This window comes from Loxodonta africana, chromosome 2 (assembly GCF_030014295.1).
Source record: "Loxodonta africana isolate mLoxAfr1 chromosome 2, mLoxAfr1.hap2, whole genome shotgun sequence".
Classification (NCBI taxonomy): Eukaryota; Metazoa; Chordata; class Mammalia; order Proboscidea; family Elephantidae; genus Loxodonta; species Loxodonta africana.
Window position 1 is genome coordinate 119,629,235 of NC_087343.1, and position 72,089 is coordinate 119,701,323.

At 37.5% G+C, this 72,089-nt stretch overlaps 1 protein-coding gene across 1 annotated transcript; it reads left to right on the top strand.

The window, feature by feature from the left end:
* Nucleotides 1-6,281: 6,281 nt before the first annotated feature.
* SLC25A46 (solute carrier family 25 member 46) lies at nt 6,282-36,899 on the top strand. Its single transcript, XM_003405007.4, has 8 exons — nt 6,282-6,683; nt 9,334-9,376; nt 10,712-10,769; nt 12,765-12,842; nt 15,478-15,578; nt 18,758-18,814; nt 20,061-20,118; nt 23,739-36,899. Exons 1-8 carry the CDS (start codon nt 6,398-6,400, stop codon nt 24,315-24,317), a joined length of 1,260 nt encoding a protein of 419 aa, XP_003405055.1. The 5' UTR covers nt 6,282-6,397; the 3' UTR covers nt 24,318-36,899.
* Nucleotides 36,900-72,089: the final 35,190 nt, after the last annotated feature.

The window sequence follows — 72,089 nt, forward strand, 5'->3', positions numbered from 1 at the left end:
ATGGAAAAGCTCAATACCATCAGTCAGAACAAGGCCAGAGGACGACTGTGGAACAGACCATTAATCACTCATATGCAAGTTCAGGCTGAAACTGAAGAAAATCAGAGCAAGTCCACAAGAGCCCAAACATGACCTTGAGTACATCCCACCTGAATTTAGAGACCATCTGAAGAATAGATTTGATGGGTTGAACACCAGTGACCGAAGACCACACGAGTTGTGGAATGACATCAAGGACATCATACATGAAGAAAGCAAGAGGATATTGAAAAGACAGGAAAGAAAGAAAAGACCAAGATGGATGTCAGAGGAGTCTCTGAAAGTTGCTCACAAATGTTAAGCAGATAAAGCAAAAGGATGAAATGATGAAGTACAAGAATTGAACAGAAGACTTCAAAGGGCGGCTTGAGAAGACAAAGTAAAGTATTATAATGACATGTGCAAAGAACTGGAGATAGAAAACCAAAAGGAAAGAACATGCTCAGGTTTTCTCAAGCTGAAAGAACTGAAGATAAAATTCAAGGCTTGAGTTGCCGTAGTGAAGGATCCTCTGGGGAAAATATTAGACGACGCAGGAAGCATCAAAAGAAGATAGAAGGAATACACAGAGTCGGTATATCAAAAAGAATTAGTCGATGTTCAATCATTCCAAGAGGTAGCATATGATCAGGAACTGATGGTACTGAAGGAATAAGTCCAAGCTGCTCTGAAGGCACTGGGGAAAAACAAGGCTCCAGGAATTGAAGGAATGTGAATTGAGATGTTTCAACAAACGGATGCAGCGCTGGAGGTGCTCACTCGTCTATGCCAAGAAATGTGGAAGACACCTTCCTGGCCAACTAACTGGAAGAGATACATTTTTATGCCTATTCCCAAGAAAGGTGACCCAACCAAATGTGGAAATTATAGAACAATATCATTCATATCACACGTAAGCAAAATTTTACTGAAGATCATTCAAAAGCGGCTGCAGCAGTGTATTGACAGGGAGCTGCCAGAAATTCAGGCTGGTTTCAGAAGAGGACATGGAACCAGAGATATCATTGCTGATGTCAGACGGATCCTGGCTCAAAGCAGAGAATACCAGGAGGGTGTTTACCTGTGTTTCATTGACTATGCAAAGGCATTTGACTGTGTGGATCATAACAAATTATGGATAACATTGGGAAGAATGGGAATTCCAGAACACTTAATTGTGCTCATGAGGAACTTTTATACAGATCAAGAGGCGAGGCAGTTGTTCCGACAGAACAAGGGGATACTGATTGGTTTAAAGTCAGGAAAGGTGTGCATCAGGGTTGTATTCTTTCACCATACCTATTCAATCTGTATGCTGAGCAAGTAATCCAAGAAGCTGGACTATATGAAGAAGAAGAGGGCATCAGGATTGGAGGAAGACTCATTAAGAACCTGTGTTATGCACATGACACAACCTTGCTTGCTGAAAGTGAAAAGGACTTGAAGCACTTACTAATGAAGATCAAAGACCACAGCCTTCAGTATGGATTGCACCTCAACATAAAGAAAACAAAAATCCTCACAACTGGACCAATATGCAACATCATGATAAACAGAGAAAAGATTGAAGTTGTCAAGGATTTCATTTGACTAGAATCCACAATCAACAGCCATGGAAGCAGCAGTCAAGAAATCAAAAGACACATCGCATTGGGCAAATCTGCTGCAAAGGACCTCTTTAAAGCATTGAAAAGCAAAGAAGTCACCTTGAAGGTTAAGGTGTGCCTTTCCCAAGCCATGGTATTTTGAATCACATCATATGCATGTGAAAGCTGGACAATGAATAAGGAAGACCGAAGAATTGGCACCTTTGAATTGTGGTGTTGGTGAAGAATATTGAATATACCATGGACTGCCAAAAGAACAAACAAACCTGTCTTGGAAGAAGTACAACCAGAATGCTCCTTAGAAGCAAGGATGGTGAGTCTTATATACTTTGGACATGCTGTCAGGAGGGATCAGTCCCTGGAGAAGGACATCATGCTTGGCAAAGTACAGGGTCAGTGGAAAAGAGGAAGATCCTCAAGGAGGTGGATTGACACAGTGGCTGCAATAATGAGCTCAAGATAACAACGATTGTAAGGATGGCGCAGGACCGGGCAGTGTTTTGTTCTGTCGTGCATGGGGTCCCTGTGAATTGGAATCAACTCGAAGGAACCTAACAACAGAGAGAATTATATATTTTAATTCCCGTGTTTTGAGCTAGTTTGAAGCTATCATTTCAGAAATATGTTGAAGAAATACAGGATGACAGGACTTGGATAGCACTCTAGAAAGTGCTGATTAAATGTCATGATGAAGAACAGATTTAGTAATCCCGGAAGATATTTATTGTTGTGTCTGTTCATATCTTTTTTATTGATTTCTTCTTTCCTAAAAAATTTTCCTTCTTAGCAAAACACGTACACACAAAACGAAACAAACAAAAAATGTTCTAAGTTCATTTTAGAGCAATTAGAAAATGAAGAAGTTAAAACTCAGGCCAACCCACATTCAGACATAATTTTATCATTTTGGCACATATTCTATTGTGTGCATATCTTATTATTTTTAGAAAAGTGAGATCATATCATACATGATGTTTTTAATTTAAGGTGAACATTTTCACGTCATTTAATATTCACCTCTGATGTGATCTTTAAACATCCTGCCTCTGAGCTCTTTCACCTCCTTCACTGTTATTCTGGATTAAGGCAGTATTATCTCTTCCCTCAGGGACTTGCAATGGACTATTTTTTTTTTTTTTAATCTCTTCCCTCAGGGACTTGCAATGGCCTATTAAGTAGAGGAGACTCCACCCTTGCTCCATCCAGAAGCCAGACTGATCCTTCTAAAATGTCAGGTCATTTGTTTTTCTGTTCTCAAGAAACCTAAATCCCTGCCCATTGTCTACAAGGCCCTGCAAGATTGGCTCCTCGTCTTGTAGCTCTCATTTCCTATCATTTTGGAAATCCTGGTGGCATAGTAGTTAAGAGCTAGAGCTGCAAACCAAAAGGTGGGCTGTTCAAATCCTCCAGGCACTCCTTGGAAACTCCGTGGGGCAGTTCTACCTGTCCTATAGGGTCACTGTGAGTTGGAATTGACTCGACAGCAATGGTTTTTTGTTTTTTTCTTATCACTTTGGCCTTTGCTCACTGGCTACCTAGCTTGTTATCAGGGTCTTATTCTTGGCTCTGCCTGGGAAATTTTTACCCAGATATTCTCATTGCTCACTCCCTCACTTCTCCGCTAAAATGTCAGTTTCTCAAGGAGGCCTTCTTTGACTACCCAATGTAAGAATGCTCCCTCTAGGAGTCCCTGGGTAGCACAAAAAAGTAAGTGCTTCCTGCTAACCAAAATGTTGACAGCTGGAGTCCACCCAGAGATGCCTCAGAAGGCCTGGTCATCTACTTCTGAAAAAACAGCCACTGAAAACCCTATGGAACACAGTTCTACCCTGACACACCTGGGGTCTCTTTGAATCAAACTGAGCTCAAGGATAACTGGGCTTTGTTTTTTTAATCACTGGGTTTTTGTTTTTTATTTTATGTAACAGTTGTCAGTACCTGACATTACATTATGTTTGTTTCGTTGACATGATATATTTGTATATCTCAGTTATTTGTTTCCCTAACTAGAATATCAGTTCTAACAATGCAGGGATTTTATCTGGCTTATTTACTGCTCTAAACCCTGGTGGCGTAGTGGTTAAGTGCTACAGGTGCTAACCAAAGGGTCAGCAGTTTGAATCCACCAGGTGCTCCTTGGAAACCCTCTGGGGCAGTTCTACTCTGTCCTATAGGGTCACTAAGAGTTGGAATCAGCTCGATGGCACTGGGTTTGGTTTTTTTTTGTTTTTATCCCCATTGCCTAGAGCAGAACCTGGCACAAAAGGCAGGAACTCAATAAATATATTTTGATTAAAGGAACAGGTGGATGTACCGTTTTAATTATTAGTTCATTAATAACTATTGTATAATAATTTTTTCTTGTGAGATTTCCATTTTTTCCTATTATAAGCAATTATGCCATGAACATGCGTATAATACATACGCACCCTATGTTTGTTTCCTGAGATTTACAAGTCAAAAAATATGACCATTCTTATGGTTTTTGATACATATTGCCAAACTGCTCTCCCTCAAAAGTTGTTAGCATTTATATCACCCCAGAAATGAAAGTGTCTTGGAAGAAGTACAACCAGAATGCACCTTAGAAGCAAGGATGTCATGACTACATCTCACAGACTTTGGACAGGTTGTCAGGAGGAATCAGTCCCTGGAGAATGACATCATGCTTGGTAAAGGGTCAGCGAAAAAGAGGAGGACCCTCAATGAGATGGACTGACACAGTGGCTGCAAAAATGGGCTTAGGCATAATAACGATTGTAAGGGTGGGGCAGGACTAGGCAGTGTTTCGTTCTGTTGTGCCTGGAGTCCCTATGAGTCGGAACTGACTCAATGGCGCTGAACAAAAGAGAGTACTTTCTTCTCACCTTGCATGAAAATGTCCATCTTTTAAACATTGTCAGTTTAATAGGTGAAAGATAATTGTTATTTAAATTTGCCTTTCTTCAATTACTAGAGGACAGACTTATGTGACTCAGGCATTTGGATTTTCTTTTTGTGAATTGCTTCTTCATAGCCATTGCAGTTTTTTTTTCTTTTTAATTTTTTTTACTGATTTGCCTTTTCTTTATTCATCAGTAAGAGTTCTTTTTGCATTAAAGATACCGACTCTATCTAAAATATGTTAAAATGTAATTTTCTCATTTTGTGGGCTTGCCTTTCAACTGATTACTATGTATTCCTATTTTGTTTAAATTTTGTTTACCATGCAGAAATTAAAATTTTACATGGTCAAATTTATTAGTCTTTCCTTTAATGGCTTTTGATTTTGCTGTCACTCAGAAAATTTTCCAATCCACTATCTGAAAAATATTCTATTTTTTTCCCAGTATTTATTCTTTTAAAAACTTAAGAAAAATACATTACAGCTGGAACTTGAGAGTAAGCTGTGAGGTAGGGTCCTTATTACTTTTGGCCCTCCACTGGCTACTCACTTGTTCTCTTTTTAACAATTCATTCTTTCTTCACTATGTGTGAAATTGAGATGCCACTGTATATTACAAGAACACATACACTTGTGCCTTCTTTTTAAATAAACAATAGGTTTAAGACCTGAGCCAATCACATCAATGGAAACATTATTCCTAAGGGACAAAGTGATATTTTTTTATTGTCATCTGATTTGGTATTAGTTGTCCAGTAATTTGGTATTAGTTCTCCAGTAATATTGGACACGCAGTAATAAGAGATTCAACACCTTTGTCCGTGCTCCGTCACAACCCAACTTGGTTACAAATGTCAATCTGCTCAAAACGAAGTCGCCTATCACTTTAAATGAAGGTTCGCTTCTGGAAGACTGAGAATAGTGCATCAGAATCCTGGCCGCTCCGTGGGGAGATAGGACACAGAAGGAACCCATGGAAGGCTCGGTCAGACCTGGGGAGAGCAACTCTGTCCCAAGAGCCCCTGAAGCTGATGAAAACAGGTAGTGGGGGCTCTGTACAAAAGTGCTCTTAATTTTTCAACTGGTGATCCTGATTTTGAACGATATCACTGAGATTTAAATGCACCCGAAAAAATACCACAGAAAACTATTTGTAGTTGTTTTGTGGCCGTAGAAAAGCAAAATGTTGTATTTCTAAATCCCAGAGAGCAGTTTGTATTCATATGTGGGTGTGTCTTTCTCCTGAGACCCTCCCTTGAACTTTCCTACTTTCTTGCCCAAGTTGTCCGTAGCACCTTTGTGTTCACTGGCCTAACCACATTTCTCCAAATTTCTTCCAAAACCTTAAGTGTAGGAGACAAAGATAGGTGGAAAGTTACTAACATCCGCAATTCTAACCTCTAATAATTCCTTTGGGACAGGCACCAGCACAGTGGGGGAAGAAAAGATTTACATCTGGAGCGTACGTGTGGCACGGGGAACTTCTGGCCGAGACCTCAGCGGGTCAGTTCCCCCGGTGCGTTAGCCTCGACCTCTTCCCGACCAAGCCGTACGTACCTCCCACCCCAGTTCTCTTTCGGGTATCTCATCAGTACGGTGTTCCATTAACCCAGCAATCACCCTCCCATCACCTCCCTAAAGGTGACAAAACTTCACGGGTTGGCACCAAGTTCCTGCCGCGTCTCCCTAACAACCGTGCCTCTAAAGGTCACCGGAAAAGGCTACGATCACGTGTTCGTAAGACTTCCGGTCTACAACGTGATTTCCGGTTGTCAGAATCCCCCAGACCCGGCCCCGGCCTAGGAAGGGAAGCTCCGTGGACTGAGGTCTCCGTGGCCCCAGTGGCGGTGGGCCGTGGGTGGGCTCGCCTCCCCCTGTCCCGGCTGCAATGCACCCGCGGCGCCCGGACGGATTCGATGGCTTGGGCTACCGAGGTGGCTCCCGGGATGAGCAGGGCTTCGGCGGTGGCGGCGCTTTTCCTGCAAGGTCCTTCAGCTCGGGATCGGACCTGAGCCACTGGGTCACTACTCCCCCAGACATCCCGGGCAGCCGCAACCTGCACTGGGGCGAGAAGAGCCCACTCTACGGCGGGCCCGCCGTCTCCACCCCGCTCGAGGGGCCAGCGGAGGAACCCTTTCCCAGCGGCGGCGGCGCGGTGCCGGGACAGAGCAGCGGTGAGGGCCGTGGGGGCCCGGGAAGGGGCGGGTCGGGTGGCAGAGCCGCGGCTTGTGGACTGCAGCCTGCGGACCCCGGAAGCCGCTCGGAGTGTCTGGCCTCCAGCCCCTTCTCAGCCCCTCGCGGGCCACACCCTCTGCCCTCCTTTCGTTCTCTGCCCCTGAGGCGGGCCTGTTCTTCCTCACACCTTTTCTCTGGAATCACCTCCAAAAAGACACCTGCCTTAGCCAGGGGTTGCATGGTCAGAATTGAAGGAAGTTGGGTTATTTGCTGTTTATTGGGAATTGTGTGAACAATACTCAATTCACTTGGACAGCTGTACTTCAATTATTGTTGTTTTACTTGTAGTGTTCTGATCTGGAAAGCAAAAAGGCTTTCCTTGATAGGCAGGCTTGGTTTCAAACCTGGCCCTACCACTTACAGACTAAGCGACTTTCTTACATCTGTGAACACTCAGGTTTCTCGTATTTATAGGGTAGAAGAATAACAGTTTCGGGGTATTTTTTTCTAGTGTTAAATGAGTTATGAGTAATGCTGGTACACTATGGGGCACATTGTGAACTAAAACATATTCGTTTCCTTTATTTTCTTTTTTAATTAAAGGAGTTGTGTCTGTTTTCTAGATCCCCAGACTACTCCTATGTTTGCCCACTTTTTCCTTCAGACCTAAAAACTCCACTAAAGAGTTAGAAACACTGATTCAATTCCAGGATAAGACTTTGGAATGAAGACATAATACATGAGAAGATCTGTGTTTTAATTGCAATACTGCATGATCTAGATATTCTCCACATCTATTATGTTTATAAAATGGAAGTAATGGCTGTCCCTTCCCATTCTCCTGGACTTGTTAGAATTAAAAAAAAAAAAACCCAAATCCATTGCCATCAAGTCGATTCCAACTCAGAGCGAACCTATAAGACAGAGTAGAACTGCCCCATAGGGTTTCCAGAGAGCGCCTGGTGGATTTGAACTGCCGACTCTTTGGTTAGCAGCGGTAGCTCTTAACCATTATGCCACCAGCGTTTTAATAGGTTGATTATATCATCAAATATTAGGTAAATTCTAGACAGCTCCACTCTCATTTCCTTATTTCTGACTTGGAAATAAAATAATATCTATTCAATTTGGGTTAAACTGGGAGGAATAGACTTTAAAAATCATCCAGTGAGCAAATGAGCATGTGAAGGAGGATCAATGACAGCCAGTGTCCTTCAGTTAGCTTTTTGACTTTTATCTGCCTTTCTTTTCATTGTGTCATACTGATCCCAAAAGTATACTGGAAATCTTATAAATTAATTGAAGATGTATATACAGTTGCTACACAGTTACCTCCTTAGGCTATAAAGCTCATGTTTTTATCTTTTTTAAGTCATGTGTTGATGTTTGCAATGAGGAAGAACTTGTTAATAAAACCAGGAATTTTTTTTTTTTTTTTGGGAGCAGTTAAGAGGCTGATGAATGTAACTTTGCAGGGAGGTTAGAAGCCTGAGAGACTTTCATGGTTAACGATAGTAATCTTCCTAACACCTTTCAGAAAATATCAGCGATATTTTCTGTTAATATTTCTGTACACGAAAGGGGAAAAGGAGGAAGGCTCCCTACCTGGGCAAAAACAGCTTTCTGTCTAGTTTGTATATTTGTCAAGGCAAGATTGAATCAAATAAGTTTTCCCAGGGACATACTTACATGGCCTTGTTCTGACTGTAAGAGAGTAGTGAAGGCTCTGCTTTATTTCAAAGAGCAGAAACAGAGACAGAATGAATGAATTATCCCTTATGAATGTGTTATTGTAGCTAAAATTTAATGTCTGGTCCCTTGGGGCTGTGATATCTTATCCTTACAGTTTTGGATTCTTTAGTAAAGGAGAAAGGTTTTTCCGTTTTGACACACATGCATAGGAATGTTTCCAACTGCAAACTTTTCCAGTAATACTGTAGACATACCATCAGTGGTAGCGTTTATGTACCCAGTAACCTATCACAGAGACTGAATTAAACAGCTACTCAAATATTTAAAACTTGGGGAGATAGTGAAGAAGAAAGGAAAGTCGTATTTGCCCATTTTTTTTTATCCTAACTACTCTTTCAAATCAATAATTTAGAGAAGTTTTACTGGTGACTGTTGGTTTAACAGGTGCTCTCCATCAGTAGCAGTGAATAACTAATTTTGTTACATGGGAGGTAAAATTGTTGATATAAGTATCAGAGCCTTCCATAGGAAATTTTTCAAATGGTTTACAGTCAGAAATTGAAAACTGGTAGCACTTAAGTTTTACTTACAGACATGTTTAGTTTGGCCCACATGTTTTAATGCTTTTTAAATAGTTGCTAATATTTAAAAATTGGAAGATTTTATATAAAATAACAGGAATATCATTTTTGAAAAATCACAGCTTAGAAACCCTGGGCCTACAATCCCACATGGCAGTGAATTGGAGATAAAGAGAAGTTGTGTCTTTAGAAGGTCTATACTTTGCAACTTTCCACAAGCCCCAGCAGGATTCATATGACCCTCTGGCCCCTATCAGAATTTGACTTTGGTACCTGGGGTTTAAATGAACAGTCTGTTATTAAAAGAAAGGAAATTTATTGCTTTTACAGTAAATTTAAAAATTGGTTATAACTAACTCTATTCCTTCTATTTTAGAACAGTTAAATAGATTTGCTGGATTTGGCATTGGACTTGCAAGGTAATGCTTATCTAAAGTGTTTGTATTTAAAATTTTTTTCTTTAATGTAATTTAGAATAAATAGTATTGCTTCCTTTGGGTTGATTATATGGAGGGCAGATTAAATATTGAATACATTTTGCAGAACAATTATTATTTAAAATTTTTAACTTGATTTTTTTCCTTTGCAGTAAGAGTAGAGACTGGTCATTCAATTTTATAATCACAAAGTAATTGTGTAAGAAATATTGTAATAACTTCCATGGGTTTATTCAAAGAATAAAATCACATTTAATCTTATTTTCCTCTCCCTCTCAAAAGTAGTTGTGCACTGAGCCATCTTAATAAATGTTTGTATTTATTTAGCAGCATGGAATATAGGTTTTGCTCACAACCAGCTTTTGATAATCAGGATTATATTTATTTGTAATGATCATTGACATTTTGTTTAGGACAAATTTTCAGCCTTGATTATTGTGATCTTTAGTGAATCAGTTTCAGAAATACTGGGATTGTGCCAGGCTTGCATTTCATGCCAGCATAACCTTCATTGTTTTAAACATTTTAATCAAGAAAAAAAATACCTTATTTGCATAATTAAACTTGAGGATGTTAATGTCAATAGAAACAAAGTTTGCATATTAAAGTTTTCCTTTCTGCTAAAGTTAATTTTTTTTTTTTTTTAAGTCTCACTGTTTAGGCTTAAGGCGTTTGTTCATTTGAGATGTTATTTATGTATAAGTAAATGTGTATGCATGTATGTGTGTTTGTCACTGTTAGTGTCTTAAACCCTCGGCTGTAGTTATTTTGTGGGGAGTACTTTCAAAAGAAATATTTGGTATATAAAATAGTAGTCAGTGCATATGTGACTTAACGCAAAGTACATCAAAACCAAAAATTTTACCGTGCGGTTCATGAAGAGCAGATGGCTTTGCTTGTAGGAACTTTGTTCATGGGACATTTTCTGAGAGAAATGAAAGAGGGAATATAAAATGTTTGGGAAAGGAGTTTCCCACATCAATCATACATATATCTAGTTTCATTTTTTATACTGTAGTTATTAGTATAATATATATTGTTTTCATTGCTTAAGAGTTTGCAGATCTGGCTTTAATTTGTTTCATACTGAGTTTTTTTTATCAGTGGAATGCTTTTGCAAACACGTCTAGACTTAAAAAAAAAAACTTTGTTTTACTTTTAGGAATGGAAAACAAAATAAGACATGATTGTCAGACAAGAATAATTTTGGATACATATGTGTTATAAATTAACTTTGGCTATGTATTATATATGTATATGTATACGTATATATATATATAAAAAAATATGTATATTTATATAATTATTTTTATATAGTCTTTTTACAGAAAATGTACTGGCCCATCCTTGCATTGTTCTGCGCCGCCAGTGTCAGGTAAACATAATTTCTCTGATATTCTAAAACACTAGTCAACCCTGATTTGAAGTACAGAACTCAAATAAATGGTGTAAGACCACGTAACCAATTATTCCACGTGTAATGTTCCAAAATCTGTAATACATCAGTTCTCAGACTTTTGGTCTCGAGACATCCTTAAAGTCTTAGCAGTTATTGAGGATTTCCAAAGAACTTTTGTTAATGTGGTATATCTATAAAAAACAAAAAAGCTCGTTGCCATTGAGTCGATTCCAAATCATAGTGACCCTGTAGGACAGAGTGGACCTGCCCCATAGGGTTTCCAAGGCTGTAATCTTTATGGAAGCAGATTACTACATCTTTGTTCAAACCATTGACCTTTCGGTCAGCAGCTGAGCGCTTAACCACTATGCCACCAGTGCCCCTTAATATCTGTATAGTATATTTAACTAATTAAAAATAATAACAAATCTATTAGATATTAATATAAATAATATTTGTATGAAAAACATATTTTACATTTTTGCATATGTTGGTTCTTTGAAAAGTATTGATTCCCTGAGTTATATGGACCTTTCAGATGTTAAGACATTTGATTATATAATATCAAAAAATTACCTTCATTAAAATCACTACTAATCCCACCAGAAAAGTTATTAGATATTGGGAAGGTCTTGATGGTGAATGCAGATTTCCCAGAATTCTAATTTTTGCCTTAAAACTCAAAGTTATTGTTGCAGCAAATACTGTCAGTTTTTGTTTTTAGTTGACAAAGCTTCCTTTGTTCATTTTTGAGAGAATATTTGTCACAAGTACGAGAAACTACAGTTTTTCTATCAGTCATTTTTTTCAAAAAAAATGGTGTTCCTTGAAAAAAAGCAGCTAGTTCAGCTTGCAACTCTGTCTTACAAGTGTTTTTTCTCATGACAGCCATCTTCTTTATGCAACATACAGAATATTAATTAGAAAATGTGTACTCGGGTCAAAATTTTATAAAATTAACATTTTTTACTGCTTCATCAAGGACATTCTTAAGTGAAGATGGCTTTGTCCACCTTGAGAGTAAATGAGGTAAAAAATGAAATAAATACTGAAATACAGTTTGGTGCTACTGCTTGATTTGTGCTGAGGAGTCACCAATTTTCTGACTTACAGCAATGGGTTTTTTTTGGCTTTTGTACCATCAGTGAAAATGTCAATACAATTAAAAAGGCAAAATTGCATTAGTGTTATTAAAAAAATAATTTTGAACTTTTGGACCCCCTGAGAGGGTAATAGGATCCTCAGGGATTAGTGGACCACACTGTGGCAAATGCTGCTATAATATAACTAAGCTTCTTTACAAAGGAATTTTTTCCCACTGCTTGTTTGCTGTTAAAGTTAGAAAAAATATAAATCTTTGTTAATTCAGCTGTTCATGCATAGCACCAAAAAATAAGTATATGTAGAGAAATAACCATTTAAATACCATGTTTCACGTTATGATCCAGGGAGTAAATATAAAGGAGTAACTAAAACATGTGTTCTTGAAATAATACCCTTAGAATGTATAATGTCTTCTAGTATTTTCTGCCCTTAATTGATTTCACAATTCACCAACTGGTTGCAGCCTGTAGTTTGAAAAATGCTTGCCTAAAATGAGCATGATTTGGGAAACAGTCTCCTGTTCTCTGAGTTCTCCTTGATTCCCATGTGGTAAACGGTATGAGCATTTTGCCACACTGATTGTAATTCTAGTGTTTACGCAAACATAAATATCAGACGAGGCCCTTTTTATTTTTATATTGTATATTACTATGTATATTATACATTGACCTTCAAGGTTGTATTTATATAACCATGCATACCATTCTTTTAATGGATATTTAAAGTACTTTCAAGAGTAATTTTTCACATGTGCAATATATGCTGACTTTAGAATTTAACTTTTATGGTGTGACTCCATTATCTCTTTCACGGTCTTGTTATTTCTTGACAAAACAGGAAAAAAAAACATAAAATATCTTCTTTCAGGTTAATTACCATGCTCAGAATTATCATCTCACTCCATTTACAGTCATCAATATTATGTACAGCTTCAACAAAACTCAGGTAAGAGTTAGTCAGCGTATAGATTGTATTAAAGTATTTAACGTGTTATTTGGGCTTAGTAAAGTTAAAATAAGAATAATTCCTTTTAATTTGTTTTATAAAATATCTTAATTCCTGTACTCAAAATAATGTAACATTGTAATAACATGTTTTGAATCTTATAAAATTTCACTTAATTAGTTCACCAAAAACTGCAAAGAGCTGTACTAAGCTCTGAGAACAAAGCAACGGGTAAAATCGTATGTCTTCTCTGAAGAGACTTATAGTTTAGCTCTGGAGACAGAAACTTAAACAGAAGATTGTGGTGCAATAAGATAAATGCAGTGTTAGAAATATAAAATGTTATCAGAATACAGAAGAGAGGTACCTTTCAAAATAGAATTGGGCACAGGGTATGCTTAGGAAAAACTTCGGGAAGAAGGACACCTGAGCTGCATCCTTATGAAGGAGTCTCTCTTTAAATGACGAAGGTAGAGAAAGGTATTTGAAGTAGAAAGGTACAAGAGAAGGAGAGGTTATAAAGGTTAGGAATGGCGTTCAATGCAGTACAGTGACTGAACAGTAAGAAGGATAGAAAAGGAACTAGAGAAGTAAGCAGGATCCAGATTGTATAGAGCCTTCTAAAAACTGTGCAATTGATCCTGAAAGTTCCAAGAATACCACTGAAGATTTTTTAGCATTGACCAAAGTGTCTTGAACAAACTTGGATTGTTTGGCAATATCTATAAAAATTTAAAATATATGTATTCTTTAATTTATTAATTCTACTTCTAGGAACTTATCCCACATAGGGGTTTGTGTGTGTGTGTGTAGTTAGATAGATAGACAGACAGACAGACAGACAGTGTCTTAGTTATCTAGTGCTACTATCACAGAAATACCACAAGTGATTGGCTTTAACAAAGAGAAATATATTTCTTTACAGTAAAGTAGGCTAAAAGTCCGAATTCAGAGTATCCGCTCCAGGGGAAGGCTTTCAGTCCATGACAGGAAGATAGATAGGTACATAGGTAGATAGGTGTATGTCTGTACAAGATGCCATTGTGGAATTGTTTATAATAATGAGATTGGAAACAACTTGATATTAATCAATAGGGTACTAGTAAAATAAATTACAGTATGTTTATGTAGTGAAACACCATGTAGCTGTTAAAAATAGGATGGTAACTCTGTGTGTGCTAATATAGAATGATCTCTGGGATATTTGTTATGGTTCAGGATAGTACAAATAGTAAGCTACCACCTGTGAAAAATGAACAAAACAAAAACCTCTGTCTATCCATACGTAAAGAGATATACTTGTATACATGTACAGTATCTCTGGACAATAAATAAACTGCTACTAGAGGTGAAGAGAGACAGACTTTAACCCTGGAACACTTTTGTTCCTTTTGAATTGTACAGGGTGTATGTTATTGGTTAATAACATTTACAGAATAGGAATAACGCTAATGGTGTTGTGGAAAGGGGCAAGCCTAGAGACAGCGAGACTGTTATAATGTGGTAAAATTCGTATAAACTAATGGTGTAAGGATAGAGAAAAAGGCAGATTGTAAGATATTAAGGGAGTGGAATTGATGGCATTTGATGACTGATTAGATATAAAATGTCAGACAAAAGTGTCATCTGGATATACTGCTCGGACACTGGGATGATGAAGCTGTTGTCTAGGAAGACAGGAAATGCAGCAGAGAAGGAGAGAACCTGTATGGGGTGGGAATGAGGGAGAGAGATTGCATTCTTTGTGGATGTGTAAAATCTGAGACACCCAAGGGTCATCAGTGGTAGAATTCTCACCTTCGTGCGGGTGACCCTGTTAACGGCTCACGCCAGTACACCTCAGGTAGAATTCTCACCTTCGTGCAGGTGACCCTGTTAACGGCTTACGCCAATACACCTCAGGTAGAATTCTCACCTTCGTGCAGGTGACCCTGTTAACGGCTCACGTCAATACTCCTCAGGTAGAATTCTCACCTTCATGCGGGTGACCCTGTTAACGGCTCACGCCAATACACCTCAGGTAGAATTCTCACCTTCGTGCGGGGGACCCTGTTAACGGCTCACGCCAATACACCTCAAGTTTTTCAGTGGTGGATCGTGTGTTCCTGTGATGCTGAGCAGGTTTCAGGGCAGCTTCCAGACTGAGACAGACTCAGGAGAAAGGCCTAGTGATCTATGTGAGAAAATTAGCCAGTAAAAACCCTGTAGATCAAAATGGCCCAAACCAATCATGGGGATGGCGTAGGACAGGGCAGCATTTCGTTCCATTGGGCATGCGATCACCATGAGTTGGGGCCAACTTGACAGACGCAGAAAACAGCAATAAATGGTCATCTTAAGGACAGCACTAGTAGGGAGTTGACCACACAGACTTAGAGGTCTGAAAGAAGCCAGGACTGGAGCCATCGTTAGAATTATTTAATTAATTGGAGTGTTCATCTTGATCTAATTGTAGGCCACCCAACAAATATTAAAATGTTAGGAGATTAATTTAGTTGTAGTTCTCTACTAGAAGAGATATTAGAATTATGCCCTATTGGAAAATATTGATATTTAATATCAAATTTCATTAAGATATATTTGTGTTTCCTATTTAGGAATTAACAGAAATAATGAAACATTTTATTCATTTTAGGGACCAAGAGCCCTTTGGAAAGGAATGGGAAGTACATTTATTGTCCAGGGAGTGACACTTGGAGCAGAAGGAATAATCAGTGAATTCACACCTTTGCCAAGGTAAAATTAAGGCCCATCTAAGAAGTGTCTGAACTATGGAACAGGACAGACAAGAGTGAGGTTGATAGACATTTCTGAAATATAAATGGTGATAATTAATGATATATTGGGTGTGGGGGCTAGGGAAAGTTAGTTGTCAGCAATAACTTAAATTTCTAGATTAGAAAATGTTAACCAAGGTGGAGATTTTATGAATAAGATGGAATGGAAAGATAAGGAATTTAACTTTCAATAAGTGAAGTTTGAGATTTGTACAAGACATCTAAGGAGGAATGTCTAAAAAGATTTTGAAGCCAGAGACATATCTTTGAATGTTGTGGTATAGAAGATGTAGTCGAAGTATTGGAATGTATGAAATCACCTAAGGAGACTTAGACTAAAAGATGTAAAGTGGACCAAGGACAGAATCCTGGCTAACGTGTGTGTGCACATGTATGTGCCGTGTGTGGGTGTGTACGTTTGTATGTAGTTGAAGGGATAATTAAGGGGGTAGTAAAAGATACCTACAAAATAAATTCAGAAAGAGCAGTAAGACATTGGTGAACAGTGTCCTAGAAACCAAGAGATGGGAGAATTGGAATTTTAGGAATATTAGGAGGGAGACCATAGAGAAATGGGGGAAATTTACTTCTGGGTCTTTTTTCAGTGAATAGGATGCAAGGTCATTTGGAGAAAGAAGGATGATCATTGGGGTTGTAGAAAAGGGTGAGAAAAGTGATACATGTTTGGAACAGTCCTAACTATGGGTAACGAAGAGAATCTTACAAGGACTATATGAAAGGAATGTTTTATAGAAAAGAATGTTAATAGATAATATTGGAAGTAATAAATTTGTTTAGGTGCTGTTTGGCATGAGTTTGTGATTTCCTATAGCACAGCACCTTCTCAGACCTTCCTCCAGGAGGAGCACGTTGGATGGAGCATGTGTTGCTCCACACTGAAGTAACCTTTACCTAATTTACTTGTGACTTTTCTCATATCATTAATACGAGGAAGGAGCCCTGTAGCCAAAGCTACCTTTGTAGTTGAGTCTTACAAATCATTTTGTTGAACTCCAACTTTGTTTTGGATTATCTCATATTTGTGGTTGTGCCAGTGTAAACATCTTGCATTTTCCTTCTAATGCTGTCTATTATTTCTTCAAGTAACTTCTCTGAATTCACCTACTTAGCATTCTATTTTAAGCACAATGAAATCTTTCTCCAATTCAATAGATACTCTTTCCAATTGGCAGTCCCTGAGTAGCAAACACTAAAATGGTATAAGGATAGGAAAGAGTTTGATTTTGGACTAGTTCGTTTTCAGGTGGTTTACCATACCCAGGCGGAGTTGTCAGTAGGCAAATGATATATGAGATTGTCATATAGAGGAGAAATCTAAACTGAAGACAATGTATTTGTGAGGTTGTAAAGCTATCGTCTTGGCTAGATTGATTAGAGAAGAAATATCTCCATCTTTCAATATCATTAATATCACATGTAAGTAAAATTTTGCTGAAGATAATTCAAAAATGGTTGCAGTGAACTGCCAGAAATTCAAGCTGGATTCAGAAGAGGATGTGGAACAAGGGATATCATTGCTGATGTCAGATGGATCTTTGCTGAAAGCGGAGAATACCAGAAAGATGTTTACTTACATTATTAGTGACTTTATTTCAACTCTCTTCATATCTTAATATAAAATATGCTTGTTCCTTTATTTATAATCTTTTTACATTTGTCATATTTATTCATTTCGAATAGAAAATATATTTTCTCAGCTTCCTGCTGTGGCCATGGTGGATGGCTGCCAACATGTCATCCTCAGAGGAGCAGCTGGCAGCGAGTTTCATCTTTATTTTTGCATCTCCCTCTCTCTTTTATTCTGTCGCCTTTTTCTCCTTTTCACTTTTTCCTCTCTATCCCCTCTATCAGCCTTTTCATTGTTTTCTGTCTTATTTACCTTCTCTTTTATTCTCCATATCCTTTTCTCCTTTTTGACTTTTTCTTGATATTGCTTTTTTTTTTTCCTTTTTTCTTTTTTCAGCTTGCTTCCTTTCTTTTTCTTATCTCCTTAAGTAACCTGTCAGCAAGCCCTGGTGGCACAGTGGTTAAGTGCTCGACTGCTAACCAAAGGGTTGGTGGTTTGAACCCGACAGCCACACTGCAGGAGAAGGAGGTGGCAGTGTGCTTCTGTAAAGATTACAGCCTTGGAAATCCTATGGGGCAGTTCTACCCTGTCTTACAGGGTTGCTGTGGGTCAACTTGACAGCAGTGGATTTGGTTTGGTTTTTTGGTTTAAGGTAACATAAATTGCAGGAAGAATACTAGTGTAGACCTTCATTCCAGACCTGGCAGTTTGCCTGTGTCATTGGAACATGTCTCTGTGATCTTTCTGAGCCTCACTTTTCTCATTAGTAAAATGAATGTGAGAATACTTACTCACTTATCTCACATGATTCCTCCTGGTATCAGATGAGATGAGAGGCAGTGCAGGTAGGAAGTGCAGGGTTTGGGACCCAGTTCCACCACTAACTAGTTGTATGGCTTTGGGTAAGCTATGAACTCTCTCTGAACCTATTTCCTCATCTATGAAATGGAGATAATAGGGTCATTGTGAGCGTTAGAAATAATTCATGCAAAGTGCCTTCACAGTTCCTGGCATATATTAAAAAAAAAAAAAAAAAATTTTTTTTTTTTCAGGGTCACAAAATTAATATAAGTAAAGATACTTTGGAAATCAGGTGCTACCCAAATGTAACATATTATTCTGCATCCCCATTACTTAATTTTTTTTAAAATTCTCATTGTTCATACATGCTCTTTTAAAGCATTTCTCCTTCCTTTACTCTCTTTCTTGTTTTCCTTTCCCCATCCATTTTCTTTTGTTCTTATCTTATCATTTTTTATATCTTCTACTTTAATTTCTCATCATGTTTATTTTTATAGTCAATTATAACTGTTCCTCCTCTTCTGTTAACACACAGAGAAACAGCTCATACTTTTCTTCTCCTTCAAACCAACACAGTTGTTTGAGGTGACATTGTCCCAGAAAGGAAGATGTACACCATTAGAAAATATATTTCTCCTACCGAGTAAAAAGAAAATTAGAAACTGATTACTTTTTTGAAAATTGGGCTAATTCAAGATGTTTTAAATAACTTGGCTTATATCTTATTTAAATTTGCTTTTACTTTTTAGGGAGATTTCACACAAATGGAATCCTAAACAAATAGGAGAACACCTTCTACTGAAAGCGTAAGTGTCGAAAGTAGCAATTTTATTGGAAATGTCCATTAATTTTTATGGTGTTAGAACTCAAAAAGAAATCTTATTAAATAAATATAGTGAAGGAAATTAGAGCAATAAAATATTTGTGGGAGTAGGACTTCAAAACACAAAGTAGCAAAGCTTAGGAAAATATGTTATCTTTAAAATAAACCTTAGAGATTCAAAAGGCTAGAATCACTGCCAAATTCTTCCTTCTGTTCTTAGGATGTTTGCAAAGGTCTTCAATTTGTTTAACTTGAATTACCAGGAAAATTATTATTTTTTTGTATTATTAAGCAGAGGTACAAATTTATTTATATGGTGTTGAGCAAACCCGAAACTTTAGTGGCATTAAAATGTAGTCCTAAAGGCACATAGTGATTTTGCAACAGTGACCATTTTTGTAGATTAGAAATTTTACTCTTCACTTTTTAATTTTTTTTGAAGATTGTGAATTGGAAACCCCCCCCCCCCCCCGCCCCGCCAGCTTGCTGGCTCCCTCTGTGGGACATTCCAGCACATTATTACTTAGTGATGTTCCATTCACCTTGAAAACCACTACTTGCCAGGACCTGGCCCATAAGGGTTAGGTAAGTCCCACCTCGATACTATTTTAAATAACTATATTTTGCAGGCTTGCAAAGTTGCGGTATTACTATGCCTAAACATTGGTGATAGGAAACAACTTTGCAAAGCTGTACAATATTGTTTTTTAATAATAAAAGGGACTTCACTTGTACCGAAGGCTGGCGTCATTCTGCTGGGTGGGAAATCTGGGAATAAATAATGATGACAGATAGGGTAATGGCAAAAAAAAAAAAAAGATTCTTGTTCTAAATATCACTAAAAAAGACAAGTTATGGGATGAATTTTTTATCCTAAAATTTAATTATTAGATTTCTAGAATACATCAGCTATATGCAGGTAAATGTCCAAACAGTGAATCATAAATGTGCCTAGATTTTACCAGTTTACAATAAAATATTTTTTTTGCAGGCTGTTTCTGTATTGTTATTAATAAATCTTTTGTCTCTAATTGTTGAAAAAAGCATCTTATGTTACACATCTCTGAAGTTAATATCTTTAGGCTATCGATATTAATAGCTGAAAAACCTTAAAAAAATCATTGTAGCTTGAATATAAATTATGGTAATATAATAAAGCAGATAGTAAAAACAGATTGAGTGAAATCATTTGTTTGAGTGTACTGACAAGTGTGTTTTGATTTCCACAGCCTAACTTACATGGTGGCAATGCCTTTCTATTCAGCAAGTCTAATTGAGACAGTACAGGTAAGCTATTTTTACTGTCTTTTTTTAGTTAAAAATATATATTTTTTTAATATTCAATATAGTATATGTGCCTGATTGCAGAACAAAAATCTAAGAGTATATTTTAAGAAAATTATTTCACAGATATCACATATGTGTCAAAGATTATATACTAGGCACATTGCTAGTGTATATTTCCATGCAAACTTATTTCACACTTTCTAGTTTTAATTCTTTTTATCTTTTCCATAGGCAACTATACTCTTCATTCAGCTCTCTCAGACCCCTCAACTTTTTCAGGCCCTTCTGGGACAACTGTCAGGGTTATGGCTTATCCTAGGACAATAAATTACTGATTCCCTGAGCATAAAACACGACAGGTAATCATCCTAACAACGAGCACTAGGTACCCAGATGTGGTTTCCTCATAGCATTCTTTTTAAACATGCTGTTTAAAGAACATTTGATACTATATGCATGATAAGAACCAAAGCTAAAGCAATATTCAAACCGAACCCACTGGCATTGAGTGGATTCTGACTCATGGTGACTCTACAAGACAGAGTAGAACTGCCCTACAGCGTTTCCAAGGCTGTGAGTCTTTATGGAAGCTGACTACCACATCTTTCTCCCATGGAGTGGCTGGTGGGTTTGAACCTCTGACTTTTCGGTTAGCAGCTGCTAGCTTAAACGCTGTACCACCGGAGCTCCTAAATATACTGGTTTACTATTTCTGACCACATGATGGCGCCTCAAGTACATTGAATTAAATCTCATATACTTCTTCACCCATGTTCTCCCTGCGCTTACACTGCAAACTGAAGGTAGTTTTAACATCACCTCTATATAAAATCCAATTAATCATACACCCATATTCTATCAACAACATCAGATCCTCTAATATATTTTTTTCTTCAGTATGTATGAATGCTCTCTCTTGATAAAGACTCCACTGGAATGGCGTTTGGTCTTCTAATTACTCTTCCACTTAGTTCTTTTTATGACCCCATTGTTGATTTCTTATTTTATTTTTAATGCATTCATTAAGTTCTTGCTACCCAAATATACTGGCAGATTTCCTTTCCCCTTGCATTTAGCATTGTGTTAAAAAATGATACCTAGTCTTTGTGTGGTGCTACAGAGTTTTCAGTCTCCAGGAAAAAAAGAATAGAAAAGTAGTTAACTTATTAAAGTAAAAACAGCTAGGCAGTATGATATATTGCGGGAAAACACAAATTTTAGCTTTAGATAGACTCAGCTAAGAATCACATTTCTCTACTTATTAGATTCATGGCTTTAGGCAAATTACTTAACTTCAGAATCTTGATTTTCTTGTCCATAAAATAGAAATAGTATTTTAATAACTAGGTTATAAAAATTAAACAAGTTATATATGTAAAATGCCCAACTCTCTATGTTAGGTTGGGAGTTTTTTTGTTTGTTTTTAACCCCTATATTCAGCCCCTTTATTTCCTACTCCAGGTTTTGCCTGCTTTCTTTTGACTGCTTTTCTAGAGCTCTTTTTTTTCCTTAGAGTTATACTCTCTTGAACATCTTCGGCTTCTTTCAGTAACCATCTTTCCTGCTGTATCCTCAGGCTCAATCCGTGACTCTCTGTTTTTATCCTAGACCCACTCTCCTGTGAGGCTCATTTATTCTCATGAATCATTTTAACTTTATTTTTATTCTTTATGTGAGTAAAATCCATCTTCATCTCAAACTCAGTTTATACAAACAATCTCATCTACTGTTCCTGCAAAAGAATCTCCCTGTGGAATCTCTTCTCCTTTTCTATTAATGGTGCTATTGTTATCTTTACCTTAAAGATGCAAAACTTTAGTTTTAGGGATTTTTTGTTGTTTTTTAAAGTAGTAAAATGCATATGACAAAACATTTTCTATTTCAACCATTTTTGCATGTATAGTTTATTAACATTAATGACCCTCACCATGTTGTGCAGTCTTCATCACTGTTCCCAAATTTTTCTGTCATCTTTAGTAGAAACTCCGTGCCTTTTAAGCAATAATTTTTCTTTTTCCCCTCCCACCCCCCTCTAGTAACCACTGATAAACTTTGGTCTCTATGCATTTGCCTATTCTAGATATTTTGTATAAGTATGAGCATAAAATATGTATCCTTTTGTGTCTGACTTTGTCCTTTGGAATCATGTAGGACATAACTACTGAGGTTACAAACCAAAACTACCATAAAATTGGCCCTTATATTTGCCCATAAGAGTACCTTTATTAGAGATCTTCCTTTTCTACATAAGTCTTTGAGTTATTGTTTAGTGTCTTTTAAGTTTTAGCTGAAGAACTCTCTTTAGAATTTATTGTACTGCAGGTCAAGTCATCACAAATTTGCTCAGTTTTTGTTTATCTGGAAATGTCTTAATTTCACCCTTATTCTTGAAAGATATTTTTGCTGGATGTAGAATTCTTGATTGACAGTTCTTTTCTTTTTATACTTTAAATATGTCACTCCACTGCCTTCTGACCTCCAACGTTTCTGAAAAGAAATTGCCACTTATTGGGAAGCCCTTATGTGTGACATTTCCCTTCTCTCTTGCTGCTTTCAGAAACCTTTCTTTATCTTTGTTTTTTTAGAGTTTGATTATAACGTGCCTCAGTGTGGGTCTCTTTGTGTTTATCCTGCTTGGAGTTCATTGAGCTTCTTGATGTATAGAGGCATGTCTGCCATCAAATTTGAAAAGTTTTCTGCCATTATTTCTTCAAAAAAAAAGGTTTTGTTTTTTTTTTTGTGTCCCTTTCTGTCATCCCTTCTGGGATTCCCATGATGCAGGTGTTAGTTTGCTTAGTTGTTGTTGTTAGTTGCCATTGAGTCAATTCCAACTTATGGTGACCCCATGTGTGGTGTACCAAATTCCATTAGGCTTTGCATTGCTTTCTTGATCATTTTTTCTTTTTGCTTTTCAGATTCAATAATTTCAATTCTCTTGTACTAATTTACCGAGTCTTCTACTAGCTCAAATCTGCTGTCGAGTTCCTCCAGAGAGTTTTTTGGCACACTTATTTTATTTTACGATTATAGTATTTCTGCTTGGTTTCTTTTTATAGTGTCCAACTCTATTAATAAAAAAGGCAGAGACATTGTAGATCATAATAAGTGATAATGAGACGAATGTGTATTGAGTGCTGACTGAGTGCCATGCGTTCTCTCATTTAATATAGCAACTCTGTGCATAAAAGGTAGATAGTACTTATCCAATTTTTATAGAATGATAAGCTGACATTTAGGGAGAAGTTAAGGAATAGTCTCACGATCACATAATTAGTAAGTAATGAAGCCAGGATTCAACCCATGCTAACCACTATCCTGCCTCCTTAGACATCATAGTAGTTTTCAAATGAGTTCTAGAGAGCCTCTTGAGGGTAGGGAAACTAGGTGTGTCCTCCTTTCTCTCCCTACCCAATTAAGAATAGCTCCCAACTTCAGTGTTATCTGTTTTATGAGATTTTATTTGAAAATGGAATCAAACGGCATGATAACATTTGAAGTCTGGAAACTATTGATGTTTTCCCACTTTAGTCAGTAAATTTGGATTTAAAGGGGACCTAGAAAGATCCTTTTTTTTGTGGCAAAATAGACAAATTTTACTCATTTTATCATTTTGATTTCAGAGTGAGATAATTCGAGATAATACTGGAATTTTGGAATGTATTAAAGAAGGAATTGGAAGAGTGATAGGTATGGGAGTGCCTCATAGCAAACGACTACTTCCGCTTCTTTCCTTGATCTTCCCTACGGTGCTGCATGGAGTTCTTCATTACATCATCAGCTCAATCATTCAGAAGTTTGTCCTACTAATTCTAAAGAGAAAGACTTATAATAGCTACCTAGCTGAGAGCACTAGCCCTGTGCAAAGTATGTTGGATGCTTATTTTCCAGAACTTATTGCTAACTTTGCTGCCAGTCTTTGCTCTGACGTTATACTTTACCCATTGGAAACTGTTTTGCACCGCCTTCACATTCAAGGAACACGTACCATAATTGACAATACAGACCTTGGCTATGAAGTGCTTCCAATTAATACACAGTATGAGGGGATGAGAGACTGTATCAATACCATAAGGCAGGAGGAAGGAGCGCTTGGTTTTTATAAAGGGTTTGGTGCTGTTATAATACAGTACACACTGCATGCAGCTGTTCTACAGATTACCAAAATTATTTACTCTACCCTTCTTCAAAACAGCATTTGAGATTTAGGCTTCATCACTGGTTAGTCAACGAGACATAACCTGGATTCTTTGTTATGAAATTACGAGGGTTGAAAGTGAAATACTGGGGAAAAAATGGATTGGAAAATGAAACTAGTAGAAAAAGCCCATGCTGATCATATTCAAACACTTCTTTTTTGGATCAAAATTATTCCATATTTGAAAACTCAGTAAAAATAACGCTTATATGAATTAAACTCTAGCTAGTATAACACTCACGCTGAAGTGAAAAATAAAGATCCTGGGCAGAAGCAAAGTTGTCATAAACTATAAAACAAAATTGCATAGTCCTGAATATAATCCGTCTGACCTTAATATTTGTTATGTGTTTATTTTACTTTCTAAATCAATATTGGTATATCTTCCTTAATACAATATACAGTATCAGGAGGTCATAGTTTACCTTTATGCAAATAAATTATGCCACCAATGAAAAAGACTAGAATATTAGATTTGGCAGTCTGTAAGCAAGAGCTTAAAAATTTTTAAGTGCGTTGCCCCAATATAACTATTTTTAATGGCTGATTTTTTCTATATAAAGCCATTTATGTACACATAAAACTTGACATTTCCATTATCCCTACAGACCAGGTTATTACATAAAATGAAGTCATGTAGTTTCTGCTTGAATATCACCAAGAATAAAACATTAAAAACCAAGGAAAGATTTAAGTTCAACATAAACTAGTTGGCCCAGTGCTCCAGTGCCAGCAATTTAAATTTGTCAGACATTTATCAAGCTTGATTTGCTTGGCTATTTATGTGAACCATCAGGTTATTTTTAGAGCTATTCTTAAAAAAGAGAGAATATAAAATAATCATGACAACTATTACTGTTTCCACATTTTCAAATTGTGTACTAAAAAGAACCTTACTTGCCTTTTCATTTCCGAATGACTTGTCTTAGAGGAGACAAAATTAAAATTCACTGGGAAATTTGTGCCTCAAGAGCCTTTTGTATAGTCATCATTGAGTAATGACTTCAGTTTTTATTTTCTTTCAGTTTTTGCTTAGTGTGGTTTGTGGAACTAGATACACATAAAAGGAAAAGCAAACTTAACCTTGTTGCCTTTTATTTAAACTTATTTGGATGAACACTGAACTAAAAATACAAACCTTAAAGGGAGCTTGGTCCTTGTTTTTTATGGATTTCATGAGAAGAAAAAGTACCTTTCAACCAATAATAAGAAAAAAAATGTTGAATCAGTTTAATTAAAAATTTCTATTTCTAAATTTAATTTGGTGGGTTAGGCTGGTCTTTGTATAGTAAAATGATGTTGACTGATCTATCATTAAACATTCTTAAGTTTTATTTCCTCATGTGGGTGATCAGAGTTTTGCTGTGAACTATTTAATGCACTGAATTGTAATGACTTTTCACTGATGTCTCCGCCATGCAAACAGAATTTATTTTACTTTGCTAAATGTCAGATAAATGGTTACTTTTTATGATTAATAGTGTTGGAACCAAAAAGCAGTATGTAGGTTGGGACTGTCTCCACTGTCTTATAAATGTGCTGTTGTTTTTTTTTAACAATACTGAGGCACATGAGTTTTCCATTTTTAAAATCCACAAAGATGGGAAAACCAAAATTAAATACCACTGATCCCATGTATTTTATGGTTAACCTTTTAGGTTATGGTTTACTTTGTCCAACCTATGGCATGTATATTGCTTTCATTGCTTTTGAACCACTAAGTAATTTTTTAGACGTTTTAATATGCCCAACATCCTTAAAAACATTAATTGTATTTTTTTTTTAATAATCAAAGAAAGTAATTTCAGACAAGAATAAGCTTCAGAAAATTTCAAATTAGTTGTCTTTCTAGAAGAACAGAGTCTGGAATTAAGCATTTACTAATGAAAATCTGTAGGACTCTTCATCTTGTTTAAAAATTTAATATTTCAAGATCATTTGTTGAAAGTTAACATGAAAATGCAATTATATAAATTTGTTTCATTATAAAATCATTACATGTCTGATAGGCTGAACCAAATAAGTACAAGTTCAAGTAAGTAAAGCTGGTTTTTTCTCTCTTTGGAGAAAGAGAATACAAGTAAACATTAAAACTAAAAAAATACTATTTTTTTTTTTACTGCCATTGCAAATTAGTTGAAATATAAGTATCTTTAATATTCAAGCACTTAAATATTGTCAAAGTATATTTAACTGAATTTAGAAAGAGATCAGTGGAAATAACAATTAGAGACACTCCCTTTTTAAAATTATTATTTTTCTTTAACATGGGTACAGATATCAACTATCCATGGCTAAATTTCTTGAGATGATAATAGCTTAGAATAATATTTTTTAAATTCATTATAAGTAGTAGTGTTGTGAATATTTTATTAAAATTATATTGTTCCATAAGCCCAGTGGTCATCTTACATAGGCCAGATTTGGGGCATGGAGCTGAAGTACGACATGTTTGCCTTACTTGATAGAGTTTTTTAACTTGAGTCAAATAATGTGCCAGAGATTGGATTAGAAACTGAAAAAATATGGAAAATACGAACGTACTCTGTTATTAGAATTTGTGAATTGATTTACAAAATCTGATGCATACAGTTTTTTTCCCTTGAGATAACCTCCTGAGTTTTATTTTGCTTATGTGTGTGCCCTTGAAAAATACTCCCTAGCTTAAGAAGGTTATTTATTCGAGTCTCCAAACTTCCATAAAACATAAGTATGAAATGGCAAAAACAAGCTAATTTCGAAATGGCTATAGGCTGGGGATTTGATAACTTAACCAGGGTTTTCAGAAACATAAAACCGGAGAGCTAAGAGGTCTTGCTCACTGTTGCAGATGTGCCTGACTACTCACAACTGTCTTCATCACTGTGTGTGTAGTATCTACAAAAAGCAGTCACTATTGATTGAACACAAATGCCTCACTATTTCTCTCCATATATTCATGTGTTTGCTTAGAAGACAGAAAACACTGCTGATATTTGCTTTATCAGTGGAGACTGTGAAGTTACATTGTAGTAAAGGATGTGATTCAGTCTACTTGATATTTTGGAACAGAAAAGATTACTATGCCAGCTCTTCAGAAGATAGCCAAGTTTAAATTGTTGCCAAAACTTACATAAGCAAATAAAATCCCCTTGGTAACAATGCACATTGCACTAGAATTGGAGTCATACTTCGGCATTTCTGCTTTCTCTTCGCTTTATGGTTGTACATAATCTCTCTCTTGCTTGTTCTTGCCCTCTCTCTCTCTCTAATACAAATTGAATATGTAATGTCTTGTTTTTGAGTCATTGGGTATCATTGATGTGGTACCAAGTTGTATAGCAGAATAACAAAAAAAATTGTGATTTGACAATATTACCTCAGCTAGAAGAGGAGTTTGGTCTTTTTTTTTTATGTTGTTTCCGTCTCTCCAGTATTTTAAACGTTTTGGATAAATTGTGTAATATGGAAAGTTCAATAAAATGTTGAAATACAACCAATCTTTTTCTCTTACCGAGGCTAGAGAATTACTCAGGCTGGTGTTAGCAGATAAGGTATATTTTTGTAGGTAAAGATGAAGATCAAGAAAATGTATGTGTAAAATGAAACCTTTTTTCCCACCATTTGAAATTCTTTAGCAGGGTCATAAAAGTGGTGTAACTTGTAATGTGGCTCACAGAAAATTAACCTTTTTTTTTTTTTTTTCAAGTTTTGCATGTGTCGTTTTTTGTACAAGTCTCATACGTTCCCATATTTGATCTTCACAACAGCCCGATGACGTTTTCCATGCCTTGCTCTTTGAGGAACTAGATACAGAAGGGCTGTGACTTGTCCAAAGTTAAGCAACTAATTAAACACAAAGCCAGAAATGGAGCCTAGATCTTGTTATCTAATTCAGTGACCCACCATAACAAGGCCTCTTAAAATCAGGAATAGGTGGTCTACTAATAATACATGCTCTTTATAGGAAAAGAACAACAGCAGCTAACATTTATTGAGTACTTAGTTCAATGTCCAGATCATTCAGAACTTAGATGCATCATTTCGTATGTTTCCTACACAACCTTGTGAAGTGGTACTAATAGTATTCTTTTTACAGTTAATAAAATTGTAACTGAAACTGGGAGATTAAGAGCTTCGCCTGAGATTATATAGTTAATAAGTAGCATAGCTAGGATTTAACTCAGGTATTGCTCAAATCTTATATTCCTAGACTGGTCACCACGTCACAGTGTGGTCGCTTTGATTAGTATTATCCAACAGAAGAACTAAAGGACACCACTGTTACTGACGAACTGCTTCTCAGATTAATTTGCACTGGCGTCTACGGTGGAAAGTTCTGAGCTCTTTTGTAGGTGCCTCCACAGTCCTCACCACTGCCCTCCCTTCTCCAAGTTGGAAACCTCTCTTTGCACTTCTATAGCTCCTTAATGCTTTTTTTCTTTTGACATGGACTTTGTTTTGCAGTTATCTGTGAATATCTGTTAAGCCCTTTAATAGGTGATGCACTTATACTAAAGGTCTTTTTCCTCCTCCTTCCTATCACACACCTATATACATAGACATAATATATGACATAGACATAATAAAATATTGAATGACTAAATGGCTGCTACAAAACTATGTGACAAGTCTTGTCTAATTATTTTGAATCTTGTCCCCTTTTAGCCCTGGTGGCACAGTGGTTAAGAGCTACAGCTGCTAACCAAAAGGTCAGCAGTTCGAAACCACCAGCCATTCCTTGGAAACCATATGGAGCATCAACTCAATGGCAGAGTTTGGTTGGCTTTGGTTTCCTTTTTAGTTTGGAATTTCAACACTGAAAGATGGAAATCATCTCTCATTTTACAAATTTGAAGCGGAGTCCTAGAGATATTAAATAAGATCAAATATGATGGTTAATTTTATGTGTCAGCCTGGCTCAGCTATGGTGCCCACTTGTTTGGTCAAATACTAGATGTTACTGTGTAGGCATTTTGTAGATGCAGTTAACATTTACAATCATTTGACTTTAAGGAGATTATCCTTAATAATGAGGCTAGGCCTCGTCCAATCAAAGGCCTTAAGAGCAAAAAGTGACGTTTCCTAGAGAAGAAGGAAGTTTGCCTCAAGACTGCCTGAGTTTTAAGTCTGCCAGCCTGCCATACAGATTTCAGGCTTGCCAACCCCTACAACTGGAGTAAACTTAAACACATATGCCTTAGTGAAAGAACCCAGTCTGAAAAAGCTACATAGTGTATGCTTACAACTATATGACATTTTAGAAAAAGTAAAACTGTACAGACTCTAAGGAGATTAGTGGTTGCCAGGTATTCAAGCCAAGGCAGAGAGGAGTGAATCAGTGAAGCAGAGGATTTTTAGGATGGTGAATTTATTCTATATGTTACTGTAATGGTGGATACTGACACTATGCATTTGTCAAAATTCATAGAACTGTACACCACCACGAGTGAACCTTACTGTATGCTGTGAGCATTACCCATTACCATCAAGTCAATTCCAACTCATAGCAACCCTATCTGACACAGTAGAACTGCCCCACAGGGTTTCCAAGGAGTGCCTGGTGGATTCAAACTGCCAACCTTTTGGTTAACATCTGTAGCTCTTAACCAGTACACCACCAGGGTTTCCATGACCATTAGTTACTAATAAGGTATCAATATTGTATGTTCAGTTTTTTCTGTCAATCTAAAATTGTTTTTTTTAAATCTTTTTAATGTTAAAAATTACAAATAGTTCCATTTTCCCCTCACCGTACTTCTCACAGTGTTAACATTCTATATAATCATAATACAATTAACAAGAGCAGAAAATTAACATTAGAAACATTACAACTACAGACTTTATTTGAATTTTATCATTTTTTCCCCATTATGTTCTTTTCCTGTGCCTAGGTCCTACCCAAGATCCCACATTACATTTACTTGTAAAAGTGTCTCAGTCTTCCCTTGTCTTTCGTAACTGTGACATTTTTGAAGAGTACTGATCAGTTATTTTTACTGATCAGTTATTTTGTAGTTTGCCCCTTAATTTGGATTTGTCTTATATTTTCTTGTGTTTGAAATAAGGTTATGCATTTTTTGGCAAGAATGCCACAAAAATTATATTAGGTCTTTCTTTTTATCAGAGTATTCATGATGCCAATATGTCTTCTTACTGGTGATGCTGACCTTAATCACTTGGTTAAAGTGGTAGCTGTTGGATTTCTTCTCTGTAAAGTTTTTCTTTGTAACTAATATAGTATCTGGGAGAGATCGCTTGAGACTATGCAAATTCTATTTTTCCTCAAATTTTTACCCACTGATTTTTGTATCCATTGGGGGATCTTGCCTGCAACAATGGCCACTGCAGTTTTTGCCCAATAGTGATCCTCTATTTCACTCCTTTTTAATTTTTTAAATTACAAATCTACTGTAAGGAAGAACTTTCCCTTTTCCCCAATTTATTTGTTTATTCAATTATTTGTTTATATTATCATGAACTTACGGATAGAAGGGCACGTTTTAATGATGAGTCACAATTTACAAAAAGAAAAAATGACATATTGTATCTATGCACCAAATAACATAGCAACCACCTTCATTAAGCAAAGCTACATAAGATGCAAAGGAACAGACAGAAACTGGTGATAGGAGACTTTAACATGCATTTTTCAGTGCAAGGCAGATCAAACGCACAAAAATAAGTAATGATACTAAAGATCTAAACATGAGTATATTTCAAACATATCCTGATAATAGAGAATTGATCTTCTCAATTCTCCATGGACACAAAAGAAATTAATGGAACATTCACAAATATTAATCATATATTAGGTCACAAAGTCTATATCTGTAAGTTCCATAAAGTAGAAATATTAGAAATAGTACTCTCCTATCACCATGCAATAAAACTATAAGACAAAAAGTTTTAAAAGATCCTTCCATTTAGAAATTAATAACATTTTCTATTAAATGATTCTTGCATGAAAATGGAAATAACTGAAATAAGCATAACAAAATCCTGTATATCAGAATCTATGGGGTATATTTAAACAAAACCACAGGAAAATTCATAACACTAAACACTTCTATCAATAAAAGAATTAAAATAAATGAATTAAATTTAAAGCATAAAAATAACAAAAAACCCAGAAAGCATAAGGAAATAATGATAAAAGCAAAATTATGAGGTAGAGAAAAGAAATAAAGTAGATCTCATTTTGAAAAGATTTGCAAAATATACACACTACTAGATAAATTCATCAAGAAGCAAAAAGGGAACCACAAATATGCAAAACAGGAAATGAAAAGGAGGAAAACTGAAGAAATTTTAAAAAAGCATGAGACCACACTGCACAACTCTATGTAAATAAATTTGAAAACCTAGATAAATTGAGTAATTTACTAAGAAATACAGATTGACAAATTGCTGTTAGGTGCTGTTCAGTCAGTTCTGACTCAGAGCAACCGTATGTACAACAGAACAAAACGCTACCCAGTCCTGTACCATCTCCACAATTGTTGCTATGCTTGAGCCCACTGTTGAGTTTGCGTGCTTTCCAACCTGAGGGATTCATCTTCCAGCGCCATATCAGACATTGTTCTGCCACTATTCATAAGATTTCACTGGCCAATTTTTTTAGAAGTAGATACCCAGGTCCTCCCTCCTAGTCTGTCTTAGTCTGGAAGCTCTGCTGAAAACTGTCCACCATGGGTGACCCTGCTGGTATTTAAAATACTGGTGGCATAGCTTCCAGCATCACAGCAACACACAAGCCACCACAGTTCAACAAACTGACAGATAAGTAGTGGTGACAAAATTAACCCCATTCAAAAATGACATCTTCAGTGGATTAATTTTAATAGAAGAAATGAAGTTATTAAGGAATTACTCCATCAAAAAACTGGCAAAATGGCTTTACAGAGGATTTGTACCAAATGGTCAAAGATAGTTTCCATGCTTTGTGAATTGTTTCAGAGCATTTAAAAAAAAAAAGTTCTAATTATTTTTAATAGCAAATATAACACTGATACCTGAATCTGATAGACCACACAAATTACAGACCAATATCACTTATCATATCAATGCAAAGTTCTAAATATAAGAAAAAAGTATTCAACCCTAAATTAAATAATATAATATGACCAAGTAGTATTTATTACATGAATATAAGGCTGGCTCAATATTAGGAAATCCATTTGTATAATACAAAATGTTAATAGATTTTAGGTAAAAATCATGTGATTATCTCCATAGACACTAAAAAATTCTTTGAAAAAAAATCAACAGCCATTTCTGACAAAAACAATTAAGAAAATAGGAATTGATAGATACTCCCTTAACATGATAAAATACATAAACTTTAGTTGAACTTAATGGAGAAACACCAGAAACATTTTTACTAAGATCAAGAGCAAAGCAGAAATGCCCACTATCATCCACAGGGTGTACTGAAAAGAATATGGATTTGGAAATCACACAGATCTGTTTTAAAGTCTAGCTACAGCCTTTACTACTGATGTTCCCTTGAGAAAGTTATTAAGACACTTTGAGCTTCAATTTCCTCTTTGGTAAATTGAAAATGGTGATACCAACCAAGCGAAAATACTGAAAATTTAAGAAAACGTGTAACTCTGTGTTGCATAGTAGGTTCTTAATGAAAAGTAGCTGTTATATGAAAATGTTGTTGTTGATAATTGCTATCAAGTTGATTGTGGCTCATGGAGACTCCGCGTGGGCAGAGTAACACTGTTCCATAGGGTTTTTCAAGCCTGTGACCTTTCAGAAGCAGATTGCCAGGCCTCTTCTTAGGTGCCACTCTGTGGGTTCAGACCACCAACCTTTCATCTAGTAGTTGACCGCTTAACCATTTGCACCACCCAGGAAAATGGACCTTAATAATTGTAGAACTCTCGGAATTTAGCCCATTTCTTTGCTGTACCTAGGGACTGACGAATGTTTGATGAATTGAATTCCTTCTGAGGTCAATGAATCTGTTTCCTACAGGGCTTTGACCTGGTCCGTTCCAACTCTGCCCCTTGCTAATTTGCATTTCCACCCCAGATACACTGAAGGAGGATCTACATTTTAACAAGATCCCCAGGTGATTCTGACATATAATAAATTTTGAGAACCACTGCTCTATAGAGCAGTGTTAAAATGAATTTTAAAATAAAACCAGTTCGAAACCCTGGTTTCCTGTTGCTTCTCATCCCAGATTTTTCTTGCTGAAGTTACTATCACTCCTGAAAATCATGACTCTCTTGCCCTTTTCACTTCTTTCTAATTTTGATTTTCTCTCTCCAATTATAGTCATTTCTCAATTGCATTGTTGCAATAAAATTTGATTCACATAGAGATCTAACGAGCCAGTCATTGTCCTAGATGAAAAGTCGTGCAGTCATTTTCTCCTTTCTAAAGTCCCCGAATGTCTGCTTGATTTTACTGCTTTCGTCTCACTCTCGTAGCACAAAGTTTTTCAGTTCTGGCTCTGTGGCTAGAAACGCCAGTTAAGGGTACTATGTTATTGTTAGGTGTCATCGAGTTGGTTCTGACTCATAGCGACACTATGTACAACAGAACAAAAAACTGCCTGGTTCTGCACCATCCTCACAATCCTTATTATGCTTGAGCCCACTGTTGCAGCCACTTGTCTGTCAATCCATCTTGTTGAGGGTCTTCTTTTTCACTGACCCTCTACTTTACCAAGCATGAAGTCCTTCTCCAGGGATAGATCCCTCCTGATAACAGGTCCAAAATATGTGAGAGATAATCTCTCCATCCTTGCTTCTAAGGAGCATTCTGGTACTTTTTCCAAGGCAGATTTGTTCATTCTTTTGGCAGTCCATGGTATATTCAATATTCTTTGCCAACACCACAATTCAAAGGTGTCAGTTCTTCAGTCTTCCTTATTCATTGCCCAGCTTTCACATGCATATGATGCAATTGAAAATACCGTGGCTTAAATCAGGTGCACCTTAGACTTCAAGGTGACATCTTTGCTTTTTAACACTTTAAAGGGATCTTTTGCAGCAGATTTGCCCAATGCAGTGTGTCTTTTGATTTCTTGACTGCTATTTCCATAGGTGTTGATTGTGGATACAAGTAAAATGAAATCCTTGACGACTTCAATCTTTTCTCCATTTATCATGGCTGCTTATTGGTCCAGTTGCGAGGATTTTTGTTTCCTTTATTTTGAGGTGTAATCCATACTGAAGGCTGTGGCCTTTGATCTTTGTCAGTAAGTGCTTCAAGTCCTCTTCATTTTCAGCAAGCAAGGTGTGTCGTCTGCATAACGCAGGTTGTTAATCAGCCTTCCTCCAATCCTGATGCCCCATCCTTTTTCATATAAGTCTAGCCTCTCAGATTCTTTGCCCAGCATACAGATTGAATAAGTATGGTGAAAAGATACAACCCTGACACACACCTTTCCTGACTTTAAACCACATATTATCCTCTTCTGTTCAAACGATTTCCTCTTGATCCATGTCCAGGTTCCTCATGGGCACAATTAAGTGTTCTGGAATTCCCATTCTTTGTAATGTTATCCATAATTGTTATGATCCACAGAGTTCAATGCCTTTGCATAGTCAATAACACACAGGTAAACATCTCTCTGATATTCTCTGCTTCCGGGTCAGCATCCATCTGATATCGCAATGACATCCCTCGTTCCACATCCGCTTCTGAATCTGGCTTGAATTTCTGGCATTTCCCTGTTGATGCACTGCTGCAGCTGCTTTTGAATGATCTTCAGCATTCTGTGTGACCTTAGAGATATTGTTCGATAATTTCCAGATTCGATTGGATCACCTTTCTTGGGAATAGGCATAAATATAAAATCTCTTCCAGTCAGTTGGCCAGCTAGCTGTCTTCCAAATTTCTTGTCCTAGACAAGTGAGCACTTCCACCACTGCATCCTTTTGTTAAAACATCTGAATTGATATTCCATCAGTTCCTGGAGCCTCATATTTTCGCCAATGCCTTCAGTGCAGCTTGGACTTCTGCCTTCAGTACCATTGGTTCTTGATCATATGCTACCTCCTGAAAAGGTTGAATGTAGGCCAATTCTTTTTGGTATAGTGACTCCAGGTATTCCTTCCATCTTCTTTTGATGCTTCCTGAATCATTTAGTATTTTCCCCATAGAATCTTTCAATATTGCCACTCCAGGCTTGAGTTTTTTCTTCAGTTCTTTCAACCTGAGAAATGCTGAGCATGTTCTTCCCTTTTGATTTTCTAATTCCAGGTCTCTGCATATGCAATTATAATACTTTACTTTGTCTTCTTGAGCTGCCCTTTGAAATCTTCTGTTCAGCTTTTTTTACTTCATCATTTCTTCCATTTGCTTTAGCTACTCAATGTTCAAAGCAAGTTTCAGAGTCCCTTGTGTCATCTATTTTGCTCTTTTCTTTCTTTCCTGTCTTTTTAATGACCTCTTGCTTTCTTCATGTATGATGTCCTTGATGTCATTCCACAGGTCATCTGATCTTCAGTCATTACTGTTCAATGTGTCAACTCTGTTCTTGAGATGGACTCTAAATTCAGGTGGGATATGCTCAAGGTCATACTTTGGCTCTCGTGGGCTTGTTTTAATTTTCTTCAGCTTCAACTTGAACTTGCACATGAGCAATTGATTGTCTGTTCTGCAGTAGGCCCCTAGCCTTGTCCTGACTGATGATATTGAGGTTTTCTATCATCTCTTTCCACAGATGAAGTCGATTTGATTCCTATGTGTTCTATTTATGTTGGTGAAAAAAGGTATTTGCAATGAGGAAGTCATTGGTCTTGCAAAATTCTGTCATGTGATCTCTGACATCATTTCTATCACCGAAGCCATATTTTCCAGCTACCAATCCTTCTTCTTTGTTTCCAACTTTCACATTCCAATCACCAGTAATTATCGATGCATCCTGATTGCATGTGTGATCAATTTCAGACAGTAGAAGTTGATAAAAAATCTTCAATTTCTTCATCTTTGGCCTTAGTGGTTGTTGCATAAATTTGAATAATAGCCATATTAACTAGTCTTCCTTTTAGGCATATGGATAATATCCTATCACTGACAGGATTGTACTTCAGGATAGATCTTGAAATGTTCTTTTTGTTGATGAATGCAATGCCATTCCTCTTCAATTTGCCATTCCCAGCATAGTAGACCATAGGATTGGCTGGTTCAAAGTAGCCAGTACCATCCACTTCAACTCACTATTGCCTAGGATAGTGATGTTTATGCATTCCATTTCATTTTTGATGATTTCCAATTTTCCTAGATTCATACTTTGTACATTTCATGTTCCTATTACTAATGGACATTTGCAGCTGTCTCTTCTCATTTGGGAGCCAGGAGTTGGTCCAAGAGGAATTGTGAAACCTCAATACAGAGTATCTCGGAGGTACTCTATTTGGACCTCAGAGAACCAGGGTCCAAAGGTGTAATTGAACACAGCCAGTGTCAGAGAGCATGTCATCAGTGTTAAAGAGTTGCAGGTGAGAAATTTCCAGGACTGAGATGTTTCTAAAGAACCTACAAATCATCATGAGTCAGCTTAAAACATCTGCCAATGTTGGCAATCCTCTCCATAGCTTACAACAATTGAGCCTTTGCTCTTCCTTACTTTTATTCCTTCCTGCTTTGACCTAGATGGATCAGAGGCAGTCTAGCTAGCAAGAGGAGCAAAAGAGACAGGGGACATGGAGAAGCTGATCATTAATTAGCTCTTTCACTCTGCAAAATTCGTAAGTACGTTGTTACCTCTCATTTGGAAGAAGGAAGGAGCATTAGTTTCAAATGAAGTTAGGAGTTTTAATTATTATGCTGTATGGACATATCAAGGAGCACTGGTGACACAGTTGTTAAGCTCTTGGCTGCTAACTGAAAGGTCAGTGGTTTGAACCCACCAGCCCCTCCTCGGGAGAAAAGACCTGGTTATCTGCTCGTGTAAAGATTATTGCCTAGAGAACACTCTAGAGCAATTGTACTCTGTCATGTAGGTTCACTGTGAGTCAGAATTAACTCAATGATACACAACAACAACAATGGACATAATTTTTTAACTGAGACAGTTTGGGAGACTATTACCTAAGAAAGAGCAGATGAACCTTCCTGAAGTTTCGCCAATGGACAAGGAAAGAGCTCACCACACAGAATGGTTTTTAAGGGCAGTTGTGAAAAAAAAAAAAAAAATTAAGTGGTGTTTTGATTGAACTCTACTAGTCCTGATCTTTTATCAGTTTTACTATAACTGGAAAAATTTAAATATTACAGAAACAGCTGATGTATGCATGCCAAACTTCAGTGTCAAAATGAGTCAGTTGAATTTCTTCATATTTTGTTTATACACTTTATGGATTAAAAAAAAAAAAACCCATTGTCATCAAGTCAATTCCAACTAATAGCAACCCTATAGGACAGAGTAGAACTGCCCCATATGGTTTCCAAGGAGCACCTGGTGGAATTTGAACTGCCAACATTTTGGTTAGCAGCGGTAGCTCTTAATCACTACGCCACCAGGGTTTTCTTTATGGATATAGTGGCTAATAATATCTAAGTTTATCTCCCTTCATTATCAGACTCATGCATTTAATCCAGATGTCACTTGGGGTCTTCCAGTACTTTGAGGTCTGGACAATTTTACACAAAATATCCATGACCTATCAAATCCAAAGCTGTCTGAAAAATTCTACAAATTCCTGAGATAGGCTCACTTTCTCATGATGACCTCTGTCTTCAATTTTCTATTTCCACTTACCCTGTCTCTGTTTCATATTATATTGATGTAAGTGAGAAAATAGCAACTTCCTTGATTTTTACGTTTGCCTACCTATGCCACCATGCATCTGTCAGTTTGTCGTACTGTGGTCTCTTTCATATTGCTGTGATGCTGGAAGCTACGCCACCGGTTTTGCAAATACCAGCAGGATCACCCGTGGTGGATAGGTTTCAGTGGAGCTTCCAGGCTAAGACAGGCTAGGAAGAAGGACCTGGGGGTCTACTTCTGAAAAAAATTGGCCAGTGAAAATATTATGAATAGCAACAGAACACTGTCGGATGTAGTGCCAGAAAATGAGCTCCCCAGATTGGAAGACACTCGAAAGATGATTGGGGAGGAGCCGCCTCCTCAAAGTAGAGTCCACCTTAATAAAAGGGATGGAGCAAAGCTTTCAGGACCTTTATTTGCTGAGGTGGCAAGACTCACAAAGAGAAGAAACAGCTGCAAACATCCATTAATAATAGGAACATGGAATGTATGAACTATGAATCTAGAAAAACTAGAAGTTGTCAAAAATGAAATGGAATGCATAAACATTGATACCTTCGGCATTAGTGAGCTGAAATGGACTGGTATTGGCCATTTTGGATCAGGCAACTATATGGTCTACTATGCTGGGAATGGCAAATTGCAGAGGAATGGCATCAACTTCATTGTCAAAAAGAACATTTCCAGATCTATCCTGAAGTACAAGACTGTCAATGATAGGAAAATATCCATACACCTATAAGGAAGACTTGACGTCACTGGGTTTTTTTTTTTTTATAAGGACGACTATTTAATACGAGTATTACACACATTTATACAAAACCACTAATGCCAAAGATGAGGAAATTGAAGATTTTTACCATCTTCTGCAGGCTGAAATTTATTTAATATGCAATCAAGATGCATTGATAATTACTGGTGATTGCAATGTGAAAGTTAAAAATAAGAAGGATCTGTAGTTGAAAAATATGGCCTTGGTAATAGAAACAATGCCAGAGATCCCATGATAGAATATTGCAAGACCAAAGACTTCTTCATTGCAAATACCTTTTTTCATCAACATAAATGGCGACTATATATGTGAACCTCGCCAGAATGAAAACTCAGGAATCAAATCGACTACGTCTGTGGAGAGAGATGTTAGAAAAGCTCAGTATCATCAGTCAGAACAAGGCCAGGGACTGACTGCAGTTGCTCACATGGAAGTTAAAATCAAAGATGAAGGAAAGAAAAACAAGTCTGCAACCTATGCTAAGTCTACAGAATCCTAAATAATGAAATTTTACCAAGAATTTTGGGGTCATGGCTGGGAAAAGGGCCTGTACTTAAATTACAGCAATAAACAATACCAAATTCAACATTGTCATTGTTGTTAAATGCCATCTAGTTGGTTCCAACTCATAGTGACCCTATGTATAACAAGGAAATACTGCCTGGTTCTTCACCATCCTCACAATTATTGCTATGTTTGAGCCCATTGTTGCAGCCACTCTGTCCTTCCATCTCATTGAAGGTCTTCCTCTTTTTCACTGACCCTCTACCTTACCAAGCATAATGTCCTTCTCCAGGGACTGGTCTCTCCTAATAATATGTCCAAAGTACGTTAGATGAAGTCTCGCCATCCTCACTTCTAACGAGCATTCTGGCTGTACTTCTTCCAAGACAGATTTGTTCATTTTTCTGATGGTTCATGGTATATTCAATATTCTTCACCAATACCATAATTCAAAGGCATCAATTCTTCTTCGGTCTTCCTTATTCATTGTCTTGCTTTCCCATGCATATGAGGTGATTGAAAAAAAACACGGCTTGGCTTCGGGGGCACCTTAGTCCTCAAGGTGATATCTTTGCTTTTCAACACTTTAAAGACGTCTTTTGCAGCAGATTTGCCCAATGCAATGTATCATCCATTTCCTGACTGCTGTTTCCATAGGTGTTGATTGTAGATCCAAGTAAAGTGAAATGCACGACTTCAACCTTTTCTCTGTTTATCATGGTGTTGCTTATTGGTGCAGTTGTGAGGATTTCTGTTTTATGTTGAGGTGTAGTCCATACTAAAGGCTGTAGTCTTTGACCTTCATCAGTAAGTGCTTCAAGCCCTCCTTCCTTTCAGCAAGTAAAGTTGTACAATCTGCATATCTCAGGTTTTTAATGAATCTTCCTCCAATCCTGATGCCATGTTCTTTTTTTTTTACATATTAAGAGATTTATTACAAGGAGCTTGCTTATGTGATTTGGGGACTAGTTTGGCAAATCCAAAATCTGTAGGGAAGACCATCAGGAAGGGCAACTCTTGGGCATGGGCTGAGACTGCACTGCACAGGTGGAACTGGATTGTTTTTCTTCTTCACAGAAATCTCAGCAGCGTACAAGTGTTCCGGTCTCTCCACAATCTCCCCAACATTTATTATTTTATGTTTTTTTGATTAATGACAGCTTTGCTGGGGTGAGATGGTATCTCATTGTACTTTTGATTTGCATTTCTCTAATGGCTAATGATGGTGAGCATTTCCTCATGTATGTGTTAGCCGCCTGAATGTCTTCTTTGGTGAAGCGTCTGTTCATATCCTTTGCCTATTTTTTAATCGGTTATTTGTCTTTTTTTTTTTTTTAATAACTTTTATTAAGCTTCAAGTGAACGTTTACAAATCCAATCAGTCTGTCACATATAAGTTTACATACATCTCACTCCCTACTCCCACTTGCTCTTCCCCTCTTGAGTCAGCCCTTTCAGTCTCTCCTTTCTTGACAATTTTGCCGGCTTCCCTCTCTCTCTATTGCCATGTTCTTTTGCAGATATCAGCTTCTCGGATTATTTGCTCAGCATACAGATTGAATAAATAGGGTGAAAGGATACAACCATGATGCACACCTTTCCTGACTTTAAACCGTGCATTACCTACCCCCTTGTTCTGTTCAAACAACTGCCACTTGGCAAGTTCCGCATGAGCACAATAAATGATGCTGATTTTTTTAGAAGTAGATCACCAGGTCCTTCTTCCGAGTCCATCTTAGTCTGGAAGCTCCCCTGAAAACTGTCCACCGTGGGTGACCCTGCTGGTATTTGAAATACCAGTGGCACAGCTTCAAGCATCATAGCAACACACAAGCCACCACAGTATGACAAGCTGACAAATGAGTGATGGAAATTCAATATTAAGCCTCTCCAATCCTGGAATGCCCTCCAGCCACCCTTCTTCAGGAATTTTCTGTGGATCTTTCAGCCAAGCCCTCGGCTTTATGCGATTTTCTTTCTCTGGCCTCACCTTTCTCCCTCGTTATCCATTGTAAACATATTACTTTCTATGCCATTCAGTGCTTTGTGGTCATCTGCCTATTATTTAGGTTGCTGTTAGATTCTCATCTGTGAATCTTATCATTTTGGATTTAAAAAATGCCAAATTTGAGAATGTGTTGTCTTTCTGGGCAATATTCTCTCTCTCTACGTATACATACATAATATATATATAATATATTTATGTATACACACACATATATACATATTTAATTAAGATGTATTTAATATTTCAAAATGCCAAGATACTAAAACCAGTAAAAGGGATCATATGTCCTCTACTCTGTCAATTTCAATATACAGATATTATTTGCAATGCTTTCAGCCGTCTACCTAAAAAAAGGATGTACTGAGCCCCAGGGATTGATTTACAAAATAATATTAGAATTATTATTCCCTGTCCTTGAGCAAAGAGAATGTGACCCAGCTGAAGCTGGGCCCACAAGGACTCACAAAAACACATCAACTGGGCCCTGAGATAAAGACAATAGATGGGAGATCTTAGAAATTATCTTAGAAATTATCTTTTAGGGAAGAAAAATATTTTTTAAGGAACTTTTCACATAAAGTCAATCAAACAGGACACAAAAGACTTTCCACTCCTATCTTTTTCTATTAACATTTAGTGAATAGAAATTTGTCGGACCCATTAAGACCCACCTGACTGCCGGGTTCCTGAAACCTATACCAATGATTGTTAAGAAAGGCCATTCAAAATGTAAGACCACAGTTTCTAGCCAATCTGTGAAAAGGTGAAGCTTTTGATAGTTCTACCCATTTTTGTGATGTTAATATACACTGATGATTCTATAACCTTCCTCAGATTTGGGCAGACATTATCTCTGGCAGCATGGTTGTCTGCTTCCCACTTTTGTCTTTTTGAATATATGCCCAATAAAACTGTCTTTTTGCTTTTAAACTTTATGATGTTTTTCCCTATAACAGGATGGACTTTTCTTTTAGTGATTAGCAGGAATGCCTTCCTGGAGCAGATATTTTGAACCCTTGACATAAGCCATTTATGACTTCCTTTTGCTTTATGGACACATAGGAACAAGGTAGCCAAACATCTTCCTGGAGCATGCGTATGAAAAAGAGAAAAGAGGATTCCTAATTTAAAGGAATTTCAATCAAAGGATTATTGGCTATCATTCATTTCCCGTTGGTTAGAAAAGTATAAAGACACTTAGTCTACCTTAATTCAAGCATAATTTATTAATCTTTTCTCCCATAAGAAGAAAACTTGTTTCTGTGTTTACATGGTTATGCAATGGGAAGTGTTTTCTGAGTATCCTCTATAGTAATGGTTAGAAAGAACACTGACCTGCAGGCCGGCTGCCTGTTTTGTTGGAACATAGCCATCCATGTCAATTTGTTTACATATTGCCCAGGGCTAATTTTGCGCAACAATGCCAGAACTGAATAGTTGCAATAGAGACCTTATGTTTTGCAAATTCGAAATATTTATATCTGATCCTTTAACAAAATGTTTGCCAACCTCTGCCTTAGATAATCTTACTTACACCAAACAACTTATAAAGACTTTTTTTCAAAGACATTTCTCACCCTAAGATGCTCCCACTTGTTAAGATAAATATTTTTCTTTGTTTCATATAGATATAGAACATACATAGTACACTTTTATCAAATAGCATTTTCAGTTAATCACGTCCTGGTTACCCTGCTGTTTGGATCTTGAGGTTTAAGGGCCAGCAGAGCTTCAGAAGAATAAACAATGTATATAACTGCACAGGAGCCCTGGTGGTGAGGTGGTTAAATGTTTGGCTTGCTAGCCAAAAGACTGGCAGTTTGAATCTTTTAGCTGCTCCAAATGAAAAAAGATATTTTAATAGAGTATCCATTTTTCAGAAAAGTGAAAAGGAAAAGGTTTAATGAGAGAGATTATCATCAACAAAATAGGCCATGTCTTAATGACAGATGACCAAAAAAAATATATATATATATATATATATATCGTGGCAGTAGGTACTTTTATATTTTTCCCAAAGACAATACTGGTTTCATCGCCAGGGTTAAAATTGCTGAGGCAAATTAAGAACGACAGGGGTTTTGTTTGCTTGTTTTGCAGAGACATTAACATTCAGGCATCAGGGCTTATCCAACTTTAATGTGCATTCAAATCTCTTGAGGAACTTGTTACAATGCAGATTATGATTCAATAGTCTATCATAAAAATAAAATAAAAAAAAAAAACCCAAACCCATTGCAGTCCAGCCAATTCTGAGTCCAGCATGGCACCCAGGATTCTGCATTCTTAGTAAGCTCACCTCTAAACCACACTCTGAGTTGCTAAGATCTATTGGTCTTTTCCCTGCTTTAGTATAGTTTAGCGAGTCTGTAAGATGGCTCCCAATGACAACCACCTCAAAAATTCACCCTCTTGTATAGTTCCCTCCCACACTGTGCCAAGGTTGAACTGTGTTACCATTAGCATATGCATAATATATTATTTCTATGATTAGGTTATAAAGATTATAGCTTCTATATTGGGCACATATTTGCTCTCGCTGTCTCTGTTTCTGTGTGTCTGTTTCTCTCTGATCACTTGTTCTAGGGAAAGCCTTGGATCACTTGCTCTTGGGAAGCCACTTACCAAGTTGTGATGCAATTGTGTGGAAAGGCCCATGTGATGAGTTCTCTGGGCCAGAAGTCAGTGAGGAACCAAGGCTTACTAACTTTATGGGAGCAAGTTTGGAAGCTGATCCTTCAGCTCTGCCAAGCATTGAAATAACTGAAGCCCTGGCAGACAGCTTGACTGAAACCTTTTGCGATGCTGAGTCAGAACCTTCTGGAGATGCCAATATTGGATTCCTGATGCTCAGAAATTATGTGAGATAATGCAAGTTTGTTGTTGTTTTAAGCTGCTAAATTGTGATAATTTGTTACACAGCAATTGATAACTAACAGTATTAATGATTTTACAATACCTTTTTGGAAAGTCTGCACCTGTCAAGAAAGAAGTGTCAATTGCAGTTATTTATGATCAGTCTGAAATTGATCAAAAATGCAATGAAGATGCACTGGTAATTACTAGTGATTGGAATGCAAAAGTTGGAAACAAAGAAGAAGGATCCTTAGTTGGAAAATATGGCCTTGGTGATAGAAACGACCTCAGAAATCGCAGGACAGAATTTTGCAAGACCAACGACTTATTCATTGCAAATGCCTTTTTTCAACAACATGAATGTCAACTATACACCTGAACCTCACTGGATGGAATATATAGGAATAAAATCAACTACATCTGGGGAAAGAGATGATGGAGAAGCTGAATATCATCAGTCAGGACAAGACCAGCAACCAACTGCAGAACAGACCATTAACTGCTCATACGCAAGTTCAAGTTGAAGCTGAAGGAAAGTAAAACAAGTCCCCAAGAGTCAAAATATGACCTTGAATATATCTCACCTGAATTTAGAGACCATCTGAAGAATAGATTTGACACTTCAAACAGTAATGATCAAAGACCAGAAGAGTTGTAGGATGACATCAAGGACATCATACATGAAGAAAACAAAAGTTCATTAAAAAGACGGAAAAGAAAGAAGTGATTAAAACGGATGCCAGAAGACACTCCGAAACTTGGTATTGAGCATAGGGTAGCTAAAGAGAAAGTAAGAAAATGATGAAGTAAAAGAGCTAAAATGAAGATTTCAAAGGGTGTCTCACGAAGGCAAAATAAAGTATTACAATGACATGTGCAACGACCTGGAGTTAGAAAACCAAAACAGAACTGGCTAGGTATTTCTAAAGCTGAAAGAACTGAAGGAAAATTTCAAGCCCCTTGTTGCAATGCTGAAAGATTCTATGGGCAAAATACTGAACAACGCAGGAAGAATTAAAAGAAGATGGAAGGAATAAACAGTCACTGTTCCAAAAAGAATTGGTCAACATTCAATCATTTCAGGAGGTAGCATAGGATCAAGCACTGATAGTACTGAAGGAAGAAGTCCAAGCTGCAGCAAAGCATTGACAAAAAATAAGGCTCCAGGAATTAACAAAATACTAATTGAAATGTTTCAACAAATGATGCAGTGCTGGAAGTCCTCACCTATCTATGCCAAAAATTTGGGGGACACTGCAGCTAGCTGTTCAACCAACTGAAAGAGATCCATGTATGTGCCCATTTGAAAGAGAGGTGATCCAACAGAATGCAAAAATTATTGAATAATATCATTAATAGCATGTGCAAGTGAAATTTTGCTGAAGATAATTCAAAAGTGGTTGTAGCAGTACATCAACAGGGAACTGCCAGAAATTCAAGCCAGATTCAGAAGTGGATGTAGAATAAGGCATATCGTTGCTGATGTCAGATGGATCTTGGCTGAAAGCAGAGAATACCAGAAAGATGTCTAACTGTGTTGCATTGACTATGGAAGGGCATTGGACTCTGTGAATCATAAAAAATTATGGATTATATTGTGAAGAATGGGAATTCCAGAAATCTTAATGGTGCTCATGAGGGCCCTGTACATAGATCAAGAGGCAATCATTTGAACAGAACAAGGGGATACTGCATGGTTTAAAATCAGGAAAGGTGTGTATCAGGGTTGTATCCTTTCACCATACTTATTTCAATCTGTATGCTGAGCAAATAATCCAAGAAGCTGGACTAATGAAGAAGAATGTGGCATCAGGATTGGAAAAAGACTCATTAACAACCTGCAATATGCAGATGTCACAGTCTTGCTTGCTGAAAACTAGGAGGACTTGAAGCACTTACTGATGAAGATCAAAGGTCTTCCGTATGGATTACACCTCAACATAAAAGAAAACAAAAATCCTCACAACTGGACCAATAAACAACATTGTTACCTCAATTTCGCAAGTTAGAGCCACCTGCCACAAACAGCCAATTCTTGAGACGGGGTGAGGTGGGTAGCAGGAGCTTTATTATATATGCTGGTATATGGAGACAGAGGGGAATGATCTCCTCCTAAAGCTGTCTATCTCAAGAAACTGCAGTCCAGTTGGGGTTTTATAGGCAAAGGGGCTAATGGGTTTTAGGAACTTGTGGAATGTCCATTCTCTTTCTGTTTGGTTTCGGTGGTCATATTTCAAACATGTTGATTTTTCTTCTTGCCATTATCGCATCAGCCCAGGGGGTGGCTGGCACCATCATTTGTCCTGTTTGACAGGCTTAGATTGATATCAATTGTTTTTCAAGGTCCTAGGGGAAACATTAGTTAACATTTAACTTTTAGGGAAGTTAACAGCAAAATCACGCTTGGAGACAGAGACAGGCTAAGGAAAGGAAAAATAGTGCAGGTTCTATTCAAGATACGGCTGAGCAGCCTGTTTCAACATCATGATAAATGGAGAAAAGATTGAAGTTGTCAAGGATTTCATTTTAGTTGGATCCACAATCAACATCCATGGGAGCTGCATTCAAGAAATCAAACAGTATATGGCACTGGGAAAATCTTCTACAAAAACCTCTTTAGTGTGTTAAAAAGCAAGGATGTCACTTATAGGACTAAAGTATGCCTGACTCGAAGCGTGGTATTTTCATTTACCTCATATGTATGCAGAAGAAAGCTGGACAATGAATAAGGAAGACTGAATTTGAATTAGGGTACTGGGAAGAATAGTGAATGCACCATGAGCGAACAAATCTGTCTTGGAAGAAGTACAGCTAGAATGCTCCTTAGAAGCAAGGATGGTAAGACTTCGTCTCAAGAACTTTGAACATGTTGTCAGGGGAGACCAATCCCTGGAGAATGACATCATGCTTGGTAAAGTAGATTAGTGAAAAAGAGGAAGAACCTCAGTGAGATGGATTGACATAGTGGCTGCAACAATGGGCTCAAATATAGCAATGATTGTGAGGATGGCACAGGACCTGCCAGTGTTTCGTTCTGTTGTACATAGTGTTGCTATGAGTCAGAACTGACTGGATGGGATGTAACAACAACAAAATACTAATATTTGTGAAATCACAAGCTTTGTTAGTTGTTTTTAATTTCATAATAAGTTAAATATGGATTATTAAGACAAAAAAATCTCATCTGTCTATGTACCTCCAAATTAGGCCTAGTCCCCCAGTGAAACAGAATTTGGTACAAGGTAATAAAGAGTCAGGAAATGGGTTGTAGCAGCTAATGAACTTTAAGCACATCAGTGATGCTCTGGGAGGCTTAATTTCATGTGAAAACTGAGAGGATGAAATGGCTGGTCTCTGTTTGTTCTTCTCATGATCTATTTTTCCTCTGAGAGTAATGACTGGATCTAGGAAGACTTCCCAAGAAAGATTGCAGCTTATTTCCTGGCACCTTAACTCACACATGAGTAAGGAAATGACTCTACTGGGACTTTTCTGGACGATTCCATCCTAGAACAAGGGAAAATATGGACTTTATTAAGGAATTCCAGCCAGATTCCATGCGTATTAAGTCTAGGTCCAAAAAAAAAAACAAGCCAAACCCAGTTCCGTAGAGTTAATTCCGACTCATAGCAACACTACAGGACAGAGTAGAACTGCCGCATAGAGTTTCCAAGGAGCGCCTGGCAGATTTGAACTACCAAGCTTTTGGTTAGCAGCCGTGACACTTAACCACTACGCCACCAGGGTTTCCAAGTCTAGGTCTACACGTGTAAAATTAAATATATGAAGCAATTATCTATTATTCCTGCAATATATGTTATTTCTCCAGATAATTCTATTTTTTTAAGGGGTGCATTGTTGGGATAAGCACCTTACATTTTCCTTCCTATGTAAGAATCACCTGATTTTAGCAGTGTTCACAACTTGAAATTTCCTGAAGACCAAATCCAGAGCAAGCAGCCAACGAAGGGCATTGCACATGCAACGTAAACTGTACTAAATGCTGTCAGGGCACAAACACTGTTTTCAAGGAAATGTGGCCACTTATAAGTAGATCATAATTGCTGCAATGTATATTAGTAGTAGTAATAGTATTTACACCACATGTCTGTATGTGCTTTCCACCTTATACCTTCTGTAAAATGATACACTATCATTTGTTATATATAACTATATATATGTACAAGCATTATCAATTAATTTTTTATAACTTTTGTGAGGAAGAGCAGCTATTATTAACCCCTTTTATAATTTAAGACTTAGAAAAAAATACTGAAAGGCCCAAAATAACTACGAAGAAACTTGATTTTCATTGGTGTCTCTGTGTCCTATGGGCATAATTGCCTTTTTTTTTTTTTTTTCTGGAAAAAAATAAGAGTGTTCAATGTGAAAATTAAGCATATGTTGATAGGGAAAGTAGGAGGGGATATCTGAAATAAAAACTGTCCTGGTCTCTTCTTACCCTACATGGTATGAATTTCATACTTGTGTGTATACAAAGTGCTTCTTGTCCTTGAAACATCTATTTTTATGTTTGTTTCTCCAATTGTTTCTAAAATTGATTTTTCTCAAGTTGAATGTTCACCTTTTAAATAAAAGATTGTACTGCGGCAAAATTATTCTCTCTTTTCTCTTATGCTTTTATATGTAAAATATTTCCACCATATGTAACATGTTAATTTAAAAGAAAAACACTGAAAAAAAAATTAAAGATAGATTCACTCAATTCAGGAAGATATCCCCGCATTTTGCCACCAGTGGTTGAAGCTTATACAATCCATTATCTTTATCAAAACCATCAGAAAAATTTTATCTTTTTTTTAATACACAGATACATTCATAGATAACATTCCTGGAATTCCATTGTTTGGAACAAGGTGGAGCCTATGTACACCTTTGAACCGATTCCTGTGGCCAGGTGATCAGAGTGTAGCTCCTTGCACCACAGCAATGACAGGTGTCATCTATCTCCTTCTCAAGCACATGTGCTGAAAGTATGGATGGGAAGCACCCTCAAAAGAATATTAGGGTGCTTTTACCAGAAGAAAGAGAATGGGCACTCTAAAATCAACTAAAATACAATCTCCCTTTGTCTTACACTCAGTGACTGAGGGTTAGTATAATGCCCCCAAGCAATTACAACTGCAAAGGGGCATCACAAACCTCAGAAAGTTACGGAGAATATATTACAAATTCTTTTACTTAAGATTTTTATCTTCTTCCTACCTTTGAGCTAGTCCTTTAAAAAGAGTGGTTTCACTGGTACCTTCTCAAAGCACTTGGTGCAAACCTTGCTACGAGCTGTTCCATAGAAATAAGGCTAAGAGAACAGGGACCATCCTCAAAGGGAAGAACTTAGGAGTCAAGGGATCCTTCAAGACAGGAGAGCTCCTCTTGCCCTAGAGTTGTGGCAATGAGACTCATTGCCAATGATAGCCAATTCTGAGAAGAGCCAATGCAGATGGAAACAGCTGTTGGGAGGCTGTGCCAGGGGTGACTGCTAAGAGCAGTTGCCAAGTGGAGCTGCTGGGAATCTACTTTGGGAACAGAAAGAATTGTGAACGGTCTCAGTCCTCTTCACTACTTGTTCTTAAAGTGGCCATAGAGGTCTCGTATGAGAGTAAGGTTTTTAAGGTTGTTGTTCTTTCTAAATTATGTGTATAATCTGCACATACACCAAGTATTTCTATGCATTCCACTCCACACTAAAGAACAGAATTCATTCCTTGCATAACTGATTCAGTTAATATTCATGTACCTCTAAGACAGGGAGCAAAGGCCCTGAGATTAGAGGGTGCCTGTTTGAGAAACAGCAAAGAGACTGGTGTGGTTAGAGGAGAAACAAGTTAAAGAGAAATAGACTATATACTATCAGGGAGGTAATAGGGGATTGAGTGTGGAACCTAGAGACTTAGTAAGACAAGGAAGAGAAGAGCCCCCAAACCTGCAAACAAAGTAGCAAGAAATGGGCCAGGGCACAGAAATAAAGCCATTCCCCAGAACAACGGGGCAGGGTATCTAAAAATAGCTCACAAACTTCTTTAAAGTTGCCTTTCAGAAGCAGCTGGAGAAAACCAGGCCCAGGGACATGCATAGAACATCCACCTGTGACCGCTGTGTGACCTTCCACCAGGGGCACTGAGGGGGCTACAGCCCCAGCTGGGGAATCGAATCTGGGGAGTGGAAGACCGTGCAGGCACAACACCCCATAATAAGTCCTACTATGAATCCCAGAGGCCTCTAGGACAGGAACCATCTTGGAAAGCTGCTGTGTGCGCACCTTAGTTAACTTATTCCTGCCTATGTCTATGAATAAACATGAATCTTTTCCCACCCAAGAACTTTTAAAAACTCGGGCCTGTCTTTTGTTCTGTGAGATGAGGATATGCGTTGCTCTAAGCCCTCCTTGTCTCCGCTTGCAAGCCTCTTCAATAAGCTTTGCTGGTGTGAAAAACTACATGCCTTACCTGCTCATTCTTGACCAGTGAGAGGCAAGAACCTTATTCCAGTAACACCTTCTCTATCCAAACGATGAAATGAAAAGAAAATTTAAAACTTTGTACATCTGATGTAATTGCCAAAATATGTAAATAAATTATAATAGTTGTATTCTAAATACAGTCATTTTCAATCATCTCATATGCATGCGAAAGCTGGACAATGAAAAAAGAATACAGAAAAATCGATGCATTCAAATTGTCGTGTTGGTGAAGAATGTTGAATATACCAAGGATTCCAGAAGAATGAATAAATCTGTCTTGGAGAAGTACAGCCAGAATGCTTCTTAGAAGCGATGATGACAGAGAGTCTCACTTACTTTGGGCATGTTATCAGGTGGGACCAATGCCTGGAGAAGGACATTATGCTTGTAAAGGGTCAGAGAAAAAAGGGAAGACCTTTAACGAGATGGATTGACACAGTGGCTGAAATATTGGGCTCAAACATACCTACTATTGTGAGGATGGTGCAGGACCAGGCAGCTTTTCATTCTGTTATACGTGAGTTGGAGCTGACTTGATGGCACTTAACAACAACAAATATAGTTGCAAAATGTTTTCTGTGGGGAGATAACATTGGGAGCACAAGGCAGGCAGAAGTTGCTTTTTCCTGAAGGACTTGAGTAGACTTCACTGGGGATATCACATTTCATCTGGATCTTACTGAACGGAAGCCCTAGAAATTCTAACAGGAATACAAACCTGTTATAGAGCTGGAAATCAGCCTTCACATTCCAAAGTATCACCTAGGAAAAGATGATTGGGTGCATTACTAAAACTAAAACTAAAACAATGAATGAAGTAACTTAAGATTTTTATCTTTAGATACAAAGTTGTATATCTTAAGTGCTGGGTAAGTAATTTGGAAAGTGTACTTAGTGTACAAAAAGAATATGTGAATATGTTTGGCATGTACTTTAAAATATATACAGTTTTCCCCCGAAGTTTTATTTGATCTATTCCTAGAGACAATCCATTGCCGTTGAGTCAATTCCGACTCATAGCAACCTTATAGGATAGAGTGGAACTGCCCCATAGGGTTTCCAAGGAGTGGCTGGTGGATTCAAACTGCTGACTTTTGGTTAACAGCCCAACGGTTAACCTTTGAGCCACCAGGGTTCTTCCTATATAATGTGAGTTAAAAATTAGTAAATATGACCGATTTTATTTTTTCCTCTTTTTTTTTTTTAATTGTGCTTTAGATAAAGGTTTACAGAGCAAACACATTTCTCATTAAGCAATTAATGCACATATTGTTTTCTGACATTGGTTGCTAACCCCATGACATGTCAACACTCTTCTCCACCTTGAGTTCCCCAGTACCAGCTTTCCTTTCCTCTCCTGCCTTCTTGTCCTTGCCCCTGTGCTGCTGTGCCCGCTTAGTCTCATTTCGTTTTATGTGCCTGTCTAATCTCTGGCTGAAGGGTGAACCTCAGCAGTGACTTCATTACTGAGATAAAATGGTGTCTGGGGGGCATTCTCCAGCCTCTGTCAGACCAGTAAGTCTGGTCTTTTTTTGTGAGTTTGAATTTTGTTCTTCATTTTTCTCCAGCTCTGTTGGAGACCCCCTACTATGGTCCCTGTCAGACCAGTCTAATTGTACTGGACTCAGTCTGGTGGAGGCTGTGGTGGTTGTGATCCATGAGTCCTTTGGACTGATCTTTCCCTTGTGTCTTTGGTTTTCCTCATTCTCCCTTGCTCCACATGTGGTGAGTCCAGTGGAGTATCTTAGATGGCTGCTCACAAGCTTTTAAGACCTCAGATGCTACTCACCAAAGTAGAATGTAGAACATTTTCTTTACCAACTATGCTATGAGCTAGAGGTTCTCTAAGACCATGGTCCCCGCAGCCCTCAGCCCAGTAATTTGGTCCCTCAGGGAGTTCAGATGTGTATATGGAGCTTCCATGACCTTGCCTTGGTCAGCTTATTCAGGCTTCCCTATTATTGTTTACTATCTTACCGTTCACCAAAGCTACCACTTATCTATTGTCTAGTTAGTGTTTTTTCCTCCCTACTCCTCCCCTGCCTCATAACCGTCAAAGATATTTTCTTTTTGTGTGTAAACCTTTTCAAGAGTTTTTATAATAATGATCTCACATGATATTTGACCTTTTGTGATTAACTTATTTCACTCAGCATAATGCCCTCCAGATTCACTCATGTTGTGAGATGTTTCTCAGATTCATCGTTGTTTTTATTGTTGAGCAGTATTCCATTGTGTGTATGTACCATAGTTTGTTTACCCATTCATCTGTCAATAGGCACCTAGGTTGTTTCCATCATTTTGCTACTGTGAATAATACTACACTGAACGTGGGTGTGCATGTCTATTCATGTGAAGGCTCTTATTTCTCCAGATATATTCCCAGGAGTGGGATTGCTGGATCATATGGCATTTCTATTTCTAGCTTTTTAAGGAAGCACTATGTCTTTTCCAAAATGGTTGTGCCATTTTACATTCCCACCAGCAATGCAAAGGAGTTCCAATTGCCCTGTAGCCTCCCCAACATTTGTTATTTTCTGTTTTTTTTTGATTTGTGCTAGTAATGTTGGGGTGATATGGTATCTCACTGTGGTTTTGATTTGCATTTCTCTAACGGCTAGTGATTGTGAGCTTTTCCTCATGTACCTGTTGGCCCCCTGAATGCGTTCTTTGGTGTCTGTTCATATCCTTTGCCCACTTTTAATTCGATTATTTGTCTTTTTTTTTTTTTTTATACTGGTGTTGGATTTTCCTATAGATTTTAGAGATTAGAACTTTGTCAGATTTGTCATAGCCAAAAAAATTTTTTCCCTGTCTGTAGGTTCTCTTTTTACCCTTTTAGTGAAATCTTTTGATGAGCATAAGTGTTTAATTTTTAGAAGAACTCCATTATCTAGCTAATCTTCTGGTGTTATTGTTGATATTTGTGGTTTGCATCCTGTTAATGCCATATATTAGGACTTCTAGCTTTGACTCTATCTTTTCTTCTATGATTTTTGTATTTTTTGGTTTTGTATTTATGTCTTCATTCTACTTTGAATTATTTTTCGTGTATAGTGTGAAGTATGGGTCCTATTTTATTTTTTTGCAGATGAGCATCCAGTTTTGCCAGCACCATTTGTTATAAAGACTTTTTTTTTCCCCATTTGAACGACTTTGGATCTTTGTCGAAGATCAGATGACCATAAGTGGGTGAATTTATATCTGGGCTCTCAATTCTGTTCCATTGGTCAATGTATCTGTCATTTTACCAGTGCCAGATTGTTTTGACTACCATATCTGTATAGTAGCTTCTGAGATCAAATAGTGTGAGTCCTCTTACTTTATTCTTCTTCTTCAATAGTGCTTTACTTATCCAGGGCCTCTTCCCTTTTCATATAAAGTTAATAATTAGTTTTTCCATCTCTTTAAGGAAAGCTGTTGGTATTTGGATTAGGATTGCATTGCATTTGTAGATGGGTTTGGATAGAATTGACATTTTCACAATATTGGGTTTACCGATCCATGAGCATGGTATGTTTTTCCATTTATGTAGGTCTATTTTGTTTTCTTGCAGTAGTGTTTTGTAGTTTTTCTTGTAGGTGTCTTTTACATCTCTGGTTAGATTTATTCCTAAGTATTTTACTTTTTTTAGGGGCTATCTATTATAAATGGTATTGTTTTCCTGATTTCCTTTTTGTAGTTGTCTTTATTGGTGTATAGGAATCCAACTGATTTTTGTATGTTGATCTTGTATCCTGTAACTCTGCTGAATCTTTCCATTAGTTCCAGTAGTTTTGTCGTGGAATGTTTTGGGTTCTCTATGCATAGTATCATATCATCCGCAAATAGGGACGGTTACTTTTTCCTTACCAATTTGGATGCCATTTATTTCTTTTTCTTGCTTTATTGCTCTAGCTAGGACTTCCAGCACAGTGTTAAATAGGAGTGGTGATAAAGGACACCCTTGTCTTGTTCCTGTTCTCAAGGGGAGTGTTGTCAGCCTCTCTCCATTAAGAGTGATGTTGGCTGTTGGTTTTCTATACAGGCCCTTTATTATGTTGAGGAATTTCCCTTCTATACCTATTTTATTGAGAGTTTTTATCAGGAATGGGTGTTGGGCTTTGCTGAATCCTTTTCAGCGTGAATTGAGATGATCATGTGATTCTTTTATTTATGTGGTGGAATATTCAACCGTTCCTACATACCTGGTATGAATCCTACTTAGTCAGAGAGTATTATTTTTTTAATATGATGCTGAATTCTATCAGCTAGAATTTTGTTGAGAATTTTTGCGTCTCTATTCATGAGAGACATTGGTCTATATCTCTAAACTTTTGAGTGTCTTTGCCTGGTTTTGGTATCAGGGTTATGCTGGCTTCATAGAATGAATTTGGAAGTATCACTTCCTTTTCTGTGTCCTGAAATATGTCAAGTAGTACTGGTGTAAGCTCTTCTCTGAATGTTTGGTAGAATTCTCCTGTGAAGCCTTCTGGGCCAGGGCTTTTTTTTGTTGGGTGTTTTTTATTTTAATTACCTTTTCAATCTCTTTTCTTTTTATGGGTCTGGTAAGATTTTCAACATCGTTTTGTATTAGTTTGGGTGGGTAGTGTGTTTCTAGAAATTTGTCCATTTCCTCTAGGTTTTCAAATTTGTTGGAGTATAGTATTTCATAGTACTCTGTTATGATTCTGTTTATTTCAGTTGGGTCTGTTGTAATGTTCCCCATTTCATTTCTTATTTGAGTTACTTGCATCCTCTGCTGTTTTTCTTTTGTCAGTTTGGCCAGCTGTTTGTCGATTTTGTTGATCCTTTCAAAAAACCAACTTTTGGTTTTGTTGATTCTTTCTATTGTTTTTCTATTCTGTTTCATTTATTTCTGCTCTCATCTTTATTATTTCCTTTCTTCTGGAGACTGTAGGCTTCCTTTGCAGTTCTCTTTCTCCTTATTTGAGTTGTGTAGTTTTGTCCCTTTTTTCTTTTTTGATGTGTGTATCTATCGCTATAAATTGACCGTTGAGCACTGCCTTTGTTATGTCCCAAAGGTTTTGGTATGATGTGTTTTCATTCTTGCTTGATTCTAGGAATTTTTTCGATTCCATTTTTGATTTCTTCTATTACCCAGTGGTTTTTGAGCAGGGTGTTATTCAGTTACCATGTATTTGATTTTTCTTCCCTTGCTCTTCCTATTATTAATTTCTACTTTGATGGCATCGTGATCAGGGAAGATACTCATTATCTCAGTGTTTTGGATTTTGTTGAGAGTTGCTTTCTGGCCTAAGATGTGATCTATTCTAGAGAACATTCCATGTGCATTGGAAAAGAATGTGTACTTCGTTGCTGTTGGGTGGAGTGTTCTATATGTGTCTGTAAGGTCAAGTTGTTTGATTGAGGCCTTTAGATTTTCTGTATCTTTATTGAGTTTCTTTCTAGATGTTTTGTCCTTTACCGAGAGTCGTGTGTTGAAGTCTCCTACTATTATTATGGAACTGTCAATTTCTCTTTTCAGTGCTGTTAGAGTTGGTTTTATGTATTTTGCAGCCCTGGCATTAGGTATGTAGATGTTTATTATGTCTTCATGGTAGATTGTCCCTTTACTCATTATATAATGTCCTTCTTTGTCTTTATGGTCGATTTTGTTTTAAAGCCTATTTTATCTGGGATTAGTATTGCCACTCATGCTCTTGTTTGGTTGCTGTTTGCTTGATATATTTTTCTCCATCCTTTGATTTTTAATACATTATGTCTTTGTTTCAAAGGCGTGTCTTTTGTAAATGGCATAATGATGAGTCACTTTTTTTTTTTTTTATCCATTCTATCACTCTGCATCTCTTCATCGTTGTGTTTAAGCCATTTACATTCAGTGTGATTATTGATAGGTGTGAGTTTATTGCTGTCATTTTGTAGTGCTTTTTTTTGTGGTGCTGTTGTTTTCTTTGTTTCTCTTACTCTCTTGTGCTGAAGACCTTTTGTTTGTGGATTTTTGTTTTTGTTTCTTTCATTTTTGTAGATTTTGTGATTACTGAGACTTCATGTTTTTCTTATTTTTTTTTTATTTAGATGAGTAGGTTTGTTAACTTTCTTTGTGGTTACCTTGACATTTACCTCTAGCTTCCTAAGTTTAAACCAGCCTTTTATTACTTGATAATGCTGTGACTTCCTTTCCATTTGAAAGTTCTATATGTATATTGTTTATTCCCTCTCTTATTGTTCTGATGTTGTTGTCATTTACAGATTGACCTCTCTGGTTCTGTGCTGTCAATTTTTAGTTTTGTTTTATCCTTCAGAGTTCATTATCTAGGTTGGTATCTGGCTGTTGGCTGTGTTATATCCTAGATTCAGATTGTTGTCTGATGTTGGTTCTCTAACTGAAGGACTCCCTTTAATAATTCTTGTAAGTTTGGCTTGGTTTTTACATATTACTTTAATTTCTGTTTATCTGGATGTCCTAATTCTGCCATAACATTTGAGGAAGAATTTTTCAGGGTATATTATTCTTGGCAGTTTTTTTCTTTCAAGATTTTATATATGTTATCCCATTGCCTTCTTGCCTGCATGGTTTCTGCCAAGTAATCAGAACTTTGTCTTATTGTTTCCTCTTTGTATGTGGCTTTTCTTTTTTCTTGAGCTGCTCTCAGGATTCTATTTTTGTCTTTGGTTTTAGTGAGTGTGATTATGATATGTCTTGGCGTTTTTCTATTGGGGTCTATCCTACATGGTGTTCATTGAGCTTCTTGGATGGTTGGCTTTTTATCTTTCATGATATTAGGGAAGTTTTCTGTCAGCAAATCTTCATTGATCCTCTCTGTGTTTTCCATTTTCTTCCTCTGCTCTGGAACTCCGATCACACAAAAATTTTTGCTTTTTTTTTTGTATCCCATATCATTCTCAGGATTTCTTCATTTTTTCTTTGTTATTTTCTCTGATTTTTCCTCAAAGTGGTAAAAGGATTTGTCTTCAATCTTGCTGATTCTGTCTTACATTGTTTCAAATTTGCTCCTAAAGCCTTGTATTGCACTGTCCATTTCTGAAGTCCTGTGGTTTATCTTTCATATTTCTAATTGCTGTTTTTGTATGATTTCTAGTTTTTTATTTAGTTTGACATTTTTTCCTGTGTTATTTTCCTGAATTCATCCATTGTTTTGCCCATTTTCTTAGTCATCTAGTGATGCCATAACAGAAATACCACAAGTGGATGGCTTTAACAAAGAGAAATTTATTTTCTCACGGTTTAGTAGTCCAAGTTCAGGGCACCGGCTCCAGGGGAGACTTTCTCTCTCTGTCGGCTCTGGAGGAAGGTCCTTGTCCTCAATCTTCCCCGGTCAAGGAGCTTCTCAGGCACAGTGACCCTGTGTCCAAAGGAGGCACTCTGCTTCTTGTGCTTCTGTCTTGGTGGTAAGAGGTCCCTAACTCTCTGCTTGCTTCCCTTTCATCTCTTGAGAGATAAAAGGTGGTGCTGGCCACATCTCAGGGAAACTCCCTTTACATTGGATCAGGGAGATGACCTGAGTAAGGGTGGTATTACAATCCCACCGTAATCATCTTAACATAAAATTACAATCGCAAAATGGAGGACAACTACAGAATACTAGGAATCATGGTCTAACCAAGTTGATACACACATTTTTGGGGGGACATAAGTCAATTCATGACACCTGTCTTTTCCATATTTTTGTCTTTATTTTCAATGATTTTGTCTATTTTTTCTTTATTTTTGTCTGCACTTCCTTCATTTGTTGTAGAACCCTAATATTAGAGTTTTGAATTCCCTATCCGGTAGTTCCAGTGCCTTTTCTTTTAGCAGAAGGTCATCTGGTGTTTTATTTTGATCGCTTTCTGGAGCTATCCTCTACTTTTTTTTTTTTTTTTTAAATATGTTTTGATATTGTCTGCTGTCTCTGGGATGTTCAGGAATTATTTTCTCCATTTATCGACTGTAGACTTGATTGTTTTGTCCTACTTTTGTGTTTTATTTTGTTATGTCTGGGCAGGTGGCCTGGGTGTGTTTTGTTGTTTGCTCGCCTGTAGGCATGATACTTATCCTCACCTTGTCCTGGTGGGCAGGACCGGTCAGTCAGCTATGGTGTAGCAGGGTGAGTCCAGCCATTGTGTAGGGGCAGGGATGGGTAGTTTGTGGCACAAACTGGGGTTGATGGGGCGGGGCTGGGGAGTAGTGTAGGGTGAAGTCCAGGGACCATGTCTATACTGCTTGAGGGTGTGGTACTGTGCTCAAGGTGCAGATAGGCAGGAGGGAAAGGAGAAGATGTAATGTGTGGAGCTAAATGGGGGTGGAAGAGGAGATTTAAAAAAAGCAAGAAAGAACAAAAAGCAAAAAATGATGTTAAATAAAAGAAAAAAGTAAATAAAATGGCAGCACGGTAGAATTTGGCATGGGGGGTGGGGCAGATCCAGAAAGGCCAGTGCTGGTGCTCTCTAGCCGAGCAGTGTGTCTTGGCCTCTCGAGAAGTGGCGTGGGTGACTGATGGGGCTAGGTAAGTGGGAGAAAGGAAAAGAAAGAGAGGAAAGAGAGAGAAGAAGCCAACAATCAAACAAACCAAATAAATAAAAGATAATGATAAAAAAATCAAACAACAACAAAAAATATGGCGGTGGGGGAGCTGGCCATTGGGGTGGGCAGAATTGGGTTCACAGCAAGCTGGTGTCTCTCTTGCCAGGTGGCACAGCCAGCCAGGAAGGGATGAAAATAGTACTGGGCTTAGGTGGTAGAGAGAAGGAAAAGGGATATGGTGAAAGATAAATAAAAAATATTTCACTGAGGGGACTGGCCTGTGGGAGCAGCACAGACCTGAGAAGGCTGTGTGTCAGAGGCTCTCCAAACAAGCAGTACAGCACCACCTTCTAAGAAGGTGGGGTTGGTGCATGGGGCTGAGTGGATGGCAGAAAAAAAAGGAAGGAAGGGAGAGAGAAAAGAAACAATAAATAAACAAATAAAATGGTGCTGAGGAAGCCAGTTGGTGACAGCAGTGCAGACCAAGTGAGTCTTCTTGCAGTGAATCTCTAACCTAGCTGTGCAGTATGACCCCTCCAGAAAAGGCAGGGGTGGTGCAAAGGGCTGAGCTGGCAGGAGAAAGAAAAGGAAAGAAAAGAGAGAAAGAAACAACAACAACAAAAAAAACCCAAAAAAGCAATATCAAAAAACAAACAAAAAAAGAAGAAAGCAAACAAACAAAAAAAAGTCACAGCCCATCAAGAAGGGGAGGGGATGGCACATGAGGCTAGCTGCACAGGGGAAAGGAAAGGAAGGAAGGGAGAGAGAGAGAAGCAACAACAACAAAAGCCAAAAAGAAAAATTAAAAAAAACCTAAAATACAAACAAACAAACAAAAAAGGGAACCGATGGGGCCAGCTAGTGGGAGAAGGGGGACCCTGGCAGCAGTGAGCTTGTGTTTCTCCAGCTGAGCAACCATGGCCTGTTGGAAATTGGTGGAAGCTGAGTAGAGTGAAGGGTGGAGGGGTGGGAAAGCATGTATCCCTGCTTACCAGGTGTTCTGTTTCCTGTTGGGAGCATTGTGACATTGCCTTCCTATACTCCCTGTCTGCGTTCTTTGATGGCTGTAGTCCAAGGTAGTGAATCCATGCCTCATTAGCTGGTAGGGGAACTCCACTTTGTAGCTCTCCTCATTCTCTGTTCTCTGTCAGTTTCTTATCTGTTCCGTGCTTGATTGAGTTCTTTATTCCTTCATTTAGTGCTTAGGGCTTCAGGATTGATGTTTGTATCTGTTTTACTTAGTTTTTTGGGTCTTTGCTACAGAAGGACAGCATGGTGATTCTGTCTATAGCACCATGTTGGTTCCACCTCTCTATCTTTTACTTTTCTCTTATTCCTTCTCGTTCATTATCATGTTTCTAGATTTCTTCTCCAGAAGCTAGTAGCAATAAGGATAAATATTGCCTGGTTTTTATCATTTAAAAAACTACTGTTAAATAATAATGGATAACATTTGCTGAATGTAATACCCTATGTAATTTACAAGTATTAAGCCATTTAATTCTTTGAAAAACTGTATAAGGGATATAGCATTGATAATCCCATTTAATAGTGAAGATCTTGAGGTTTAGCAACTTAAACCTAGTTATCACATAGCTATTAGCTAGTAATGTACAATTCTAACCAAGTTCTCTGATTTCAACATTAAAATAAAAGCATTTTATTTTAACTAAAGGAAGTCAGTGAAAGTAGCCATAAGGATATTTGTATTAAGATGACTATTCAACTTAGAAGTAAATTAAAAAAATAATATAGAGAACTGATTGAAAGAAAGAAGGCTAAAACCTTACACATGGTACGTATGTGGTCAAAAATTATGAAGATGATATAAAAATGGCTGAAGGCTAATAAACAATTGTCTTCATGATGTCTATATACTATCTGATAGAAAAAAATCCTAAGTTGTAAACATAAATACTTTTGTCATATTTCTGAACAACTGATTTAACTGAAAATAATAAAAGTGCAGAAAAATATATATTAAACAAATATTTATTTTTAAATCTACATTGAAGCTCAATTTTTCAAGAAATCTGTTTTCTTAAAAATTGTAAATTCTTTAATTTTTGGGGGGGCCAGGCCAAGATGGTGAACTAGTCAGAAGCTTCCACCGATCCCACTTATAACAAAGACCTGAAATAACCAGTGAATTGATTATATATATGACAAAATAGGAACCCTGAGTATCAAAGGCAAAATTAAGGAATTGGTCTGTGAGATGGGGGAGGGAGAGATGGTGCAGAAGCAGCGATGAGTTGCTGAGCTTGCACAGCACCTCAGCTCCGATTTCTTGCCACCAGTCTTTGGCGTGACTGTGGCAGGACTGATAGTAGTTTCCTGAGACACAGCAGCTTCAGCAAAAGAAGGCAAGCAGAGTGACATGCCCCTGACCTTGTGGCATGTCTACAGTGGGGCTGGCTGTGGCATTTAGGAAGCGGCTGCTTCAGCGATAGAAGGCTACAGAAGTGCTGTCACCCTGACCCCCTGGTGTGTTGGACATGGGACTGGTTGTGGGGTTTAGGACACAGCTGCTTCAGAGAAAGAAGGCAAGCGCTGGATGCAACCCTAACCCCCCTGGAGCAATCTCAGTGGGGACCCAGCCAGCACACACAGCTACATAGGCCTCTGGAACCTGAGATAAAACAGAGCTCTTGACACAAGATAAAGAGTTTTATAGATAAGGAATTTTGTCTAATTTGCCATGCGCTGATTTACTAGCTCCTCCTTTTGAAAGAACTCTCTCCTATCTATCTGATCCCTCCCCGCTCTGCCCCAGCTGGCTTCATTAACGGTTGATTTCCCTGCAGCTGAGATAGAACCTGCTATGCTCTCTGAGCCATTCTCCTGACCTGGGAGAAGGAACAAATTAACAAACAGGGGAAAAATACTTTGCAAACTCCCCTAATCTGGAAGCTCAGATAAGAAGCGGCTCCAGTCCAGGCATAAGCGATCCACGGACTTTGGCTTTCACCCCTACAAGGATCCAGGTGGCTATTATATTGCAACAGCAAATCTGTTTGAGGTCTGACTGTAACTGTTTCAGCTGTGCAGTGGAGAGGCAGGTTTTGGAGGTCTGATACTGCTCTGCCTATTAAACGGGGCCTTCACCTACCCAGTACGGACCTGAGAGCTGGAGGCTCCATCCATGCCACCTAGCCACCAGTGAAAGGGGTCCAACGGTAGTGCTGCCTACCAGTCCTTACAGGTATAAGCATTGGGTGGCTAAGGTACAGCTGCAGAGCCCACCCACCAGAGCGCTTTAGAGAACAGAGATGCTCCTTCCTCACTGACACTTGGGGGAAGACTGTGAGCCTCCTGCCTTCCTCAGAGTGTGACCCCCTGCCGCTACAAGAAACCAGTGCATACGCCCATCACCATTGCTCTTCTAAGATAGTATGTGAAAGCCTACACCAAAGACTAGGTGACTGACTATCAGGACACCTGAGCTGAATCTATACAAGAATAGTGAATGGACTCCTAGGCTTATATACCTGCTAACAGCTCTAGTCATCAGGTAACAGGACATTAGCACTTCAAAGGCTCCAATAATCAAGTTAGCTCACTCTAGTAGCCTATTTGAGTATATCAAAACAAAACAAAGCAAGAAACTAGGACACAGTGAGCAAACATAAAAGATATCAATACAATAACTTATAGATGGCTTGGAGGAAATAGTCTATATCAAGTCACATAAAGAAGCCAGACCATGATTACTTCCACAAACTCCCAAAACAGAGAATCAAGGACTTTTCTGGATGAAGATGTATTCCTTGAATTACCAGAGATAGAATACAAAAGATTAATATACGGAACTCTTCAAGACATCAAGAACGAGATCACGCAACACACAGAACAAGCCAAGGAACACACACAGAAAGCAGTTGAAGAAATTAAAAAGATTATTCAAGAACATAATGAAAAACTTAATAAATTTCAAAAATCCATACAGAGACAGCATTCAGAAATTCAGAAGATTAACAATAAAATTACAGTTAGACAACTCAATAGAAAGTCAGAGGAGCAGCATTGAGGAACTGGAATGCAGAATTGGTGAGCTGGGAGATAAAGCACTTGGCATCAATATATTTGAAGAAAAATCAGATAAAAGAATTTTTTAAAAATGAAGAAAACCAAATAATCATGTGGACCTCTATCAAGAAGAATAACTTGCAAGTGATTGGAATGCCAGAACAGGGAGGGACAACAGAAAATACAGAGAGAATTGTTGAAGATTTGTTGGCAGAAAACTTCCTTGACATTGTGAAGGAGGAAAGGATATTGATCCAAGATGCTCATCAAACCCCATACAAGGTAGATCCCAAAAGAAAGTCACCATATTATCATCAAACTTGCCAAAACCAAAGATAAAGAGAAAATTTCAAGAGTAGCCAGAGATAAGCAAAAAGTCACTTACAAAGGAGAATCAATAAGGATAAGTTTGGACTACTCGGCAGAAACCATCCAGGCAAGATTAAGAAGGCAATGGGATGACATATATACAGCACTGAAGGAGAAAAATTGCCAGCCAAGAATCATATATCTGCAAAACTGTCTCTCAAATATGAAGGCGAAATTAAGACATTTACAGATAAACAGAAGCTTAGGGAATTAGCAAAAACCAAATGAAAACTACAAGAAATACTAAAGGAAATTCTCTGGTTAGAAAATCAACCCAAACTAGAACACAGAACGGAGCAACTAGATATCAACTCAGATAGGGAAATCACAAAAATAAATTAAGTTTAAAAAAAACCTCAAAACAGGAAATCAGTAATGTCATTATGTAAAAGATGACAATAATCATTAAAAAGGGACTAAATAAAGTAGCCATAGATCTTCCTTATGGAGAGGAAATCAAGGTGATATTGGGAAATACAAGTTAGGTTTAAACTTAGAAAAACAGGGGAAAATATTAAGGTAACCACAAAGAAGACTAACAATCCTATACTCAAAATAAAAAACAAGATAAACATAAAGACTCAGCAAAAACAAATTCAACTGCAATGAAAAAGAGGAACACACAATTTACAAAGAAAAACTTCTCAGCACAAAAAAGTAAGTAGAAAAATGAAACTGTCAACAACACACAACAAAAGGCATCACAATGACAGCACTAAACTCATACCTATCTATAATCACGCTGAATGTAAATGGAATAAATGCAGCAATACAGAGAGAGTTGCAGAATGGGTTAAAAAAACACGATCTGGCTATATGCTGCCTACAAGAGACATGCCTTAGACTTAAAGACTCAAACAAACTAAAATTCAAATGATTGGAAAAAAAATATATCAAGCAAACAGTAATCAAAAAGGAGCTGGAGTGGCTATACCAATTTCTGACAAAACAGACTTTGAACTTAAATCTACCACAAAGGATAAGGAACGACATTATGTAATAATTAAAGGGACAATACACCAGGAGGATATTACCATATTAAATATTTATGCACACAACAACAGGGCTTGAAGATACATAAAACAAATGTAATGGCATTGAAAAGTGAGATAGGCAGCTCCACAATAATAGTAGGAGACTTCAAAGCACCATTTTCAGTGAAGGACAGAACATCCAGAAAGAAGCTCAATAAAGACATAAAAAAAAAAAAAAAAGACATAGAAGAGCTAAATGCCACAATTAACCAACTTGACTTCATAGACATATAGAGAACACTCTACCCAACAGCATCCAAGTATACTTTCTTTTCCAATGCACATGGAACATTCTCTAGGATAGACCACATATTAGGCCATAAAGCAAGCCTTAACAGAATCCAAAACATCGAAATATTACAAAGCATCTTCTCTGACCATCAAGCCAAAAACTAGAAGTCAATAAGAGAAATATCAGGGTAAAGAAATAAAACACATGGAACTGAACAAGACTTTGCTCAAAAATGATTGGATCATAGAACAAATTAAGGAGAGAATAAAGAAATTCATAGAATCCAGTGAAAATGGAAACACTTCCTATCAGAACCTTTGGGACACAGCAAAAGCAGTGCTCAGAGGTCAATTTATGCCAATAAATGCACACATACAAAAATAAGTAAGGGTCAAAATCAAAGAATTATCCCTACAAGTTGAACAAAATAGAAAGAGAGAAACAAAAGAAACCATCAGGCACCAGAAGAAAGCAAATAATAAAAATTGGAGCAGAATTAAATGAAATAGAAAACAGAAAAACAATTGATAGAGTTAACAAGACCAAAAGCTGGTTCTCTGAAAAGATTAACAAAATTGAAAAATCATTGGCCAGAAGGACAAAAGAAAAACAGGAGACAAAGCAAATAACCCAAATGAGAAATAAGTCGGGCAATATCACAACAGACCCAACTGAAATTAAAAGAATCATAACAGAGTACTACGAAAAGTTGTACTCTAACAAATTTGAAAACCTAGAGGAAATGGACAAATCTCTAGAAATACACTACCTACCTAAACTAACACAGAGACAGAACAACTAAATAAACCTATAACAAAAGAAGAGATTGAAAAAGCAATTAAAAAAAAAAAAAAAACTGCCAACAAAGAAAAGCCCTGGCCTTGACAGCTTCACTGGAGAATTCTACCAAACTTTCAGAGAACAATTAACACCACTACTACTAAAGATATTTCAGAGCACAGAAAAGGATGGAATACTACCAAATTCATTCTGTGAAGCCAGCATAACCCTGATACCAAAATCAGGTAAGGACTCCACAAAAAAAGAAAATTACAGACCAATATCCCTTACGAACTTAGATGCAAAAATCCTCAACAAAATTCTAGCCAATAGTATTCAACAACATATCAAAAAAAATAATTCACCATGACCAAGTGGGGCTCATACCAGGTATGCAGGGATGGTTCAACATTAGAAAAACAATCAAAGTAATCCATCACATAAATAAAACAAAAGACAAGAATCACAAGATTTTCAATTGATGCAGAAAAGGCATTTGACAAAGTCCAACACCTATTCATGATAAAAACTGTCAGCAAAATGGGAATAGAAGGAAAATTCCTCAACATAATAAAGGGCATTTATACAAAGCGAACAGCCAACATCATCCTAAATGGGGAGAGACTGAAACCATTCCTACTGAGAACAGGACCCAGACAAGGATGCCCTTTATCACCACTCTTATTCAACATTGTGCTGGAGGTACTAGCCAGAGCTATAAGGCTAGATTAAGAAATAAAGGGCATCCAAATTGGCAAAGAAGTAAAAGTATCTCTGTTTGCAGATGACATGATTTTATATACAGAAGAACCTAAAGAATCCATAAGAAAACTACTGAAACTAATAGAAGAGTTCAGCAGAGTATCAGGATAAAAGAAAACATACATAAGTCAGTTGGATTCCTCTACATCAACAAAGAGAACGACGAATAGGAAATCACCAAATCAATACCATTTACAATAGCCCCTAAGAAGATAAAGTACTTAGGAATAAATCTAACCAGAGCCGTAAAAGATCTGTACAAAGAAAACTACAAGACACTACCACAAGAAACCAAAAGAGACCTACGTAAGTGTAAAAACACCTTGCTCATGGATAGGAAGGCTCGACATTGTAAAAACATCTATTTTGCCCAAAATGATCTACGGATCTATGGATACAAATACCTGTGCCATTTTTTAATGAAATGGAGAAACATCACCAACTTCATATGGAAGGGAAAGAGGCCCCGGGTGAGTAAGACATTACTGAAAAAGAAGAACAAAGTGGGAGGCCTCACTCTACCTGATTCTAGAACAAACTATACTGGCACAGTAGTCAAAACAGCCTGTTACTGGTACAACAACAGATACTTAGACCAATGGAACAGAATTGAGAATCCAGACATAAATCCGTTGACATACGAGCAGTTGATATTTGATAAAGGCCCAGTGTCAGTTAATTGGGGAAAAGATAGTCTTTTTAACAAATGGTGCTGACATAACTGGATATCCATCTGCAAAAAAAAAAAAAAAAAGAAACAAACAAGACCCATACCTCACTCCATACACAAAAATGAGCTTAAAATGGATCAAAGATCTAAATATAAAATCTAAAAGGATAAAGATCATGGAAGAAAAACTAGGGACAACGTTAGGAGCCCCAGTACATGGCATAACAGATAACTGGGAGCTCCTAAAAATCAAACACCTATGATCATCCAAAGAGTTCACCAAAAGAGCAAAAAGATTACCTACACATTGGGAAAAAGTTTTTAGCTATGACATCTCCGATTAGCAGCTGATCTCTAAAATCTACACGATACTGCAAAAACTCAACAACAAAAAGACAAATAACGCAATTAAAAATGTGCGAAGGATTTGAACAGACTCTTCACTAAAGAAGACATTCAGGTAGCTAACAGATACATGAGGAAATGCTCACTATCACCCACTAGAGAAATGCAAATCAAAACTACAAGGAGATTCCATCTCCCTCCAGCACAGAATAATAAATGTTGGAGAAGTTGTGAGAGACTGGAACACTTATACACTGCTGGTGGGAAGGTAAAGTGGTACATCCAGTTTGGAAATTGATTTGGCACTTTCTTAAAAAGCTAGAAATAGAACTACAATATAATCCAGCAATCCCACTCCTTGGAATATATCCTAGAGAAATAAGAGCTGTCACAGGAGCAGATATATGCACACCCATGTTCATTCCAGCACTGTTTACAATAGCAAAAAGATGCAAGCAACCAAGGTGCCACCAACAGATGAATAGATGAATAAATTATGGTATATTCACACAATGGAATACTATGAATCAATAAAGAAGAATGATGAATCTGTGAAACATTTCATAACATGGAGGAACCTGGAAGGCATTATGCTGAGTGAAATTAGTTGCAAAAGGACAAATATTGTATGAGACCACTATTATAAGAACTCCAGAAATAGTTTTAGCAGATAAGAAAATATTCTTTGATGGTTACGAGAGGGGGCAGTAAGAGAAGGTAGGAGAGGGGTATTCACTAATTAGATAGTAGACACGAACTAACTTAGGTGAAGGGAAGGACAGCACACAATACAAGAGAGGGCAGCACAACTGGATTATACCAAAAGGAAGGAAGTTTCCTGAATAAACGGAATGCTTTGAAGGCTAACATATCAGGGGTGAGGGTTTGGGGACATGGTTTCAGGGGACTTCTAGGTCAACTGGCATAATAAAATCTATTAAGAAAACATTCTGCATCCCATTTTGGAGAGTGGCTTCTGGGGTATTAAACACTAGCAAGGAGCCATCCAAGATGCAAAAATTGGTCTCAACCCACATGAAGCAAAGGAAAATGAACTCTGAAGACACAAGGTAAGTATGAGCCCAAGAGTCATAATGGGCCACATAAATCAAAGTCTACATCAGCCTGAGACCAGAAGAACTAGATGGTACCCGGCTACAACCGATGACTGCCATGACAGGGAGAACAACAGAAAATCCCTGAAGGAGCAGGAAAGCAGTGGGATGAAGAGCACAAATTCTAGTAAAAAGAACAGACTTAATGGTCTGACTAAGACTAGAGGGACCCCGGAGTTCATGGTCCCCAGACCTTCTCTGTTAGCCCAAGACAGGAACCATTCCTGAAGCCAACTCTTCAGACAGGGCCATATGGTAAGACAGAAAATGATACTGGTGAGGAGAGGGCTTCTTGGATCAAGTAGACGCATGAAATTTTGTTTGCAGCTCCTGTCTGGAGGGGAGATGTGAAGGCCAAGGGGGCAGAAACTGGCTGAATGGATGCGGAAACAGAGGGTAGAGAGAAGGAATGTGCTGTCTCATTAAAAAAAAAATAAAAATTTTATTTTTTTTAGGGGGAGAGCAACTAAGAGTATATAAAAAAATAAAAGCAAGGTGTATATAAGGTTTTGTATGAAACATTGACTTAATTTGTAAACTGTCACTTAAAGCACAATTTTAAAAAAGGTAAAAAAAATCTTTAATTTTCAACCATGTCTCGGCAACTTTACCATATGTTTTAAGCAAATAATGTGGGCATTATTTTTTTTTCATACCGCGCAACTCCCCCCCACATTATTTTCATAAGTGCACTATACCAATTTTTTTTTTTTTTTTTTACATATTGCTGACTTCAATTTCAATTTTTTTCTGTCCAACAGATTTAATGTTAAGTCTTCCTCTTGGTGCCTGTTGATACCGAGGTTTGGTTCCTAGCAGCAGACCCTCAGCAGCCTACCCTCGGTTTGTAAATAAGTCCATTTCCTGGGAGGATTTCCTCCCTTTTCTGCAAACAGCTTTCTTCAATGCAGGAAAAAAATCACTGTTCGTCCTGAAAACAGCGCCTGCCAGGGCTGCTGGCTCCAGCCCAGGAGGTGCTCTGATCTGTGAACCGTATGCAGGAGAGGCCACTCAGGCAGGGGAGGCAGGTGCGCTGCAGCCCTGCGGTTCCATCCGCCAACTGGCTGGCAGCACGCCATGCTCAGGCTATTTGAATCTCCCTTTTGTGCTGACGCCACAGGCCGGACATGAGACCTGCAGGGACACAGAGGGGTCGTATGTCCCTCACTTGGGCTAGACAGGTCTGACTGGCCACCACGGCCCTTGTAGGGCTGGGGCACTGCGCACCCTCACCCACACCGTCCTGCCACCCAGCTTCACATGGGGCCGGCACCGCAGGACCTGCGTACGCGTGGGCGACAGCCCCGCCTGCAGTGCACAGGGCTGACCCTCCACTGGTCTCCAATGCCAGGTAAGTTGGCTCTGATCCTCTACAAGGAACTGCACTGCTCTCAGGCCCTATTGCTAACTGTCCGAGAGCAAAACGCAGTTTCAATTATTTTCTGATTATGGGGTACTACCAAACTAGATCCATGGTTTCTTGACCATGGCTTATATTTTATTATACAAATATGATCAAAAATAACATTTTCAGACTATTAAATGAGGGCGAACGAGGCCAAAACTCACTTCTGGAAATGTCACAAGACATGCATGATATACGCATGGGCACACTATGCCAGAATTTTTTACATAATTTCATCATTTTTATAAGTTATATATGTGCACCTGTTATTTACGTGTGGGCGTTATTTGCAAACATATGGAAATTAAATCATTTGGATAGTTGAATGAAATTAAACTTACTCATTATTTAGTGATGGTCTTTCTGACTTTAACTATTAATTTGATAAATAATTATTTAAGGTTACACATATTTTGAAGGAATCCCAGTGGTTAATCTCGGGCCACTAACCAAAAGGTTGGCAGTCCGAACCCACCAGTAGCTTCGCGGGAGGAAAAACCTGGTGATCGGCTCATGTGAAAATTGCAGAATAGGAAACCCTATGGGACAGTCCTACTCTTTCATATAAGGTTGAAATGAGTTGGAATTGACTCAACAGCAAACAACAACAGGACTTCTAGAATAATGTTGCATATGAAGGGATACACTTGTCTTGTTCCTGATCTGAAAAGGAAAGCATTCAGTTTCTCACATTTAAGTACACTGTTAGTTGTTGGCTGTAGATGTTCTTTATCAAGTTGAGGTGATGCTCCTTTATTCCTAACTTGCCACGAATTTTTTATTATGAATGGGTGTTGCATTTTGTCAAATACTTTTTCTGCATCAATATGTCTGATCATGCAATGTTTCTTCTTTTGCTTATTTAAATAGTGAATTACATTGATTTTAAATATGAACTAACATTACTTTCTAGGAATAAATTCTACCTGGTTGTAGTGTATAATTTTTTTAATATACTTCTGGATTCAATATGCTAGTATTTTGTTGAGGATTTAATAAGTAAGTGAGAGACACTGGTCTTTAGTTTTAATTTTTATACTCTTTGTCTAGTATTGGTGTTGGCCTCATAAAATGAGTTGGAAGAGATTGTATAAAATTGGTGCTAAATCTTCTTTAAATGGTTGGTAGAAACCAGCAGTGAAGCCATCTGGGCCTGGAGATTTCTTTTGCAGAAGCTTTTTGATTAGATTCAATTTGCTTTTTGAGGAATTAATACATTTCATCTAAATTATGTGCCATGGATTGAATTGTGTCCTGGCAAAATATCTGTCAACTTGGTTAGGTCATGATTCCCAGTATTGTGTGGTTGTCTACTAGTTTGTCATCCAATGTGATTTCCCTATGTGTTGTAAATCCTACACTAATCCTGGATTAGTGGCAGCTATGTTGATCACATCTGCAAAATTAGAGTCTTAAGGCAATCTCTTTTGAGATAGAAAAGAGAGAAGCCAGCAGAGAGAGATGGGAGCCTCATACTGCCAAGAAAGCAGTGCTGGGAGCAAAGCGAGTCCTTTGGACCTGAGGTTCCTGCGCTGAGATGCTCCCAGACCAAGGCAAGACTGATGAATCACAAGGACCTTCCTCCAGAGCCAACAAACAGAGAAAGCCCTCCCCTGGAGCTGGCACCCTGAATTCAGACTTCTAGCCTACTGGACTGTGAGAGAATAAACTCTTTGTTAAAGCCATTCACTTGTGGTATTTTCTGTTATAGCAGCACTAGATGACTAAGACATTATATGATACTGTTCACAGAATTTCCTTATTATCGTTTTGATTGCTGAAGGATTTATAGTTATATTTCCTGTTGCATTCCTGATATTAGCAATTTATATCTTAGTGTGTTGACTCTTTTATCATTACATAATATCACTGTTTGTCCCTGGTAAATTTCTTTGTTCTGAAAACTACCTTATCTGATATTAATGTAGTCATCTCTGGATATTTGCATGGTATATCTTTTTCCATATTTTTACTTCCAATCTATCTATATCACTATATTTCAAGTGAATTTCTTGTACATAGCATATATCTGAGTCATTTTTTAATCCACTCTGCTAATCTCTCTTTTAATTTATATATTTAATTTATGTATTTATACCAATTGCATTTAAAGTAGCTAATATATATATTTTTTAATATGTTAGGGCCCTAGTATATCATTTTATTATTTGTTCTCTGTTTATTCTTTTTTTTTTGTTATTCCTTC

Coding starts and splice junctions, on each gene's coding strand:
- SLC25A46 (XM_003405007.4), top strand. CDS start 6,398: ATGCACCCGCGGCGCCCGGACGGATTCGATGGCTTGGGCTACCGAGGT. Junction 6,684..9,333: donor GGTGCCGGGACAGAGCAGCG/GTGAGGGCCGTG, acceptor CTTCTATTTTAG/AACAGTTAAATAGATTTGCT. Junction 12,843..15,477: donor ACAGCTTCAACAAAACTCAG/GTAAGAGTTAGT, acceptor TATTCATTTTAG/GGACCAAGAGCCCTTTGGAA.